Raw genomic sequence first — 70,750 nt, forward strand, 5'->3', positions numbered from 1 at the left:
TGACAACGAGGCATGCAACGTGGCAACAAGGCACAAACAGCGGTAGTGACATAGCAAATGTTCATATCAAGGCACAAAAAGCTCAATTTTTTTTTATTGATTGTTTAAACCTGGTAATTAATTTAATGGTTAAATCAAATGTTCATATGAAGTAGCTAGCATCCGGAGATTGGGTTCAGATTCAGTTAAATTAATCAGGTTCATGAATTAGATAGATTGGATTTAAGAATATATAAGTTTTATGACTCAATGGAAAAGAATATTCATTAATAATACATAATAATAGGCTCAAAGTCACGTTAAATGATCAAGACAAGAGAGTGAAGGAAAGTATTAAAGGGCAATAAATGTTACTCATTATTTCTCTACAATATCTCAGTCTTTGTTTTAGTTTTTAATTTCACTGTGATAATATTGAAATACAAGCTAGCCCCGGTATACCAGGCTACCAGCTACTTTGGTAGGACATGCTGTAAATGGGTGCCATGTGCCTTTCAATTTTCCTGGGGACTTGTTTACCTTATCTGCAATAATGGTTGCCTTCCCAGCCTGCAGGGCTTTTGCTTGACATGATTCAATGCTTTGAATTTTAAAGATCAGTCCACCTTATCTGCATTTGATCCATCATAAAATATAAAATATATAAAATATTACTGTTTATATCTCGTGAATTTTAAAAATTCCCAAACAGCCCCTCCTATTTTGGCAAACCCCGGAAACTCTTCCGTTATTGTTTAACTTCCCTTTTACCCCCTACCGTTCAATTGAAATGCGACCATGTTATGAAATTTCATTTTTGCCTTTGAAAATGGCGGGAGAAAACGACCACTCACATCATGTCCAATCTTTATACATACAATTTTGCATTTTTTTGTGTTGCCTTTTGTCAAACAAAGTTTAGAAGGCTCATCACATCTTCTTCTTCTTCTTCTTCTTCTTCTTTTTCTTATTTTCTTCATTTGGTTTGTTATATTTGAATTCTGTCGGTTTTTTGATAAGGTGAGAATTTCTTCGATTCGAGAGCTATAGTTCACGCTGACTTCTTGGGAATTGGTGTTAGCTTAGCTGAGATACGTGAGCGATTGGGGCTTGATGTTCCTCGTGTCAGGGTGAAGTTTATCACACCCGATGGATATAAAATAGTTTGTCCAATAGAAAATGAGGTTGACTTCCAGCGGATATGTCATTGTCGATCTTGTCGAGACAGACGTTGTGCCATTGTCGAATCCTACTGAAAATGAGTTCTTCTCTTTTATGTTTATCTAGTTGTATAAGTTGATTCCCGTTTAACGTCGCCTGTCTCTGTTTAAATACATTATTTTTATATTTAACAATTGCCCTCTTCGTTTAATTTATTTGTCAGTATTTAACTATTTGCATTACCGTTTAACATTGTAATGTATCATTTAAACATTTTATGTCTATGCTTAAAATATTGATCTTTTCCATATAAATTAAAGTGTTGGCAGGTGGCCAATGGCAAATTTATGGTATCCCGTGCACAAGAATTAATGACGGGATTAAATTTTCTAAAATTTGACATATATATCGGAAAACTCCTTTCTCTTTCTCGTTAATGAGAAAAGCTCGATCCCCCGTGCGTTTTCCTTTTTTTTTCTCGGATCTGAAGCGTCAACCGACTTACTGACTTCACGCCATAAATGAGAAGGAAGACCACTTCCCTTGCACACCACCTTCTCCTCGTCCTCTGCTTCTTCTCGGATGAGTTTCATCTTCATGTGTCCAGGATATTTGTTTAAAGGATGTGTCATGATCATGTTCTTCTGGAGAATCAATCACGCAACAAGTTAAACTTTCTTTTCCTGTTCAAGTCAGAAAGCCGCCTAATTGCCTTAATGCGGAGGATGACGGGCAAGCAATTAAGCGGGCATTTTGACTTGATTAGGACAAGAAAGTTTTCACGCATTGCTTGATTGCGGAGGATTCTCCGGAGAGGGTGACCATGACACATAATTAAAACGAAATTGATATTTATTACTTGAGAATTGTTCTCATCGTTTAAGGAATTTTCCTTAGTGTGCAAATATTATTGTCTGTGTTTAACTCGTAGGATCTTCGCTTCATTCAAACCACAAGTTAAACTATCTATTCTAGACCAGGTCGAAATGCCCGCGCAATTGCCTTAATGTGTGGATTCTCCAGTGGAGGAGGACGGGCGTTTCGACTTGGTCAAGAAAAGAAAGTTTAACTATCTTTTCACTTATTGCTTGATTATGGAGGATTCTCCAGAGGAGGATGACCATGACATATCGATTATATTTAAACTGTTTAACTGCCTTTTTTAACTGTTCGTGTTCTACGTTGTACAGGTTGAAGTTGATGCGCATGTTATGCAACTGCCGTGAGCATTCAAAGGTAGAGATACTTGTTGAGGAAAGCCGAAATCTTAATAGACGAATTAGGATCGACTCGGAAGTGTCCGATGCCCGTGAAGACATTGTAAATGTTGTGGATGTTGTGGATGTTGTAAATGTTGTAAATATTTTATTTGAAATGAAACAAACGTATCTGAGTGTGAACTTTTGATATTTAATCAGAGGCCTTTGTAAATGTTTAAATATTTTAAATGAAACAAACTTATTTGAGTGTCAATTTTTTATATTTAAACATTTTTAAAAACAAAAAAGGGCATTGTAAACAAACAAAATGTTAAACAAAATCGCCTTACTATTTAAACAGTGACAACGGTGTTTAAACAAATAATAAATATGTTTAAACAGTGACACCAGTTTAAACAAAAAAAAATAAATATGTTTAAACGATATAAAAATTATTTAAACAGTGAACCGATAGTTTAAAGAATATATATAATTGTTTAAACGTAAAAAAGTTGACGTTTAAACAGAGACCCATGAAGTACCCAAGAGGATTAATGGAATGTCTGTAACACGATGTTTTGGAAAATATCCATCTTCAACACGATGCCGCAGAAAGCATTCAATTTAAACAATCACATATATTTTAAAACAGTTAAATCAAAATATTTAAACCGTTTACATATTAGTTTAAACGACATAATATCAGTAACATCATTAAATTTAAACAGTAAACAAGCAAGCTGCTTAAGTGTTCTCTTCATGGAGGCTTTGTTAGTGAACACAATGTCAGTAACAACATTCAATTTAAACAATAACATATATTGTTAAACAGTCAAATGATAATATTTAAACGGTTTACATATTTGTTTAAACTATATAAAAAGGTTTTAAATAGTGAACCAATATGTTAAACACTGAATCATATTTGTTAAACATTAAAGATTGATATTTAAACAGAGAGAGTCATGATAACGAAGAAAAACGGTTTACAAATTTCAAAGTACTTTCGTTCGAGCGATGACAGGTTGGCTTCTATCGTCCCTTAGTTACTTCTCGCTTGCAGTCGACCGGTCGCTTGCAAGGACTTCACATTGCAGCATCTTCCTTACAAGCGAAGAAAAACTTCGAGACAATGGTGGAAACCGACAATGGTGGAAAACGAAGAAGAACTACGAGCCAAGGAGCCAGTAATGATTGGCTCTATGGATTAACCCTTGTCGGTCACTTCAAGTGGGTCCATGCAATGAAATATCTTTTTTTCCCTTTAAAATGGTGGGAAAAATACCGCCCAACCACATCATGTCTGACTTTATGCATACAATTGTGTACTTTTTTGTGAAACACATTTTAGAAGACTCTTTACATCATCTACTTCTTCTCCTTCTCCTTCTTCTTTTTCTTTTTCTTCTGCTTCTTCTTCTCATTTGGTTTGTTCGATTTGAGTTCAGTAGTTACATTATGGATAGTTTTTCTGGTATTGCCAGATACAACGGGGAGGGAAGAGTACTAATGTTCACGGCGCTGACTTCTTGGGAGATGTGTCACGTGTGAGGGTGAAGTTTATCACACCCGATGGGTATAAAACGGCTTGTCCAATAAAAAACGATGTTGACTTCCAGCGGATGTGTCACGTTCACTCGATCTTCAAATACTCTGTAGTCGATTTTGTTGTGGAGAAAGACGATGTGCCATTGTCGAATCCTACTGAAAACGAGTTTTTCTCGTTGTAACATTATTCTCTTTTGTGTTTATCTAATTGTATACATTCATTACGGTTTAACTTTGATAGGCTCTGTTTAAATATATTCTATTTGTATTTAAATTTTATCTTCATCGTGTAACTATTTAACTTAACGTTTAAATTATGATTTTATCATTTAAGCACATTATGTTTCTGTTTAACTTATGGATGATTTCATTTAAATAGAAGTGTTGGTAGGAATTCGGATTCTGCGAACGCTCCCGGTCAACCCCATGGCGAACCTGACGGTGTGGGATGGCTTCCTTCCTCGTCAGATCATTCTGAAGTGTTGTCGTTGGATAACGGACAATGTTTTGAAGGCGTTGAACATTTCAGGGACGCACTTTGAAATTTTGCAATCAAACGGAATTTTAACTTCAAAATCATAAAGAACGAGAAACACATGGTGACTATGGAATGCGCTGTCGTTGGTTGTGAATGGCACCTTCATGCATCACAAGAATATAATAAAAATACTTTCATAATAAAGACAATCAACCCGTCACATACTTGCGGTGGTGGAGTGGGATCTGCCTCACTCCCGAAGGCGTCCAAAAAATGGGTAAGCGCACGGGTGATTCAGAAACTCAAAGATCGGCTCTTGTACAAAGCCATCGATATTCAGAAGGACATGTTGCGGGAACATGGTGTCCAAATTCCATACAAGCAAACTCGGTTAGGAAAAGAGCATGCCCGGGTGGTGCTCGATGGCAGCAACATCTCCAGCTACGATTTGTTGCTTTGATAGGTGGATAAGGTGGTTGAGACAAACCTCGACAGCATTGCGATTGTGGAAAGAGACGGTGAGCAGTTTAAACGTGCATTCTTTTCTTTCAGAGCGTGTATTGTCGGATTCAAGAAGGCTTGCAGGCAGCTGCTGTTTGTCGATGGTACCCACCTCCTTGGAAAGTATCGGGGTACTCTACTGGGTGCTATAGGCAAATATGAAAACAATGATTTCTTCCATGTCGCCTTCGGTATTGTCGACAACGAGACCGATGCCAATTGGACTTGATTCATATCCAAGTTAGGTGATGCTTTATACGAGGAAGGAGATTATCATAAGATAATTACATTCGTCTCGGACAAGTCCAAGGGCCTTGTGAACGTTATTGCGAGAGTCTTCCCTTCTTCCCCACATGCATACTGTTTTCGACACTTGGAGGCTAATTTCATGAAAGCCAACGTCAGACTAGGGAAGACATTGAGAGAGGAGTGCTGGTATATATACTTTCGTATTCCGTGGGAATCCACGGCTAAAGATTTCGATGATACCGTGAATGAACTACATGCCACATTACTCGAAGCCTATCGACTGGTTGATTAATAAATCGGATATGACATATTGGTCGAATTATCTGTTCAGAGGCGAACGTTGGGGGTGAGATGTATTCAAATGTCGCGGAGTCGTTCAATGCTTGGATCAAAGAAGCTCGGCAACCCTTGATATACCCTGCGGTAGTCTTCTTCCTCACGCATCTAGTTTGCACTCGAGCGGCTGCTTGTGGAATATCCTCCATAAGCCACTTGTGCGTCGCCTGCGCCCAGAGCAGGAGGTATTTGGGAAGAGGATTATACCCATGAGGTACACCAGCAGTAGCTGTTGAAGGGTGCTCCTGATGGAGTCTCTATGTCTCTCGTAGGTTTTGGATAAATACCTCTCTTCGAAAGCTGAGCGTGTTTTCTTCTTCTGAAACATGACTGCGTCTCCATCGCAACGCAGACCAAGAACGAGGGCCATATCTTCAGGCCTGAAAGTCAGCATGCTTTCCCCGATCCTGAATTTATTGGTGCGGCTATCGTACCTTTGCAATAGAGAATCAAGAAGGGCCCGCTCTTAGAACACGGCTTCCAACTCAGTAAATGCCGCAAACGGTATCCTTCGAATGATCTCCCAGTGTCGAGGGATCATGTGAACTTTCAATTTAGCCACGGTCTCCACTACCGGTGTCAAGTAACATCACCCATTAACTAGATTGACCGCCATAATCCCAAGCCTGCGACAATAACAGCACATTCAGCCAGCTGTATTCACAAATTGTTAAGCAGTAAACTCTCAATTCTTAAACGATGATATCACTTGTTAAACAGAGACCTATATTATTAAATAGGAATACCGATATTTAAACGGAGACGACAAAACTTAAACGGTAAAAGCTCATTATTTAAACGGAGACCTCGTTTGTACAACTGCAACCATATCAATTGAAAGGGTAAACATACATTATAAACATTACACAAAATGACCCTATGAAAAACCCCCCACTTCCTCTCCCACCACCGAAATGGCTGCAGCCACGACTTCCCGTGCAAGGGCATTTTTGTCCATAAAATTTAAAAATCATTCCGTTAACCACCGTTACATACTTTGGGGGTTTCAAAATTATGGAGTGTAAAAGGAATGGGGTTTTGGGGATTGCAAAATTAGGGAGGTTTTTTGGCAATGTGGCAAACTTAGGGTTTTTTTTAGCAATTTCCACTAAAATATATTAACTGTCAGATCGTCAACCTAGTAATAATGTTTTAGTTACTATTTCACTGTCCTGAAACAGAAACCTTATGTAGTATACACGCTACTTTGGGGGGACCGGTTGGTGACATGTGTCAAATTATTTATTTATTTATGGGCTTTTTAATAGCTTGGCCCTATTTTTTTTTTTATTTAACTAAATGGCCCTAGGACCATCACATCACCCACATGGGTGATGTAACATGCTGACTGGGCGTTGACTGAGCGCTGAGTCAGCGCTGACTGGGCTGCTGACCCAGCATTTTTAAATTAAAAATCATGATTTTGTATTTTAACCCCTGAATTGTTTTACAATCAATAAATTGCCTTATTCTTGGATTTTTTTAACCAATTTTTTTTTAAAAATTTATTAGTGTTTTAAAATTTACTAAAATTTTAAATAACTTTTTAATTTATCGGACTAGTCTGTTACTGTATTCTGTTGGGCTGAGAATCCTTTGCTGATTCTCATCCGGCGCTGTTTGTTATGCCACTCCTCGTGGTGTTTTGTTTGTCTTTTGTTGGCGCTTGCGCTCAGTTTGTATTCCTACTCTTTATTTAATTAATGGCAGTGGTTTATCCATCTTTTTAAAAATAAATAAATAAATAAATAACTTTTTAAAAAATATATAAGTGTGTTTTTTTAATTTAAATCCCTTATTTGTTTTATAATTAACATATTATCTTTTCTCTTTGGTTATTTAACCCAAATTTTATTTAAAAAATTATGTAATTTTTTAATTTATTAAAAATTAATTTTAAAGAATATATTTGAATATGAAAACACAAATTTTAAAGTTATAACTCTTTAAGCAATATATAAGTGTGTTTTTTTATTTGTATTATAATTAATAAATTTTCTTTTTTCTTTGATTATTTAACCCAAATTTTGTTTAACAAATTTATGTAATTAATTTTGTTGATTATAATTAACAAATTTATTAAAAAATTAATTTAAATACATTGGATTCTTCATACACCTAATTATAAAGGGTTTTGCTTAGATAATGGAAAGGAAGAGATATATACAAGCATGCAGCTAATTATACGGGGTGCATTGGATTCCATGAAGAATTAGATTCTTCATACCCTAACTATACAAGCATGCACGGATTCTTCATATACCTATATTTAGGTTGTATAATTAGGTGTATGAAGAATCCTATTCTTCATAGAATCCAAAAAAAACCCTCTATATATATATATATATATATCTCTTCCTTTCCACTTTCATCTTCACCAACTTCAAACACTATCTTTCTTTTGGTATTCAAAAAGGTTAGTAAAAGTTTTATAGTATATATAGTTTATAATAATTATCTCATCTTAATTTAATTTTTCTCTAAATTATGTAACTTTTTTTTTTAAGGATGAGTATTACTGAAGTAGCTGTGATTGTTTATTGCGGTGGACATTTACAAGAGTCTAATGAAAAAGTTACTTATTTGGGAGGCTATAAAACTGTGGTTGGAGTTCGAAACAACAATAATTTGAATGAGTTACAAGAAACAATTGTTGCAACTATTAACTTCAATTTAGGCGACAATTATATGAACATCAAATGTAGTTGGCCTATGGATTGACACACTAGTACTATAATCAGCATCGATAATGAATGAGAAACATTACTGATGTTGAGATTGCGTACACCAATATTATATGTGGATGAAGGAGGACCACGTGTAATCCCAACCACGACATCGATTGCGTATACATTGTAAGCTCATGGACTTATTACTTAATGAGATTTACATGTTCCCTTGTTTATTCCCTTACAACACATATGTTGTGTATTTTTTTTATTATTTTTTTAGCAGGCCATCTGTAAACACTGAAGCTGGAAGCTCTATTGGCTTCCAACAGTCAGGGTATAATGAGAATGCCGATGCATATGAACATAATAGTGGTGATGATCATAGTGATGATTGTAATGACAATGATGACGGCGGTTGTGATGATAGCGATGATGAAGATGATAGCAACGATCGGAGTGTTTGTGGGGAATACTTCCCACACTGTTACATGTCTTGGCATCTGAAGAAGGAAGAGACTTCAACTCCTTTTGTTCGACCTCCAAGTTTTAAGTTCTACAAGATCAAGGTCCCCAATAAAATTCACTATTGTATTCTGGCAACAACACTCCCTATTCTTACATCTCTTATAAAATAAATTTTCCATAATGAATACAAAAAAAAAATAGACAACGTCAGTTCTTTTTTGATAAACTATGCCAAGATACTTTGCCCTGGAGAACCTAGACCATTGAACCTAGGCATGTTGAAAGTTTTGACCAGAAGCATGGCCAGGTTACATAAATGCTTGTTTGAGGTGAAGAGATGCTTGGATGATTATCATATAATATAACAAATATAATGTATGATTAGACTGCTTATATAATAAGACTAGTAATTAAAAGAATGTGGAGCCTGCGAAAAAAAAAATCAAAGCAAAACCCAATTGCAAAGTGACACTTGCCTCCTCTTAATAATATTTAATGATAATTATTATAACAATAGTGACGGTGACAAAGACCTATATATTTTTTCAATGAGATTGAAAGAGACATTTGAGAGTTATTGATTGATAATATAATATAAAAATACAATGTATGATTGCACTACCTATATAAAAAAACAATGATAATTAAAAGGATGTGAATCCCGTGAAAAAAAATGTCAAAGCAAAACCCAATTGCAAATATATACACATTTGCCTCTTTTAATAATATTTAATGATAATTATCATAGCAATAATGATAATGACAAAGACATATGTTTTTCCAATGAAAGAGAAAGAAAATTTAGAGAGTTATTGAATGAATTTGCAGAGCACTATACTTCTTGTTAAAAATGCATCATGTCTCAATTAATAAGAACATTAGGGGATGAAATTAACATTATGTATAGATTAGACCCTATATATATTTAATTAATTTAATTTATAAAAAAAACAATTATTTACAGATACATGGATCTTAAGCACCATGCTAGTATCATATATGTTTAACTTCTTCTTCTGTTTTTTATTTGATAAAATTATCCACCGTCCATTCTATTTTTAAAAAAATAAGGAAAAAAAGTATAGGATATTTTGGTCATAATCAAAACTAAATTATTAATAATCAAAATTAATATTTTTAATCACTAAATATTGATTTTTGTGATTTAAAAAAAATGAAACAATTAGTTTATTAGCCAAAAAAAGAAAATTTTCAAACATTGGTACTTTAATTTAATATTTTTAAATATTTTATTTTGGACTAAGTTATAAATAGAGGCATTGATTTGAATGCAAGTCATTACTTGCATTTGAAAAAAGATCATGGTGCATGTGTAAAAACAATAATAAATAAAAAAAAAACCATCAAGCATGTGAAGACCATCAAGTATAGAATTAACATAAATTAACTCTAATTGAAAAAAAATATAGTGTGCCACGTGTTGAATTCTAACATCATTAAAGGATAGAATTAATATATAGTATATATATACAGGAAAGGTTATTTGTGGACTGGGGCGGACCCACATGGGTGGCAGCCCGGGCTGAAGTCAAGGCTGGCCGACCGGAATACCTTAGAAGAATCGTGTCAGATGAAAGTTAAGCTAAGATTTTTTATATAAATATTAATGTTTAATAATATATTGTTTGTATTTAGCTAATATGTACTGGGCATGTGCTTGAGTGGTTTGTGGGAGTTGGATGATAGGAGCCCACTATGGTTCAAATTCAAGAGTTTGCAATGTTAAATTTTTAATAATTTTAGTAATTAAAAATAATTTTTTTTCAAAAAATTGTGGAAATTTTAAAAATTAAAAAAAAAACAATGTTCTAATCTTTATAATTTTTTAATAATTAAGAAAAAATTAAATTGATAATGTGGCATGACAAATGTAAAAATTTTAGTAATGAAATTTTTTTTTATTTAAAAATTATTAAAATTTTAAGTTTTAATAAAATTTGAGAAATTGTTCAAAACATCTCTCACAATGATAGTAGTTGACTTCAACCCCCCTTATCGATGAGTTCTGGTTCTACCACTGGTCGTGGTTGGACTGAGGAGAGGCTATTGGTACACGGGTCGCCGATAGAGCTCTCACCGAGTGGTGAGAGTTCAATTCTCGGCTGAGGGCATATTTCTGGGAGTTGTGAATAGTGGTTGTGTACGGGTGGTTCCAGCGCCCACGTGAGCGTGACCCCATCCCCACTCGTTCCACCGAGGCTTGTGCATGTCCCTAGGGTCTCTAGTGGGTTCGCCCCGCTCCTCTTCCTAAAAAAAAGAACATCGAAAAATTAAAAGGTGACGAATTTAAGAATATTGAGTTTTATTTAAGCTCGGACTGAACTAAATTCCTGGGTCCGCCAATGATGTTCACGTCCACAAACAAGCACAATGGCATTAATCTTGCTACAGTGAGAGCTAATTATGGGTTAGTTGGTTTATTAGTTTATTTTGGTTTTAGTACGTTTGTTGTAGGTGTAATAGAAATAGGGTTGGACGGTTCAGATTTGTTTAATTATTATGCACAAATTGATTGAATGGTTCAGATCAAATTGTTATGTATCCCACTTTTCACTATGACACCGTTCATAAACACAGTAATACTATTCACCAAATAGTGATCAACTGTTGGATCAAAATTCAACGGTTGATAGCAACGTTCGTAGATTATGATTTTACGAACGTGCATGGTGCATAGATGACGGAACCTATATATATATATATATATATATATTATCATCTTATTTATGGTTTTCTGTAGGAAGAAGTACTATTTAAGTTTTCATAACAAGTTCATGAAGTAACATGCATATCTTACTCAAAATAAATTACTCAAATATTCATCATTTATTGATAACATAATTCATGAGGGCCGATGACATGTATATATATATAAACCAGACATACAGCACAAAGTACATATTAATAATAATAATAATAATAATAATAATAATAATAATGATTAATTATAAGCAGCAGCAGGCGTGCATGTACGTATAGTATCGTGTCAAGAGAGGTAGGGAAGAGGATCCAAACGAGCAACAGGGACACAGATGATGGGATGAGCCCGGGGAATCACAATCCCAATTCCCTCAGCCATATCCATCACCTTCTTGTCATCTGGTGCCCACTCGAAGCACTGTATCAACGCTCCCAACGTCGCCTGAACCACTTGAAGCGCCAAGTTCATCCCAGGACACACTCTCCTCCCACTTCCAAATGGCAGGTAATGGTAGTACTGCCCTCTAAAGTCCACCATCTTCATGATCTCCTCCTCTTCCTCCTGATTATAATTATTATGATCATTATTACTATTAAATAAGAGAAATCTTTCAGGTTTGAATTCCAATGGGTCCTGCCAGTAACTTGGATCCCTCCCAACAGCCCAGAGATTGACAAACATGTGTGACCCAGCTGGGATATCATAATCCTTTATCCTGACATCATTGATGCAAAGTCTGAGTGCAAAGGCAGCAGCGGGGTGGAGCCTCAGAGACTCTTTCACAATGGCTTGTAGATAAGGCAATTTGGGAATGTCCCTCTCCTCTACAATTCTATCTTTCCCAACTACCTCTTCAATCTCTAACTTGGCTTTCTCCAGCATCTCCGGATGCTGCATCAGCTCTGCCAACGTCCATTCCATTGTCGCTGCCGATGAGTCCGATCCAGCCACCAACACTTCCTGCATGCATACATGCATGCACGTGTGAGTATATATATATATAATTTACATAATTAAGAACAGCATATATATATATATATATATATGTAAATACTTATACAAGGACAAAGCTCTTGATGTTTTCTCTGGTGAGTTTAATGTCAGACTCTTGATCATGATCATTGTCGGCGATGTCGAGCACGATGTCCAGCAGATCTTTGATGTTTTGTGATCTAATATGGTGATAATTATTGTTGTTTCTTGAATATTTAAGGTCTTGTTTCCTTTCAATGATTCTCTCTAGCATGGCATCGAATCTGTGGTGAACATCCTGGATCTTCTTGTCGAGACCCTGCAAGTCCCACCTGGCCAGCGCTGGGATGAAGTCAGACACGTTGAATGATCCGACGAGCATGTTAACCTCTTTAGTTAGCTTCATCATCTCATCCAGATCATCATCATGGTTATCTCCACCGTAGTAGTACTCCCGGAAGGATGTTGACCCTACCAAGCTCCTCCCAACGGTGCCAATGCCCATCTTGACTAGCTCTTCGCTGATGTTCACCTGCTGCCGCCGCCGGGAGGCATCAAGCAGCGTCCTGAGTAGGTCATGCAGACTGAGACGGCGCATGGGGAGAAGCTGGTCAACAGTGCGGCTACCCAAGAGCTCGGACATGCAGAGCTTGCGGATCCACTTCCAGTAAGGACCGTAGGGTGCGAAAACTAAACCGGAGCCATCGTGGCCGAACCTTCGAGAGGCGTGGTTCTGGGGACGGCTGGCGAAGTTGGCGTCGTTAGTTTTGAGGACCTCTTTGGCCATGTCTGGTGAGGAGGCAACGATGGCCAAGACGGAGCCCAGACGCAGGTGCATCAAGGGGCCGTAGCGGCCGGCGAGTTTGTCGAAGGCGTGGTGTGGCAGGGAACGAATGAGATGAAGGTGGCCGATGATGGGGATGGCCGGTGGCCCCGGAGGGAGCCTTGGTTTGGTCTTTGAACGGTTGGTACGTGGGATGATGAAGATGATGATGAGGATGAAGAGGAAGATGGTGGCTGTGAAAATAGTACTATTACTACTATAGAGCACCATTAATATTCTTTCAACTTCTTCCATTTGCTTGGGCTTCTACTAGTCCTATCTATTTTATATATTATTTTTATTATTATTTTGCTTCCATACTTGGAAAAAAAAATGTTTCACCCACTCAGTCTTTATATAAGTTTATGTGAGTGGTGGCTTTGTTTGAGTTTATCTCTCTTGTTTACCAAAGAATACAATATTAATTTCAGCCTATTATATTTTGACATGTGTCCCATATGATGCTATTATATTTTTTCTACTATGATTGGAGATAAATTTTAATAGGTTTCTGATTCCAAAATCAAGAGAAATGAGTTCGTTTTATTTTTGTGCTTTAGCACTCGAAGAGCAAAGAGCATGCAAGTAATACGTAGTCATGAAATTAAATAAATTAAAAAAATGGAGGCATATAGTCTTCAAAAATTGTGGTACAAACAATTTATTTATTTATTTATTTATTTTAAAAAATGAATAAATTATTAATATTTTAGTTTATTTATTAGCAACATGATCCCTTATACACAATGAATCCAAGTTCAAATTTTCACTGCATAAAATGTGAACATGTGGTATACTTAAAACATATATTCCACGTGTTTTAAGTATATATACTCTCCACATATGATTTATTTACTTTGTTAAAAAATATTTTAAAAAAAATTCAAAAAAATGCAAAAGAGATAAAGAATACTTAACGGAGGATTACAGATAATTACATAACAATGAAAACATAAAGAGAAAATATATAAATATACATGATTCACTAGTAATGAAAAGACAATAATAAAATGACTGAAAAATCTACTATTACAAATAAAACTAAAAAATTCTTCAAGAGGATTAGTGAACTATTATTCCAAATTAAAAATCAATCCAGTAAATTACTTATTTGTATATTATATATATATATATATATATATATATAATAAAAATTATATTCTTATTGGAAAGAATAATAGACTATTCACCTTAAATGATCATTTTCAATTAAAAAATTATTAATATCTTCATCTTTGAAGTTTCTAAAGTATAATTAACTATGTTCAATTACATCATTCACTTATGTTGGGGGTGGGGGTTGGGGGGGACAACGTATTTAAACTATTTAATTGGTAGCTTTCCTTATGATATGGTCTATTAATAAACAGAGCTACCTTATGTGGAAGGCAAGATGCCAATACCATGTATATATCATATACGGATGCAGTAATTATTAATTATAACAGTGTGATCAAAGTATTATTTGACTAATGTGAGAAATTAAATTAAAGGGTTGGTTTTGATCTTTGTTATTTTCATGTTTGATGGAGACATGAATTGGTTTTCTTGGCCCAATTAATTAAGAATGCAAATTTGTCTTTGTTGACGTGTGTTAATATGTACAATATTGATAAAAATTTTCATCTTAAGAATAAATCAAAGAGATTTGTAATGACATGCGCGATAGCTCCGTTGTACCAAAAAATGGCAAGATTTCTTTGTGGACTGAAAATGCCAAATACTGATCATCATCATCATCATCATCTTAAGACTTTGGGGACTTTGGGGCAAGCTTTGAATAAATTAAAGAAAATTAGATGGCGGCAAGTAAAATTCTAGCTATGAAAACCACATTTTGAAAAGGACTTTTTCTGTTATTTAATAAGACAACGTATTTAAACTATTTAATTGGTAGCTTTCCTTATGATATGGTCTATTAATAAACAGAGCTACTTTATGTGGAAGGCAAGATGCCAATACCATGTATATATCATATACGGATGCAGTAATTATTAATTATAACAGTGTGATCAAAGTATTATTTGACTAATGTGAGAAATTAAATTAAAGGGTTGGTTTTGATCTTTGTTATTTTCATGTTTGATGGAGACATGAATTGGTTTTCTTGGCCCAATTAATTAAGAATGCAAATTTGTCTTTGTTGACGTGTGTTAATATGTACAATATTGATAAATATTTTCATCTTAAGAATAAATCAAAGAGATTTGTAATGACATGCGCGATAGCTCCGTTGTACCAAAAAATGGCAAGATTTCTTTGTGGACTGAAAATGCCAAATACTGATCATCATCATCATCATCATCATCATCATCATCATCTTAAGACTTTGGGGACTTTGGGGCAAGCTTTGAATAAATTAAAAAAAATTAGATGGCGGCAAGTAAAATTCTAGCTATGAAAACCACATTTTGAAAAGGACTTTTTCTGTTATTTATTTTTACTTATGTATTTTTTCAAACCTCCTTATATTTTACTTGGCATAGTTACAATATATTATTAATATTATTTTTATTTTTATTGTTTTTATGAGAGAGAGAGAGAGAGAGTCATTATGAAGAAAATAAAATGAAAAAAGTTATTGCGAAAGGAAATGAAGAGAAAAGTGTTAAATTATAAATAAAAAAATTGATAGATAATTTTTTTTTTCACAATTAGGGGCTTGTCACCATATGTAATAGAGATTGAATGTTCCATAGAAATTTAAAAAATTAAAGCACATAGGAATATTTTAGATTTTGGGTCCACATGAATTTAATATTTTTATGAAAAATTTAAAAAGAGCTTGTGGTTAAAAAAAAAAAATTATATAAGGTATGGAAGTGCATCAGCTATGATGACCTATTGACATCTTAAAAAAATCTCAATATTCTACAACTCAAAAGGGGGTGAAAATGAAACCATTATTTCTCTCATAAAAAGACCACACTCAAGCTATAAACAATACTAATGAACACAACTATGTTCATGATCAGTAGTACTGATGAACAATATTGAACCCTTGCCCTCACATTACACTAGTATTTGACTATCCAATTGTTGAGTTACATCATTTTTAATAATAATAGAGTTGAGTCTTTCATGAAGAAATAATTTGAGTGATTGGCTGAGGGTGGTTGCACTGATTCTAACTTCACATGGATGTAATTAATAATGAGCTGAATCGTGTAATATATATATATATATATATCCAAGTATATTTATCATCATAGTAATTAGGAGTTGATGTTTATCTTTGGATACAAAAACAACAACAAACTGTAAGTGTTAGTTCCAACTAACGGATTTTATATTTAAATCATTAATTAATTTGAGATTTTGAAGAAGACATATGGTTTTCATTTACTTTTTTGTCTTGAGTTTAAGAAAGCCTTTAATTGTCACCATTGCTTGATAAAGACAGGGTTTTGTAGTACTTTTACAGGTGTTCACAGTGGCCTTTTTCGGCGGAAACGTTGCTAGACCTTTCTTTGTTGACGTGCATACAATAATATAGATCTATTTTCTTGACAACTAGGGCCATAAGTTGGACTTACATTTAGCTCTTTTTTTCATTTTTACCTATATATATATATATATATATATATATTTTTAAACTTATGTAATTAACTCGTATTCAATAAAATAATGGTAAGTCATATCCCCTCCTACTTATAAGTTTAGAGTTCAAATCTTAAGTATAACCTATCCACAATTATATATATATAAATTATATTATAATTATAGCATTTCAATATATAGTTAAAGAATATGACATATTGACTAAAAATGTTCATTATTTATATTTAACATTGTTATTTTTTTTATTGGGCATGAAATATATACTATAATTATGATTATATCTATTATTATTAATATCATACCAAACTTGACATCAGTGAAATAAATTTGTTACAGTTTGGTTCAATTAGCTGCAACATGATTTTGTTGATGTAATAAATAATAAATAACTATCTAAAAATTATAGATAAAAAAAATATTTTTTTTTTACTATAGCTTTAGTTATTAAAAAAATAATATTTTTTAGGTTTAAAATATTAAATTTATCAAATTGCAATTCTAAATTTATAATTCAATAGAGTCAGGGAGGAGCTGTAAGTAAATGATAGAGGGATATAAGGTAGCTTTGCAAATGCAACCTAAGCCTTAATTACGAGTGTGAAGCTTTGTTTAACATACTAAATGAAAAGTACCAATAAATTGTATAAGAGAAGTTTGCTTGTTTGTTTGTTTTCATATATTCCGTATTTAATACACTTGTTGTCATTTTAATTTTATACCTTGCGTGTGATTAATAATTAGTAATACTAACACTTTGTTGATGCACAACATTATCAATATATTGATATACTTTTTAAAATACATTTTTTTTTCTTAATCTAAATTCTTAATTAGTAAATCATTTTTAACAAAACCTTACTCTTAATTCAAGCTGATCAATACCCAAGCTAATCATAAAAAGGGTTGATTGTGAAAATATAATTGATTAGCAAGTCAGCTGAGATAAATTTTTTGCGCTGAATTGTTTTAGGGAACAGTTGGTAGTTGGAAGAACAAGGGACCCTTTGTTTTCTTTGGGCAAGGAATAAAGGCAATAGGCTCTCTCTTTGTTGTCCCCTAGGTGCACCGTGCACATACAAATAAACATCTAGTCTCTGCCATTTTCTCCAAATTCTAAAACCTTATAATTTAATCACAAACTGATATACCAAATATAAAATTTAAAAAAAAAATAAAAAAATAAAAAAGGAAATACCTTGCTATGATAAACAAACAGTTATCTAAAAGGCAAGATAAACACACATAAGGGTGCTTATTCGTTTCTTCCACAAGGCCTTTGAGACATGAAAATTGATGATAGCTTTGCTTGAGAATCAGGCTTCAGGTTTCTTGTTATCTGCACACAAGAATTTGAGTCATCTCTGCACACAAGAACACATATACAAATGTATATATATACTAAACGAGGAGATTACAACAACAACAACACACCCATTATCATCAGCAGCAGCAGCAGCAGCAAACCTTCCCAAAAGGATAGAAGTGTGGTCCTCCTATCATAGAACAGGTACTTGCCAATGCTTGTGATTCTTCATTTCCACTTCTCAGGAATATTACAACTTTCATTTACTGCTGTTCTGACATTCAAAGTCATTCATTCTTTCTGCTCTACTATAGATGCACATATCAAACGCCCAACAAGCATATAGATAGAACCAGAACAATTTCTTCACTCACCACTTGTTAGACCAACATCCATCCAACAATCACTGTCTCCCACAAACACACAAATCAGTGAAAAACATGAGAGTCTCAAGCACAATGCGAAGCAGCAACAGGGAGGACTACATGCGCAAAGACGCAAATCCTCTGCTCGGTGCTCGGTGGATGGGCAGCGGAGGTGGTGATAGGCTCACCACCACCTACGACCTTGTCGAGCAAATGTACTATCTCTACGTGCGTGTTGTCAAGGCAAAGGACCTTCCTACGAGTGCCATCACTGGAAGCTGTGACCCCTACGTCGAGGTGAAGCTAGGCAACTACAAGGGCACAACCAAACACTTGGAGAAGAGACCTAACCCTGAATGGCACCAGGTGTTTGCTTTCTCAAAGGAGAGAATCCAGTCTTCAGTGCTGGAAGTCTATGTGAAGGACAAAGAGATGGTGGGCAGAGACGACTTCATGGGACGAGTGGTGTTTGATCTCAATGAGGTACCAACCAGAGTCCCGCCAGACAGTCCTCTGGCTCCCCCAGTGGTACAAGCTGGAGGACCGTCGTGGCACCAAGGTACGAGGGAGATAATGGTCGCAGTCTGGGTTGGCACGCAAGCTGATGAAGCCTTCCCAGATGCATGGCACACCGATGCTGCCTCTGTGCACACTGAAGGCATGATCAATATCCGGTCAAAGGTCTATGTCTCACCAAAGCTCTGGTACCTGAGGGTGAACATCATTGAGGCTCAAGACATTGAACCAAATGAGAGAGGACGAAGCCCAGAGGTCTTTGTCAGGGCGCAAGTAGGCAACCAGATCCTCCGAACCAAGACTTGCACCGCCAAGACAATGAACCCACTCTGGAATGAAGATCTCGTGTTTGTCGCTGCAGAACCATTTGAAGAACAGCTGGTGCTCACTGTCGAGGACAGAGTGAGCCCACGAAAGGACGATGTGCTCGGTAAGATCACTCTACCATTGACCATCTTTGAGAAGAGACTGGACCATCGACCAGTGGATTCTCGCTGGTTTGACCTTGAGAAGTTCGGCCTTGGAGTCCTGGAAGGAGATTGGCGCAAGGAGCTCAGATTTGCAAGCAGAATTCACCTCAGAGTATGCCTCGACGGAGGTTACCATGTTATGGATGAGTCCACAATGTACATTAGCGACCAGCGGCCCACCGCAAGGCAGCTCTGGAAGCAGCCAATCGGAATGCTCGAAGTAGGCATCCTAGGGGCTGAAAAGCTGCTTCCAATGAAGACCAAAGGCAGCCGGGGAACTACTGATGCCTACTGCATTGCCAAGTATGGGCAGAAATGGGTCCGAACAAGGACGATCATCGGCTCCTTCAGCCCCAGATGGAATGAGCAGTACACTTGGGAGGTGTATGACCCTTGCACTGTGATCACCATCGGAGTGTTTGACAATTGGCATCTTGGCGGCCCCAGCAGTGGAGGCTCCGGAAGAGATCCAAGGATAGGGAAGGTAAGAATCCGGGTATCCACATTGGAGAGTGAGAAGGTGTACAAGCACTCATTCCCGCTGCTTGTACTGGAGCCATCAGGAGTGAAGAAGATGGGAGAGCTCCAATTAGCAGTGCGCTTCACTTGTTTGTCCGTAGCTCACATGATATACATCTATGGTCACCCTCTTCTTCCCAAGATGCACTACTTGCATCCGTTCACCGTCAACCAGTTAGACACCCTGCGACACCAGGCAATGACTATCGTGGCAGCGAGACTCGGCCGGGCAGAGCCGCCATTGCGGCGTGAGGTGGTGGAATACATGCTGGATGTGGAGTCCCACCTCTGGAGCATGAGGAGGAGCAAGGCCAACTTCTTCAGGATCATGGCATTGCTCTCCGGGATGATCAGTTTGTTCAAGTGGTTTCACGGAGTTAGTCACTGGGCAAAACCCTATCACTACTGTGCTTGTCCATGTCTTGCTGCTCATACTCATTTGCTACCCGGAGCTGGTACTGCCAACAGTATTCCTTTACATGTTTGTCATCGGAATGTGGAACTATAGGTTCAGGCCACGGCATCCAGCGCACATGGACACAAGACTCTCATGGGCAGAGGCTGTCCACCCTGATGAGCTTGATGAAGAGTTTGACACATTCCCTACATCAAGGCCATATGATGTCGTGCAGATGAGGTATGACAGGTTGCGCAGTGTGGCAGGGAGGATACAAACAGTGGTGGGGGACATGGCGACGCAGGGGGAGAGGCTGCAATCTTTGTTGAGCTGGAGAGACCCAAGGGCAACAGCATTGTTTATAATGTTCTGTTTATGCGCCGCAGTGGTGCTCTATGTGACTCCTTTCAGGGTGGTTGGTCTGGTGGCCGGGCTCTACATGCTCAGGCATCCAAGATTTCGAAGCAAATTACCTGCAGTGCCAAGCAATTTCTTCAAAAGGTTGCCATCCAGGATAGACAGCATGCTTTAAACTGAAGTTAACAGAGATGCTTGACACTTAACTACAGCTATCTATCTGATCTAGTGCTGAATGATTATTGAGTATATACTGTTTGTTTTTGTAGTTGTTGTACCTGGCTTTGATTGACTGATTGCTCATTGTTTGAGATTGGTTGTAAGCTGCTGATTCTCCAGGATGAAGCTTGTGCATTGTTGTTGCTCATCTAGTACACAATTATTTTCCTAACCATTTTCATCAAATAACAGATGCATTGCACAAGCTTGTGAGCGTCTTTTCTTTCCATTCAATGGCTGAATACATTATCCAACTTGAACCTCAGATCAGTAAACAAAGGTGAAAAAAGAACAATACATAGTCATTGCCAAAAAAAAAAAAAGCTCTACTGGAAATTGCTCTCTCAATCAAGAAGATAACATGTTCTGATTAGATATAAAATGTTGAGAAACCGAAAGATGTGATCTAATTTAGACTCCATTAAAGAAACCAACCACATAAATTATTAACAAGCAAGAAATAACATATATGAAGGTACTTTGTCATGAAAACAACATAAAATGTTCACAATTGTATAAAAAACTGAGAACAGACACTTACTTGCAATAAGAAGATCACCACATACAACAAATTCATGATCAATATCACCTCCACTCCAAATTTAGCATATTATTACAACAGTGCAACAACCATAGATGTTCTCAAAGCATGCTATCTGTTCTGGCAGGCAACCTTCTAAAGAAATTGAGAGGGACAGATGGAAGCTTATGGCGGAACCTTGGGTGCCTTAGCACATATAGACCAACCAGCAAGGCCACAACACGGAATGGTGTAACATAGAGCACAATGGCAGTAATGAAGCAGAAGGTCACAAATAGGGCAGTAGCTCTTGGATCTCGCCAACTCAACAGATTCTGCAACCTCTCCCCTTGTGTAGCAAGATCACCGACCACAGTTTGAATCCGCCCTGCAACACTCCTCAATCTGTCATATCTCATCCTCACAATATCACCTGGCCGTGCGCTAGGAAAGGTATCAAATTCTTCATCAAGTTCATCAGGAGTTGTAGATTCGGCATGTGAGAGACGCGTATCCATGTGAGGAGGATGCTTCGGCCTCCAGCGGAAGTACCACACACCAATCAAAAAAAGGTAAAGGAATATGGTTGGCAGTATCAGCTCTGGGTAAAGAACCAATATAATGAATAGGACGTGGATCAGAACAGTAGTTAATGGATTCTTCCAATGACAAATCTGATCAAACCATTTGCTGACAGCGATGATGCCGCTCAAGACACTCATAACTCGAAAGAAGTTAGCTTTGCTCTTCCTCATGCTCCACATGTGAGAATCCACATCCAGCATATACTCAACAACCTCCTTCCTCAGTGGTGGCTCAGCACGGCTCAGCCTCATCGAGACAATCTGAGTGGCTTGATGCCTCAACATATCAAGCTGTGTGACTGACAAGGGATGGAGGTAGTGCATCTTCGGCAGGAAAGGCTGAGAATACATATACATCATGTTCAGCAGAGAGGAGCATGTGAACCGGACAGCCAGCTGAACCTCCCCCATCTTCTTCACTCCTGAGGGAAGCAAGACGATAAGAGGATATGAGTGGGTGTAAACTCGATCAGTTTCAAGTGTTGATAAACGAATCCTGACCTTCCCAATTCTGGTGTCCCTTGTCCCTGCAGCCTTGTCCCCTCCTTGTAGGTGACAGTTATCGAAAACACCAATGGTGATGACCGTACAAGGATCAAACACTTCCCAAGTATACTGTTCATTCCATTTCGGATTGAAGTTATTGACGATTGTCCTTGTGCGCACCCATTTTGGTCCATACTTTGCAACACAGTAAGCATCAGTCATGCCTATTCCTTCCTTACCAGCCTTCATGGGCTGCAGCCCATGAGCAGACAGGATACCCAACTCTAGAATTCCAATGCTTGGCTTCCAGAGCTGCTTTGCCGTAGGCCTGAGATCACTGCTGTAATGAGTTGATTCGTCCAACACATGGTACCCACCATCCAAACATATCCTCAAATGAATTCTACTAGAAAACTTCACTTCCTTCTTCTTCTGATCACCTTCAAGAAGCACATGCCTCTCAAGATTATACCATTGGCTTGGTACAGGCTTGTAGTCCAACCGCCTGGGCACACTCTGCAAAGTAATCATGGCCCTTCCCAGCACCTCATCCTTGTTAGGCCCAACCCTGTCCTCCACACTCAAAAGCAAGCGCTCCTCAAACGGCTCAGCAGCAACAAAGATCAAGTCCTCATTCCACATTGGATTGGTATTCTTACTGGGAGAAGGCCTAGTCTTAAGAATTTGATTGCCCATTGAGGCTTTCACATAAACATCAGGATACCGACCCTTATCAGTAATCAACAAGTCTTGAGCCTCAATTACATTCACTCTGACATACCAAAGCCTAGGGTTGAGATACACCTTGGATCTTATATTGGCAACAACATCACTGGGGACAGTGGCAGCATCCGAATGCCAAGCCTCGGGGAAGGCCTCATCAGCCTGAGTGCCCATCCAAACAGCCAGCATCAGCTCTCCCTTCGCTTTGTCACCTTTCTTGTCCTCCAGTCGATACCACTGCGGTGCCAATGGACTGTCTGGAGGAACTCTCTTCGGAACCTCATTGAGTTCAAGCACGACCCTGCCGACAAAATCATCCTTGATGAAGTCCTTGTCTTTGACAGTCACTTCAACAGCAGTGGCTTGAAGCCGATCCCTGGAGAAGGCGAACACCTGGTTCCACTCAGGGTTCGATTTCTTCTCAAAATGTTTGGTGGTGCCCTTATAGTTCCCGAGCTTCACTTCAACGTAGGGATCGAGGCTTCCGGTCACGTCCTTGGGGGGCAAATCCTTTGCTTTGACGACACGGACGTAAAGGTACAGCATTTGCTCAACGAGATCATAGGTAGTGGTGAGCTTATCGCCGGGCACGCTGCCGCCGAGGTTCGGCGCGGTCTCCTTCAAGGAGAAGTCCTCTGGCCGGGGAGGAGGCCTCTGCATCTTCTCAAATTACAAAACGAAAGCCCAAATCTTTATAACTCCAAAAGATTGGGAGATGTTAGACAGAGCCACACAAACAGAGAGAGAGAGAGAGAGACAGGACACCGATTCCTTTGGCAACGTTGAGAAAACCCCAAGATAGACTCCTACGAAATCGAAAGTCAAGATCTCTGGCACTACTCCAACAAAAAACACACACACACAACTGAAAACAAACAAACAAAAAACTCCAAGTGAGATCCCAAACCAAACAAACTTGCTCTAGGCCTCTAGAAGAATTTTAGAAATTTTGATCGAATTTTTCTAGGGAAAAGGAAAAGGAAAAGGAAAAGGAAAAGGTGAAGAATTCCAACCTGGCCAAATCCAAACCTTTTGGAGGACCCTAATCCGATGATCCTCGCGGATCTACGAGAAATTCGCCACCATTTCACAAGATTTTTCCCCTAAAAATTGCCAAAAAGAGAGAGAGAGAGAGAGAGAGATCTATCCATGTATCGAGAGGGTGCGGGAGAGCAGTGTCCTCTTGTTTTTTTATTTTTTTGACAGCCTGAGATCCCGGTATCCTCCCCCGCAGGAATAAAAAGTCGATGCCGGTTTGCGACACTTGGCGACCTCTTATTTGGTAGAATGATGAGCAAGAGTCCAGTGAACCAACATGTCCTTTTTATTTATTGCATGGAACCCGAGGCGGTGGCGGGAGAAGGACCACCGTTTGTTTTGTTTGGCGGTTCATGAAGGTGGAAGGAAATGGAGGGCTGAGATGCTGTTGCCACGTATAAGGAATGGCCCGGATTTGAAGTTTTTGTGGATGTGAACTAAATTAATATTTAAAAGAAAAAAAAACACACACACAGTGATACACACACTAAATGTGGTAAGTGGGATATCCTTTTCAAAGATGGAATATTTATTGTTGTGTTTTCCTGTCTCTATTTGATTTCAGACATCTATTGGTATTGCCGTATTGGATGGGCTTCACGAATGATGTCACTGTTTTTAAGTTAGCAAAAGAGTAATGTAGATTCAGTAAGGTTGGTACCACGCGCCTGACTGGCATGCAGTAAATTTTTTGAAACAGGTTTTTACTTTTTAGAGGACTTCCACCAACCTGTTCCTTAGGTTCTGGAGAATGAGCAGAAGAAAACAACCAATCTTAATTAAAGCTTCTCAGACACAGCAATGCAGCAAAATAGCCAAACTATTACATTATCTAAAAGTTAAAACATCATCAAAATAATAATAATAATGATAACAATAATAAAAAGATGCATGTCCTGGCTGAAAAATTCCCAACTCAGCAGCAGTGTAGATTACACAGTTATGCAGCAATTAATCAGTGGAAAGAAGATGTTTAAAAGAGACCAGTGGGTGGCATCATCAGCAAAAGCCAGAGCTGGATCGAGGTTCATGCCAAGTTTGCTTCCTTGAAATGCTAGCTCAAGTTCGCCTGAGAAACGTTGGTTGCCGGGTTGTGAAATATGACTGAATTCAATTGGGTGTTGCATTGCTTCTGAGGTTCCACTGGCTTCAGGAGGTCCTTTGAACTCCCATGAATTGGCCATATAATTACTAGGCATGCCTGGTTGCTGCACCACATGGGACATGTCAAAGCTGGCGTTTGCCGGTATCACCGTTGGAACTTGGTTTTGTGTAGTGGTGCTGCTCCGTGGCTGATGAGTTGACAGAAGAGAGAGAGCACAGCTGGAGTCAGAGATTCCAGCAAGAGATTCACGGAAAGAACTCGAATTCTCTGGTGGTACTGAGAACATAGCACTGTTTGTGTTTGGTGAACCTCGCATTGATGGACCGAAACCATGAGCAGCAACTCCACTGGTCCAAAGCATTTAAACCACCTTGCCATTGATGATTGCCAACAACCCGATTGCCTGACCTGTTTGCTAGCCAAGCATCTCTGTCGTTACCCGCTTGCTTTGCATAAGTGAAGTCCATCATAAAGCTCCTGAATCTACCGCTATCTTCTGTCAAAACATTATGAACTAGTTAAGAGATTTTTACTTGAGAAAACTTCATAAATCCTCTCAAAAACAAAAGAAACCAAGTCAGAGAACTCAGGGACATTTTGATGTGTCTAACCATGGCCAGATGATGACAGCCGTCCATTGCGTGATATGGATCCAGGAGGTGGCTTCCTCCTGCGCTCATTATGTCCGGCTAAACGTCTACGACAACTTCGTTTCCCTTGGTCAAATTCAGGTAATTGGTGGAACCTGTACAGAGTACAAGAGACATGCACATCAACACACATACACATCAAGTAGACACAGCACGGACAAAAACTTAACCATTACAAAGATCATTAGGGTCCTATGGAAGCAAAACAAGCAACCATCAATTGAAGGAGCAGATCAAAAGATAAATGGTTTTTAGAATTCAATGGTATCTGGACATGCCCATGGAATTACTGGATGCCAGGATGATACAGGTTATATGGTTCACGAGATGTTCAGCGGATTCAACCATGTCCAACTAGAATACGAATATGTTTCAATTGACTTAATTTAATAATTGTGTGATAATAAAATAGAAGCCATTCGACTGAAGATGTAATTGGGACCACAAAAGATAGCAGCACCATGCAAACTATGCTTTTATATTCAGGATGCAGTTTACCTTGAAACTGAAGCATGTTCAACTGGCAGAGAAAATTCTTGCTTCATTAATTGCATGAAACTTTAATTGATAAATCTTGTAAATTTGTATTAACCTATTCGCATCTAATGAGAAATAAAAATGAAAATGAGGAAATGAGACCAACTTGATTTTCTACTGCTCAAAGAGACTGACTCAATGCATGATCAAACTGATGACATCAACAACAACAATACTCCACTCCGCACCAAAAAGTTCAAAGAGAGATCAGGTGTAGGTGTACTGACAAATTAAACCAGATTGCAGTCAAAAGTTTAAATACATTCTCAAAAGCAGGGTTTGACATTATATGAGAGTTCCAAAGTGGAATAAACAAGTGAAGTAGATATAAATGACTTGAAGAAACCAGACAACTTTTCATGCTATTATTACCAACAAAGTCACAGTAATGGACATGTCACCGACATAAATGTTAAACCCAAAAAACCTCTACCTACAAAACCGAAAAAAGGGACAAGAACTTTCTACTGAATATCAAAGCCAAATACATAGCAACATGTTCTCTTAATGCTAAACAAGGTAAACTGGATAATCAATCAACTTCTCTTCACAGGTTCTATAGGACGAAAAATTCTTATATGACATCGAAATAAGAAACACAAGCTCATAGATTAGCTGAAGAACAAGAAAACAGGAGCAAAAATGGATGAAAAAGACCAATATTGATATATATATATATATATAACTGAAACTAAGCCTACCTAATCAGCAGTATCAATCAAATGTATGTTTGAGAAAGATTGATCAAGGCCAAACACACCATATACCTTCTCTTTCACACACTAATTGCGTCATTTTTTTGAAGTGACCCATGACCTAACAAACAACTTTTTTTATTATGGAGAGAAAAGGAAGAAAAACCCCTTGAACAAACAATCTCCAGATGATCTCCCAATAGTAACAGGAATAGGAAAGAAAGATGCAAGCTTTCCCTCAGAATTCAAAGACAAGGTTGATGCGAAGCTATCAATCAATAAAATCACACTTGTATGCAATTAGCAAAGCCCTAGAAATGAAACCAACCAATCAACCAAACATCATTAACACAATCAAACAAATAAAGAAACAAACAAACAAATTGGAAGAAGAGGAGCACGAAAAAATCAAACAGAGAAACACAAGAGTGTTTATTGAACACTGACCTGCTGCACTGCTGACAGAACCTCTGTTCCAAGCCAGCCACAATGACCTTGGGGGACTTGGAATGCATACCACAAACCTTGTGCTTGGAATAGTAGGCCTTGGTATCACTGAGATCCACATTGCAGCCCTCCACTTGACACCTTGGAGGCTGCTGCACCCCCTGCACTCCGATCTTCCCCTTCTTCGCCGGCGCCTGCCCGGAAGAAGCCTTAGAGGAGCTCCCACCACCGCCCCCATCCTCAAAGTAGATCTTTTTCCCAAACTTGAGCCCGTTGAGAGAGTCATTGGAACCACAGGCCAGAGATGCCGGCAGAGAGCTTGAACCCATATCCATCACCCTCTCTTTCTCTCTCTCTCTCTCTCTCTACTGCTCCTTCATGACTAAAGAGAAAAGAGAGAGAGAGAGAGAAAGAGAGAGAGAGACAAAAGAGAAGTGGTATTCTTTATAAAGCAAGTGGGGCACTCTTGTCTCCATCCTCGGTCTCTTCTACACCTCGCACTACTGTTACTACTGCAAGTTAGTCAATAATACATACATACCAAACTTGTACACGTATACTGTCTCTTTCATTCATCCAATCTCCAGGCTCTTTGTCCAGAAAAGATGGTGACTTTTTTTTAATATTTGAGGGGTATGGAATGTGGATGTATGTGTTGGAAAAGCACTGGCTTTTTAGGAGGGGGATCTCCTCCCTTCTCATTGTTCTGTCTTCTTTTTCTCTTTCTCTTTCCAAAGCTTGGGCCTTTGACAAGATGCCATGCATGTTTCCCAATCCGCCTTTTTGAACTGTGTTTGAGCGGTGAAAGAGAGAATCTTTTGGTATGAGCTTTGGATTGCCTGCCTCGGAAGTGAACAGTGAACAGTGAGGCCCCTCATGTCTTGGTTGGGAGACTGTGCATATGCAGCCGGCCACGTGTGCAATTGTCTCCCTGGTTTGAATGGGACTTTTTGTGGTGGGTGACAGTTCCAATGCCATGGAATGGATTACCAGAAAATGAAATGAATTGCCTTTCTCTCTAGTTTAATTACCATCATCCATTGGGGACTGTGTAGAAAAATGAACACGAGGGGTACCTAGTTGTAGGTGGCTCTGCTTCGTGTGGATGAACATGGGGAGCAGGTGGTTCAGGTGCTGCTCATGCTCACTCTCATTCTCTACTCCTAAGTCTCCTACCATCGGCCATCCATCCATCCATTAGACAAACACGAACCAGACCTGCCACTAACTACTATTTCTGAATTAACAAACTACAAGTCAAGAACTAAACTAACAAGAATTCATGTGTATGCATGCTCTGCACCAGTGCTCATGAACATCCATGTGATTTGATTTGTGGAACCTTGCTAATAAATAGACTATATAAAGTGCAAGGGAGAAAAAAAAAAATTTACAGTAGGCACTAGCCATTGAGTAGCAATGGTGCATGTTCAGAATTAATCAAGTTAAATAAATACCATTGATTGGTTCTCACAAAACCAACCTCCTTATCTGCAATTACCCAATTATTGACGATTGAAATGTTGCAATGGACCTCCACTAATCAACTCATCAAATTGTTCTTATCTAAACTAGTTGTCGTTTCTGTCCGGGATATCCTCCTACCTACTTCAACGCGCAAGCGCGCGTGCTTAAAATATATACCTTAATAATAATGACATATGAATTAAGATGCAGACTGACAGAAACCTCAATCCAACTCACGGATAACAAATAGGCTTGTTATTAATATTATCCACAATTTGTATAAATAGTAAAATGCAGTTTTCAAGCACCGTGTTTATAGCAATTGTAATGGAGGTAGTGATTGCCATCAATTGTTAAAGCATAAAGTCAACTTCAATAGGAGGGTTTTTAGTTCATTGTTCTTATGTTATAAATCAGACTGTTTCGTCTCTCTTTGCTGACAAGACAGCCACTTGGAAAAATTGATAAGCATAAGTCTAATATTATATGTTGTGAAATGCAGCTTCGTTGGTTTTTAGGCTATGTCTAATAAAAGGCAAAAAAACAAGTTTGGAGAAATTTCTTTATGCATCATGACTCTATCGCCCTTCTAGTTGTCCCAATGAACCACATATTTCTTGGTTTCTATTTAATACACTCCAGAACAAAAACAAACTCAAGCATCAAAAGAGCCTCAGTGATCCACACAGACACAAGACTCCAACAAAGGCACCACTCAATCATGTCAGATGTAAAAAAATTCATGACTTGAAGATCAAATGAGTAAAAATTAAGGAGAGCGACAGTAATGTTTGTTCATTAAAGATGGATGACTGGTGTTAAACAGTACACCGTTGTGAATGCATTCAATGGATAATGAAGCAAAGATGAGGGTACACTGAGTCCTGACTCCAGACACAAAATAAGGCATGATAAGAACACCGTTGCCAGTTTGAGAAATCACAGCAATCACCTTGAACCATCCACATGAAAAGCAACAAAGTCTATTGGGTGCCTATACTAACTGAGAATCAGCATCTTTATAGCAGAGAAAACTCAGAAAAAGAGTGACTGTACTATTACACAAATGTATGAAAAAAACAAAGGTTCAATCGGCAAATTGCAGCTAATTGTAACCGAGACACTTCTTAAAATATAGTTGAGTCCTCACCCAGTAGCTGCAATGCACACCAACTCAGTTCATAGTCTCCCTGTGGATGTAAGAACAGCACTTTTCCTCTGGAATTTCATCCAGTCTCAGTTGCTTGACACTCAATTTGCTCTCTCTGGCATTCCTAGCATTTAGCAAAAACACCAAGAAATAAATCTTGTTGAATATAAAAACGTGAAGCTCATTTCAACATGCTTGGTAAGATAAGAACAACCTGGGAATAAAAAAACTTCATGGTTTTTGCTGCATAAAAACGAGAATCCAGTGACTCCAGTTGTCGTGGATGGTAACCCAGGTTGATCTTTCTTTAAACCCATATATGAAGTTTGAGGGTTGATGTGCAAAGCCAGAGGGAGCATTCCCATAAGTTGTGGGGTATGATGGTAAGGCATGCGTATAAGAAGCATAGCCTACTGGGTCTGGGCTGACGGCATGAGACTTCCCCTGTTGTGTGAATCCATGTTGATAGGGAAGGGCTAGCGGGCCCATTGACATTGGTGCCTGTGTTTGTATCACTTTACTCTTGTGCGAGTCTGCAAGCTTCACTGTGATGTTCCTTCCCTACCAACAAAATCAGGCAATGGAATTAACAAAAAACACACGATACATAGAAAACACTCTGAGTAGCAACTTCTACCATAATGAATGCAAACTTGGTGAAAGGTTATGGAATAATTTTAGATTCCATCCATATATTCCTATCAACAAAACATTCAAGATGTTTCTTAATTTATGTCTCTGGTCTTAATAATTGGAGATTACAACTATAGGAGAACTCCCATGCATCCCCATCTGCATTGCTTTATAACTCCATCCTCCCACATGAAGATAAATATGTGGCCGTCTGCATTTGTTCAGAGGTAGATGAAAGAACCAGACTTGTCACTATTTGATATAAAAAGCCATTGAGCTAGATTGTTGCGTCTTAGAGAAGAATGGTACTTTCCACCAAATTTACAGAAGCTTCTAGTAGATTTTTGCTGAGGAATAAGCTTAAAGAAAGTAGTAAGTGGTTTCCAATGACTTGTCAAGATTTAAATATTTATTAGATGGAAATTAATAACTAAGAAAAGATATTTATTATTTGCAAAGAATGGTTCAGCAATGTCAGGTCAATTCACTTACTCCAAGACTCTTATTTGGGTCATCTAATGCTTTTTTTGCAGCCTCAACTGTCTTGTATGTAACAAAGCCAAATCCTGCCAAAGTTATAAGGGATATATTCAGTAATTGTTAGGAACTTGATATGAAAAATGATATTAGGTTTTTATCTTCCATACTTTGATTTGGTTGTTTCTTTATCATAAGCAACTGAGCCTTCTTCTATCTCCCCATGCCTGCCAAAGAATTTGAGCAAAGTTTCACTTGAAATTTCTGGGGAAAGACCTCCTATATAAATTTTCCTCAGTGCCAGGTCAGTGCTGACAGATCCACTGCTTAGCCCCTCACAAGCAAGATTACAAACAGCCAAGCGGCCCTGAGATGACAATGCATGACATTTTCATTTGTCCAATAATAAGGAAAATTGTCCAGATGTAATTTTGCCTGAATTTCATCTAGTGAAATGGATTGGAAGATATTGTAACTGTATAGAACAAAAAAGAGCAAAAAATTTGAAGAAAGCTCCTAAAATGATGGCACTGAACAAAATGAGTGAGATTTGGTAGAAGATTTAAACAACTACAAATACTTGACACTTTTTTAGCAAAAAAGGAAATCAGTGATCTGACAAGGACTAATAAATCAAAGATTCAGTTAATTGGAAAAAACAAAATTCACCAAGTTAACAGCATCTACATGTAGCTTTCTATTTGCATTCATTATATTTCTTACATCAATCAACTTGCTTGGCTCTTGTAGTGCTCTCTGGGCAGATTCCATATGTCGGTAAGTTATGAAGCCATATCCACGGGACTTTCCAGTTGCTTTGTCTGTAATGACAGCACCTTCCTCAATATCACCATGAGCGCTAAATGCCTGCTCAAAAGTTTCTCAAAGAACATTAGAAGCATGAAAGAATAAGCCTCCTTTCAGTACCTTAAATCGGACGATTAGTGAGTCGACAGTAAGGGAAGATCATAAGCAGGGGAAAAATACTAATATAAAACTCTAGATAATCAGTCAGGCACTCTTAATGCACGCAAACAGCAAAGCACTCACAGAAAACAGGGTTTCTGAAGTAGTCTCCCAAGACAAGCCACGGACAAAAAGCTTGCGGTGAACAGGATCTGCACTTGCAACACCTCTAATTTCTTCTGCAACTTCAGGTATCTGAGTACCACTGCACAGCTCAGCATGCAAAACATGCATACACACATGCATCGTCAAATCAGATATAAACGATGAATCTAGATCCTTATAACACCTTACTTGAGAAGTAGGGAAACATAAACATAAGACTCGTTTCATGAAGCAATTCAGGCAAGCAGGATTCGGCAATCCAGAGTTACTGGAGCAAACTATTGCACAAATTAAAAACAGTTATGGAAGGCATTCACACAAAGATGTGGCACACTAGCACCAGGGTTGCTTCGTCAAGCTCCTCATAGAACATAGACAAAAGGGCTAAACAAATGATGTCCCCACTGGTGAATGACATTAATGAGAAGCTATGCTATCATACGTATCATATGTTCATGCTTTCTATGGCGATTCTGATCAGAAAAATGATAACTTTACCGAGTAATTTAGCGCTGGAGTTGCCTATATAAAATCGAAAAACTAGTTCTCTGTTTAGAGAATTGCACATAAAAATCCATCCAGTCACCAATCAGCTGAAATGATTGGCAATGACTCCCGAAAATACTAGCAAAATGTCTCAAAAACAAAAAAAGGCACAATTTTTTAATGCCAAATCTCAAAAAGCTAAGAGACTCGAAAGAAAGATAACCCTTTTTGGTTTCCACTCGATCAGAGAGCTTACAGCTTGACTAGGAGATCGACGAGCTAGTCCTTTCTGAGGGGGTCGAGAAGCAACCGCAATTGCTCGTCGGATTGGCGAGCGAGGACGCTGTCGCCAGTGCCGGTTCTCTCGAGCTTTCGTTTCTTGGGGTCCTCCATCGCCGCCATGTCTAGACCTCTGACCTCGCTCGAGAGACGAAGATGTGATGAAAACCCGAAAGCCGATAGAGGCTAGCTCAGTAGATAGCCTTGTCTTCTCGCCGCCGCTCAACATAATCAACGGCTCAGATTCTCTGAGGCCCCAGATATCAATCATATATAACATCATCATCTGTTAACTAATTTATTTTCCAATTATTATAAATTAACTGTAATTTATGCATAACACTATTTTATAAGAAACGGAGGTTGTGATTGTGATTTTCTTCAGATTATTATTGATCCATAAAACACACAAAAATTGAAGGGGAAAAAAAAAAACCTGAAATTAAATTTTGGGCATTCATGCCAGTTTTATTCGGTATGTTCCTGGACATAAACAACTAAAACAGCCATGCATTTCCCTCAAGCATGAAGGGCAAGCACACATGATGACAAACCTATTCAGAACCAAACACACTGATATAGTGTCTAATTTATATGGCTTAAAAATTTGAAAATGAAGACATTTCAGAGAGAAGAGAAGATAGGGACACCAGGGAGGGTGGCTCCTGCATCTACAATGAAGGTATTGCCAGTGACATACTCTGATGAGTCGTGAATCAAGTATCGAACTAATCCTGTCAAGGCAGGATCAGATGTGCCAAAAGTCCTTAGCGGAACGACCTTCTCAGCCACTTTGTTCAGCCATTCTTTCTGCATCAGCCCTTGTGTGATCTCTGATTTGAACAACCCTGGTGCTACAGCATTTACACGGATATTATACTCCCCGAGCTCCAATGCCATGACCTGGTAACATTGGAAATTCAGTTTATTTTCAAACGCAACAAATGGTTTGAAAATTTTCCCCTGGCATCAAACGGGGAAAAAAAAAGAAAGCAGTGTGGATTCCCACTGCTTTCGATGGTGGTACCTTTGTGAGCATGATAACTCCTCCTTTTGATGCACTGTATGCAGCTCCTCCAGGTAACTGCCCTCGATGAAGACCGCCAATGGATGAAATATTGATCACTGAACCTTTTTGTTTTGCATCACGCATCCGTATGCAAACATGTTTGGATACTAACCATAGTCCAGTTAGATTGGTGGTGATGTTGCCATTCCAGTCTTCTTCAGTCCAATCTAGTGGGGAATGCACTTCACCTGAGACATGCGGTAAACAAAAGTCGGCAGAATTAGCAAGAGATTAAGTGGACAGTAAATATATATAGGCAATTGTTCATTGTTTAGAATACAAGACAGAAGAAAGTCAGAGAAACAAAAGTGGGATTTTTGATGTTTTGCAAGTCAACAAATGAAAATGTTTGGTAGCGAGCAACAACAAGCTTTCTCAAGATTTTGGGTTTGTTTCCTGAAGACTAAGTAAGAAACTAAATTCCAGATAATGGCAGCATCATATACCAACCAATTAGGGAATAGAATCTGTGTACATTTCACAGACCAAAAAAAAAATAAAATCATGTGCTTTTTTTTGGTGGAACACTTGCAGATTAGCTGCTGGTCACGAGATATATGTGCCTCCAGAACCTTAAGTTGCCAGTGGCTAAAATTTATACCATATTTAAATCCAATTTTGCCTTAGGTTGCGATTACCTTCAAAAGGTAAACTCATTCTATATGTCACATCCAGTTGATTTATGTGGCAGTCCACAAGTATTTCTAGCCCATTTCTGAAGCTTAAAATGAACCAACTGTTTCCACAATCCACAACATGAGCTAACTGAATGACTAAGCAACAAGACTGAAAGAACTTTACGAACATCCCAAATGGTATAATGTAGGAACAAGATCTACTAATTACATGGAAACTTAAATACAGTCTTGTGTACCGGAAGTGACATTACACACAGAAAAATTGGTCACTGTAAAGGCACTATCAAATTTCTTGAGTAATCTTCAGTCTAATATCAAGAGGATATGCATCATACCACATTTTCGTATGTTTTTAAAGAGAGTACCAAGGATATTCTGAGCATGAAGCACAAAAGCTATGCAGATTTATAAAAAGACAAGATTGAGTCGATAAGGTTTTCCTTCATTGATATTCAAGTTAAAAACTGGAAAAAGGCATTAGGGCAAAAAGGAAATTTGGGAGTGAGATCATATTTGAATGAAGGTCATGTAATCTAATCAAACTGCAGACTTAACTTAAAAGCATACAGCGTTTCTTAATTCCTAAAAGCAACAGTCAACCTTACTATAATTCTTTCAGCACATAGAGATTATAAGCTACAGAGTATCAACCTCGCAAGGCATGCAAGACAATGTTGCAAAGAAATGACCCTTGAATATGAGAATAGGGCAAATAACTGAAGGTTCAATTACTTGTACACTCCAAATGCATGAAAATATCATCCAAGCGAAAATAAAAAATAATACTTTGAATACAACGATATTTATTAAACCTGAAAAAAATGTCAAGAACGTATTTTGACAGCACAGAAGCCAGATCTGAAAAACTGAATCTAAAAATGGACTGGGAGGGAATCGTGATTATTATGATTTTTCAAACATCATCTAGTCTTGTCCAAAAAGTCATTTGTTGTATCACCAGGAACATTGGAATAAAATTGATATTATGTTCGTTGCATCAACGAAGACTATTATATTATACAGAGTATTCCAACACCCAGCAAACTATATAAGACAAAATGAAACAGATAAATAGATGCATACTAAGCGCGCTGAAAAAGTAAATTTGAACCTCTAGGTTTGGTAGCACAGTCAAAAGAAATGAAAAATTCAAAAGAAACTTTCCTGTTGATTCTCTGAATGCTCTGGGACGCTTGTAAACCAAGAGAACATTTGACCAACTAAGCTGTAGTTTTTCTGAATATTATAAACAGAAAATTCCGTTTCAACGAAGCACAGCATAAACGTTTGCTATAGAACATTTAATAGCGAGAATAACAGGAACAAAATTCAAAAATTGCCCAAAAAGCTATGCAAAATGCACCAGGTTTCATGTTCTAGACACAGAACAAACGAAGTTCAAGGTCTCCTTAATGAATCAATGAAAAATTGGCGGCTTTTTTTACGAACTACAATGTTTGTCATAATTGCCATGTTAGTTAAGAATTTGGGAATGAAAGATGGAAAGAAAAAATAGAATTTATTCGAATCAGGATCTAGGTATAGGCATTACCTCTAATCCCAGCGTTATTAACAAGGGCATCAATACGGCCAAAGGCGTCCCAAGCCCTCTGAACAGAAGCCTCGATCTCGGCGCTCTTGCCGCTGACATCAAGCTCCACGGCCACCGATCGAACGGGCTTCGGCTCCTGATCGTCCTCTGCCGATGCAGCGCCGTTGATCTGGTCACAAAGTGAGCGGAGGCGATCAGTGCGACGGGCAGCGGCAACGATGAGGCAACCAGCGCGGGCGAGGTGGAGACAGAGTTCACGACCAATACCAGAGGACGCACCAGTGACCATGACCACCTTCCCCTCAAGCTTCTCCCATGGCTGTCGCTGCATCCCCGCCATAGCGCAAGCTCTACGAAACTTCGAGAGGTTTGAAAAGCGTTTTGAAGGCGTGAAACGAAGACTCAAAGACGCGCTTTTTATAAATCGAAGACCGGCTGCGCCGGACTCGCACTATGCGTGCTTTTACGATAATGTCATGCTGCCTTTGGAAATTGATCATCATCATCATCATCATCACACATATATATATAATATAATAATCCAATGGACTCAATTCCTTGATGGATTTTTAAATCCAACTTTTTCAAATCATTCGTTTTTGTAACCAATAATAAGTTAATAACTTCAATAAATATATAGTATTATAAATTATTTATACAGTGGAATATATAATACTCTTATTTTAAACATTTTATCATAATCATAACATAACATAACACGTCATAACTATTCAACTTGACTTGCACCACCCTAGGTAAAAACAAAATATATAAATCAAACAACACCCACCGGCTTTCTCTATAGAAATAGATAAAAAGATCACATCTGGACCCTATATATGTCAGCCATTGGATTTGTATTTAACGGCTTCAAATCATCCATACCTATGAAGAATGATTTCAATCGTAACAATCCAACAATGTTGTCAAACAATATTACAATCAATACCAACTTAAATGCGATATATGGATCTGATTGTTGTGATCAGGATATCCATGAAGTTTATAACTAGAGATGTTCCTAGATTACCTATGCTCACACATATGTACATATATGGATGAACCATGTGGGCTGGATTAACTTACAGGATAATGACTCCAAGGTGGTTCCAAGCACATTGAACCCATTGAATAATATGTGAACAGTATTATTGTATTAATTTTAAACTGTATCTACACTATTGTATGGTATTACACATCATGGGGATTTGACCCTCATATTCATCTATTCAACTGAGTTGCCACTGGGCCATCTAGTAGCTGTCATCATAATGTTTTAACCAATTCCGGTTATCAATTAATTGTAATATATCTATAATATTTTTTCATAAGAAATGGTTCTAACGATTATATCATATAGCATGATAATAATAATCAGGCTTGGAACAGCTGAATGATTGTTTAGTTTCACGAGGTAGAAAGTTCAAAAAGTTCTAATTCAATAGTTAAGAATTCATAGTTTGTTCACATGCAGCATGTCCATATTTATTAAAATATATATAGCGTGATTTTTTTTTATATTATTGATTAAAAGAAATTTATAAACATAAACATTGCGAACTTAAAATTTGAAATTAAAAATTTTGCACATGCATTTCAGTCTTATTCGGTATTAATTTTCTGGACAGAAACAACTGTGAGACATAGCCATGCATTTCAGTTATACATAAACCTCAAGCAACAAGAGCAGAGCAGGCACACATGACATGATGGCAAACCCACTTACTATTCAGAAGCAAACACACTGCTAGATATATATATATATATATATATATATGTAATCAAAATCAGACACCTAAACATACATACATATATATATATATATATATGGATGAAGCTGGAGACAATTAATTCAGAGGGAAGAGAAGAGAGGAAAACCAGGGAGGGTGGCTCCTGCATCTACAATGAAGATATTGCCAGTGACATACTCCGACAAGTCATGAATCAAGTAGCGAACTACCCTTGTCAGTGCAGGATCAGATGTGCCAAAAAGTCTTTAATGGAACAATCTTCTCGGCCACTTTGTTCACCCATTCTTTTCTCATCAGCCCTTGTGTGATCTCTGATTTGAATAATCCTGGTGCTAAGGCGTTCACTCGGATGTTATACACCCCAAGTTCCAAAGCCATGACCTGACAACATGGAAATTAGTTAAGACATAAGGCTCAGTTTTATTTTCAAATGTAAAAACTTTGTATATATGAATCATGATGGTATATATATATATATATACCTTGGTGACCATGTTGACTCCTGCTTTTGATGCACAGTATGCAAGTGCTCCAGGCCCCTGGCCACGATCAAGAGCGGCAATGGATGAGATATTGATCACTGAACCTTTTTGTTTTGCATCCCGCATCCGTGTGCAGACATGTTTGGATACCAACCATAGTCCAGTTAGATTGGTTTTGATGTTGGTATTCCAGTCTTCTTCACTCCAATCTAGTGGGGAATACACCCAACCTCAGACAAGTACACAAAAAAAAAGTCAGCAGAATTAATTATAACCAATAGATTTAATTAGACACCCTAATTAAGCAAGAATCTAATTAAGTTATATATATATATTTTGTACGTAGTTTTGCAAGTCAACAAAAGAAAGGCGTGGTTGGTAATGCATGCATGAGCAACAACAAGCTTTTTTTTCTTTAGATTTAAGGTTTGTTTCATAAAGCTTAAGTAAGAAACTAGATTCAAAATAATAACAGTATTATCGTATTTACCGCTCTAGCAATAGATTTACAACTCATACTTTAGGAAATAAGTTTGCTGCGGGTCATGACTCATGAATGAATAATAGTATTACCATTAATTAATTACCTCTAATCCCAGCGTTATTAACAAGGGCATCAATACGGCCAAAGGCATCCCAGGCCTTTTGAACAGCAGCCTCGATCTCGGTGCTCTTGCCACACACATCAAGCTCCACGGCCACCGATCTGACGGCCTTCGTCTCCCGATCGCCCTCCGCCGATTCAGCACCGTTTATCTGGTCACAGAGTGAACGGAGGCGATCAGTTCGACGGGCAGCCGCAACGATGAGGCAACCAGCTCTGGTGAGGTCGAGACACAGCTCACGTCCGATACCAGAGGACGCACCAGTGACCATGACCACCTTCCCCTCAAGCTTCTCCCATGGCTGCCGCTGCATCCCCGCCATAGCGCACGCTCTACGAAAATTCGAGAGGTTTGAAAAACGTTTTGAAGGTGTGAAACGAAGACTCAAAGAAGCGTTTTTTCATCTGAGCCGGACTCGCAGCGTGTTTCCCGATAATGTCACGTTGCCTTTGGAGGTTGGTAATCATCATCATCATCACATACAGACGCACACACACATATATATATATAATAATCCAGTGGATTCCATTCGTGATAATTAGCACGAAGCTAAGGATAGGACTCATTATGAGCAATTAGACTTAAATCAACGTTTCAAATCATTCATTCTCATAAATAGTAACTTTAACAATTATATAATATTATAAACAAGTTTTATACAGTGGAATATACATTACTCTCGTTCTAAACATCTTATCATAATTGTAATAGTAAAATAATAGGTTATAACCATTCAACTTGATTTAAACCATCCTTTAAAACAAAATATATAAACCAAACAACACCCACCTTTTTATGTAGAAATAGAGAAAAAGATCACATTCAGACTCTTTGTCAGCTATTGGATTTGAGATTAACGGCTTCAAATCTTCCATTCCTATGAACAATGATTTCAATCATAACATTTTAACAATGTACGTAGTCAAATACAAACACTGTTATAAACAATACCAATTAAGATGCTATACTATGATGAGGATATCAATGGAGTTCATAACTAGGAACATTTCTAAATTACATGTGTACGCACACACAAATATATATCAATGAATTATGTGGGCCGGATTAACTTACGGGGCAGTCACTCCAAGATGGTTCCATTAACATAAAGCCCATTTGTGAGCCTCACACATTTTTTTAATTACTTTATTAATTGTGCATGGATGGCACGGAATTTTATTTATTTATCTTTTATTTAGGTTTCAAAACCATAATGGCCGCCTCTTTGTTTCTCTCGTTATGGATCTTTGTTTGGATTAAGAATAGGGAGAGATCTAGTTTTTTTTTCCCTCTTCTCTTTTTTTTTCTTTTGATTTGGTTTGTGGTGCCGGCGGCGAGGACGGGGATAGGCCTCTCCATCAAGGGTTTTGTCTCTTACGTTGTGAGGTTCCATCGAAGAAATATCATAGGATTTTTGGGGTTTTTGAGCGATCAACATGTAAGTAAACCACATATAAATATATATATATATATATATATATATGCAAATTTCTGATTTTTGATAATGGTTTATATAATTATTTTGTTAATTTGGATTTTATTGTTTAGAAAATAAAAACCATTCGTATACTGTTCACATGTTTATGTTTTGATTTTTTTTGTTGTTATGTTGACCATTATTTTTAGAATTTACCAATATTTATTAATTTTTTATTTGATTATTGATATTTTGCCCATTGATAATTACTTTCAAATATATTAATGTTATTTAATTGATTTATGATATTTTTTGCCTGGTACAGTTTATAAGGGCATCTCCAATCCCAACACTCAAATCCCAAATTTGGGGTGGGGTTTGGGTGTAGAGTACTCCAATCCACACCCAAATCTTACCCCAAATTTGGGTTTTGCAACAGTGCAACCCCAAATTTGGAGTCACACTATTGCAACCCCAAATTTGGGGTCCCACATTATTTCTTATTTTTTAATTATATTTTCTATTTTTTATTTTTTTTATTATTGTAATGGAAAATATAAAATTATTAATCCATTAATATAATTATAAATAGTTATTTATAATATTAATTTGTGTGTAATTAATTAATAATCAATAATTATTATTATTTAATTAATAAATAAAATTGTTAATTATTAATATATATTTAATTAATAAATTAAAAAATATAGTTGTAAATTTTTTAAGTTATATTTTTTTAATAAATTATTTATAAATTATAATTAATGTTTAATTCATTTATTGTTAAAATGATTAATTTCAAATATATTTATTAAATAATAATAAAATAATATATGAAAAGAATATTATAAGAATATTTTTTTTTTGGGTAAAATTTGAGATTTGTGGTTGGAGTAAAATTTTCTGTAGTAAGACTAAATTTGAGATTTGGAATAGAGATTTGGGATTGTGGGTTGGAAATGGCCTAAATGTTAACCTGACATTAGCTTTTCATTTGGTTATTTATTGTTTACTTTATTTTATTTTATTATTTGTTTTACTTATCAAATTATTAAAGGCAAAGAAAGAAAGTTGTTGTTGAGTGTTGAATTATTTCATAGATTATATATATATATATATATATAATCTTATTTATGTAGACAATATTAATTATTTATGTTAACAGGGGTTGTCACATATTGGCATTATCTTATTTGATATAATTGGAATTATTTTTGTTAAAAAAAATGGGATCACTGAATTTCAGTATTGTTGTGTTGACAATAATTTTGGACATACCGATATATTTTTGTATAGAAACTCGTGTCCCCAATTAATTATGCAATAACCCTGTCACTGGGGGTTAAACACTGATCATGTCGACACGTACTTCTGACATAAAAACTATAGTTTCACACCGTTCCGTTGGTGAAGAATAACGGCTTCTGATATTCTGGCTCGGGTCACCGAGGATAAACCTATGAGTTCTGAAATCTGACTCGGGTCACCGAGTTTAAATAAATGAGTTCTGATGTTTTTTGGCATCAGTTGTTTGGGGGACTTATATGCTCGTTATTTTGGTAAATTAAATCTGTTTTGATTTATTTCTGATTTTTGGGTTCATTTTGATATTTGTTTCGTTATGTAACATTTCGTATGTTTTTAAAGATTATTGAACATTTTGTGATCCCGATATTTTTAGTGGTTACTTACTGGGCTCCCAAGCTCATAATCTTGTTGTTGATTTTTTTTCAGATCCGGAGTGAATAGTGCAATAGGCATCTAAGTGGGCTAGTGAGTTATTATGTTTCCGTTTCTAAATTTGAGTTAACTGTCTAGTTGTGTGAGTATGAGATTTATGTATATGACACTAGCTTCTATTGGATGTTGAAATTCTAAACTGTGTTTCCTATTGTGTAATTAGATTCTAAGGCCTTGCACACCTACACCTACTGGGTCTCAGCCTTGTGGGTGTGCTGCTCGTTGTCAACGCACCGGGTCTTGTAAGCCAGGTTCAGGGCGTGACACCATTAAATAATATATATGTAAACAATACTATAATATTTTTAAAAACACTATTTTATAGTATTGCACATCACGGGGATTCAACCCCATTAAATTCACCCTCTTCGTACCTCTAGGACATCTAGTAATTGTCATCATCATGTTTTAACCAATATATATTTTCCAGTTATCAATTAATTGCAATATATCTATAATATTTTTCATAAGAAATGATTCTAATGATTATATCATATAGCATAATAGTTTAGTTTCAAGAGGTAGAAAGTTCAACCAGTCCTAATTCAATAGTTAAGAATTCATAGTTTGTTCACATAATGTAAATATTTATCAAAATGGTAGAATACCCCAATTGATCCTTGTATTATTTGAAATGTGCATGTTTAGTCTTTCTCGTTTTACTTCTCTTGCGAGATCCCTTTATTATTCAAATCAGTAAAATCAAATCCTGACCGTCGCCGACATTCAATTTTCTGTCCATGGGGTTGATGTGACATATATATAATTTAAATATTATTTTTAAAACTTAAAAGAGTGGATTGTGTCTAATTCGGACCCGGACCTAAACACAAAAGAAAATGGCCATCACCGACAATCCCAATCTCCATTGATTCCCTCAGCCCTTCTCCTCCTCCGAGGCTTTGAGACTGCTGCAGTCCACAACCATGATTCCTCCTCCTCTGCCTTTGAGGTACATGCCCTAAACCCTGGCCCTAACCTTGTTCTTCATTCCTCCCACCCCATTCCCTCTCGCATCTCTGCTCTCCATTCTCACTGTTACTCCAGAAGCCTCTCCTAGCTACCGCTGCAACCTCCACTGGCTCTCTCCACCTACTCTCCATTAACCCCTTTGAAGGATCCATCGATTCCGAGCTTTAAGTTAATGACATTGCGTTCTCTGTCGCCGCGGTGGTTGATGTTGATGGTCAAATGGAAGAGAGGGAGTGGATGAGCGTTGGTGAGGATGGAAGGGTACTTGAATCTGGTAGCTGTTGGAGATGGGAGGTTGGAATGGAGGAGGGTTTTTGTCAGCATGGAGTTGGTTGATTACCGGCGGAGTATAATGCTGTGCAATGGCGATCATTAGTAGCACCAGCACTACAACCAAAGAATACAAGCCAACGAGCAAGAAGAAGAAGCACAACAAGCTTTGAAATAGTATCCGCAAGTATATAAACTTAGTGTTCATTTTACAAGGTTGTTTTGAGACAAGAAAAACTACTTTTTGCTATGACCAGTTACCGTCGCAAAACCTTAAATGTCGTCGCAAAAGGTTTTTTGCGACGACATTTTGCCATCACATGTCGTCGTATGTGCTTCCATCGCAAAAGATAGTTATTGCAACCAACCGTCGCAAAAACTAGTTTTTTCGACAACATAAAGCCTCGCAAAAAATTTAAAATCTAGTTACAAAAACATTAATAATGCGACGAATTAAGGCGAAGAAATGTTTTTGCGACATCAATTATTTGTTGCAATTAGTGTTATTTACGATGACATATTGATCGTTGCAAAAGATATTATTTGCAATAAAGAGTATGCCTTCGCAAAAGGTATTATTTGCAACAAAGATTAAGCCGTCGCAAAAAATAGTATTTGCAACAAAGTGTATGACGTCGCAAAAGATATTATTTGCAACAAAGAATATGTCGTCGTAACAACTTATTATTTGCGACTAACTTTGTGTTGTCACAAATAAGTGTTATTGTGACCAATCGGAATTGGTCGCAAATGAATATTTTTGTGTGTCCATTCAAATAAATCTTTTTGTGACCAAGTCGTCGCAAAATTCTATATGGAAAAAAATGGATAGCATGCACCTAATTAATTCAAATCTTATATTACAACATAATTTAAATTATATAACAACAAGCTCATACACAACAAGCTCATTTACTATCAATATTGACTCAATTTAACATATGAACCTAATAATATGTTAAATTAAGTATTATAAAAATTCTACAAAAACAATGACATAACAATGACATAATAAAAAGGTCAAAACATGAAACTAAATAAGTGTGAAGAATTAAGTGTTATAGACTTTTTACAAACCATTAACTCGATAAAAGTTTAAAAATGAAATCTAATAAGAGTTGGAAACATTCAAAAACATTTAAATCTTTAGTCATCATCGTCATCTTCACAACTCTCTTCATTTTGGATTGTCATTATCATCTTTTTTTCGGAATCTTCCTCCAAGCTATTCTCATTGACATCTTTTTCATTAGCATTGGCATGATGGACATCTCTTACATTTTTCTTGAGAATTAGCTATCACATCCCTAAGATCATTACCACCTCCTACACACAAACATAATACATGCAAACATTTTTTAAATATTCAATAGTACACTATTAATTTTGCATTAAAGCCTAAGATGTATATAGGTTTGGTACGAATATTAAATAATATTAGTGATAAGATAGTTAATTATAGAATTTTGTATATGCTATAAACATAATAGTATTAAAGGAAAATGAATAAGATAACATAAGTGGAAAAAGAATGTGAGATAATAAATTAAAGTAACATATAAATAATACATTACATTAACAAAAATTTAAAAATCATATAAACACAATAATTAAAAACATTAAATTATATTATTATACCTATGTAGGTAATTGTATATTAGATAATCCGAAACTTTGCAACACCACTTGAACCATAACGGATACTTGTTGTTATAATTTGTCAATTGTAGACTCTATTTGCTTGAAAACGGTCCTCCCTATTCTTTTTTCCCTTCATCTTTTTGAATTTCTTTTGCATCTTTTTGCTACATGTTTGAGAGGAACTACAACCATACACATCTTTCCCTTGAATACCCTTACCTAATCCAAGAACACGACCATGACTAGGTTCTCCTGTAACATTGCAATATATTTCTCATTCATTTACTATTGAACCTTCAGATGTCGCAATTGACCTAATATTATCCATTTCATCCTGACATTGAAAAAAATAATTATAAATACTCATTACAATATTAAGACTTAAACAATATTATACCTATAGATCTTTTACTCAAGTAGCCCAACTCTCTCCATCATTTTTTTAGTGTGGAATTTTTTAAAGCAATCAATTGAGCCTAGCTCTGACCTTGTCTCTTTAACCTAAGGCAATAAAAAAATGATCAATTTGGAAGGTATATACTATGTATCCATTAGAAAATATTAAATAGTAAAACACAAATATTAGTTACCATGTCACTCCTATGCTTGGCCATCGAAACTCTACCAGTGGTATGAATGATTTGAGATTGTGATCGATTAATTTTATTCTTATCACTTTTATGCTGCATACATATCAACAATATTAGAATTTCACTTACTCTTAATAGAATTAAAAACCTAAAACAATTTATATATATATATATATATATATTAAACCTGTCAATTATCTACCATCCATTTGTCTACCATTTCTTTCCACACATTAGAAGGAATGAAAATAAGGTGGGTGTTTGTAACGATCTTCTCGGATTTTATACTTCTCGAAAATTGGTTTCCTTATACGTAACATCCAATCAGAGTATCGACACTTTCATCGAATTCTCAAATGCTTTTTAACTTCTTCCGGTTGATTATGTGAGAACCCCTACGAGCCGGATATCACGCAAAAAAAGAGTATCTAGCTCCGAATATTTTCGGATATTCGTAATAAGATGTCCATGGACTATTAATTTTTTTGATGGAAGAGAACATGTATTTCACTAATGGCTTTTGGTGTTATAATCATGTATATTTGTGTTAAAATAATGTAGTACATTAAGATGTCTAAATGATTGAAGTTACGAAACTATAACAAGATATTTTACAAATCCTAGAAAATAATTTAGGATATAAAAAAAGATTAAATCAACAATTTATTCATGAGTAGTTATAGGATGGTATATTTTACCTGTTGTCATATATCTCAACTTCAATTCCTTCCCCTGACTTGACACCTTTAGCCTTTCTTCTCACATTAACTCTTCAACAAAGTCATCTATGAATTTAAAAATTATTTAGAGTTCAATAGATAAAGTATATAAATTAAAAATATTATTTCATTACCTTTTTCTATGTCTTTTTATTTGGAGGTCTTTGAAGAAGAACATATTTCACTTGAAGCTCGAGTAGATGATGGCAATGAACAGTCAAGATTAATTTCAACATTTTCATCATCAACTTGGTTTGGCGTTTGATTATTTTGTGTTTCTGAATTTGCATCATTTTCTAACTCGTGCTTTTCCTTTCCTTGCCATCTTCAATATAATCCTATAAAAAAGATAAACAAATATTAATTCTTAATACAAACATGAAAAATAAAGGGGAAAAAGAGAATAACATAAATGATAATTCAGAAATTATACTAATTATTGCTAACATAACAAGATCAAGATCAAAGTAATAAATACAAAATAGGTAAAATGACTTATCAAAATGAAGAATGTTAAAAGGTATATAATAAATATGTGAAAAGCTTCAATTACTCCAGTATCATATCTTCAACTCCATGCTTATTCCAATCTATATCTTCAAAATCATCTTGTTAATGTGATTCACATACATCATAAACAACATATTCTTCTTGATATGACTCTTCATCATTTTCTGGAATGTCATAAAAATTTCTTGGTTTTATCTTGCTGATAGTAGCCCATGTAGGATCTTTCAATCCTATAATATAGTAAACCTGAGTCACTTGAGACGCCAAAACAAATGGTTCATTTGTATGTAATTTTTGTGTCGTGTTGACACTAACAATCCCATAACGATCTTTTCTATAACCAATACCTTTCTGAGAAGTATTGGTTTATGCCGACAAGGAGGTAGAAAGAGAGAACAGTGGACGACAAAGGTGGCAACAAAAAGGTTTATGCTGGAGCACTGGTCGGGGGAGAAGATGTGCCACCAAACGGATGTACCGCTAAGACAAAGAGAATAACAGTAGAGAGGGGAGCATGGCGCACATAATAGTGTAAGTCCGAGTCGTGATCATGTTGGACTGGTGGGACTGGGAGATGAAGGATGGAGAGAGAGACAAGATTAGATGCTCTCTTTCTTTTGAGAGTCTGTTTGTTGGTATATTATAGTAGAACGACATCGGCAGAGTTCGCCACTGGTGGGCTAGAATTCTGATATTTGAAGTTTTAAAAAAATAGTATTTTAATAATATATATATATATATATATATACGCGTCAGCTAGTCTACAGAAAATTGAATGTTTGTGACGATCAAGACTATTTTACTTATCGGAATAATAAAGGGACCTCACAAGGACAAATAAAACAAGAGGGATTAAAAAGACACATTTTAAATAATATAGGATTGTTGTAACCTTTGCCTTGTGTTTTTCCACTCGCAGTTTAGGTGGAAAGTTGATGTTTCGCTTCTCTTGTTTTTAATAGAGTGGTTTATCCACATTTTTAAAATTAATTAGAGTATTATACCTATCAAAATGTATATAGCGTGATTTTTTTTTTATATATTATTGATTAAAAAAATTTTATAAACATAAACATTGGGAACTTAAAAATTGAAATTAAAAATTTTGCACATGCATTTCAGTCTTATTCGGTATTAATTTTCTGAACAGAAACAACTGAAACATAGCCATGCATTTCAGTTATACAAAACCCTCAAGCAACAAGAGCAGGGCAGGCACACATGACATGATGGCAAACCCACTTGCTATTCAGAACCAAACACACTGATATATATGTAATCAAAATCAGACACCTAAACATATATATATATATATATATATATATGGATGAAGCTGGAGACAATTAATTCAGAGGGAAGAGAAGAGAGGAAAACCAGGGAGGGTGGCTCCTGCATCTACGATGAAGATATTGCCAGTAACATACTCCGACAAGTCATGAATCAAGTAGCGAACTACCCTTGTCAGTGCAGGATCAGATGTGCCAAAAGTCTTTAATGGAACAATCTTCTCAGTCACTTTGTTAACCCATTCTTTTCCCATCAGTCCTTGTGTGATCTCTGATTTGAATAATCCTGGTGCTAACGCGTTCACTCGGATGTTATACACCCCAAGTTCCAAAGCCATGACCTGACAACATTGAATTAATTACTTTCAAATGCTATTAAAAAAAAAAAACTTTATATATATATATATACCTTGGTGACCATGTTGACTCCTGCTTTTGATGCACAGTATGCAAGTGCTCCAGGTAACTGGCCACGATCAAGAGCGGTAATGGATGAGATATTGATTACTGAACCTTTTTGTTTTGCATCCCGCATCCGTGTGCAGACATGTTTGGATACTAACCATAGTCCAGTTAGATTGGTTTTGATGTTGGTATTCCAGTCTTCTTCACTCCAATCTAGTGGGGAATATACCCAACCTGCGACATTCATATATATACATACAGTACAGCACACAAAAGATTAATTAGGCATACCGTAATTAAGCAAGAATCTAATTAAGTGGATATATCTATATATATTTTGTACGTAGTTTTACAAGTCAACAAAACAAAGAAAGAAAGAAAGAAAGAAAGGCTTGGTTGGTGAGCAACATGCAACAAGCTTTTTTTTCTTTAGATTTTAGGTTTGTTTCATAAAGACTTTATAAGTAAGAAACTAAATTCAAAATAATGACATGACAGTACTATTACCGCTCTAGCAATAGATTTACAACTGATACTTTATGAAATAAGTTTGCTGCGGGTCATGAATGAATATATAATAGCGATACTAATAAATTAATTACCTCTAATACCAGCGTTATTAACAAGGGCATCAATACGGCCAAAGGCATCCCAGGCCTTTTTAACAGCAGCTTCGATCTCGGTGCTCTTGCCGCACACATCAAGCTCCACTGCCACCGATCGGACGGCCTTCGTTTCCCGATCGACCTCCTTCGATCCAGAACCGTTTATCTGGTCACAGAGTGTACGGAGGCGATCAGTTCGACGGGCAGCGGCAACGATGAGGCAACCAGCTCTGGCGAGGTCGAGACAGAGTTCACGTCCGATACCAGAGGACGCACCAGTGACCATGACCACCTTCCCCTCAAGCTTCTCCCACGGCTGCGTCGTCCCTGCCATACTGATACTGATACTGATACTGATACTGAACAACACGCTCTACTACGAACTCAACTTACACAAGTTAGTTTTCAAGCACACCTTAATTAATTAATTAATTTTTGAAGATGTGAAACGTAAACTAAAATATAATCTTTTTATAGGACCACCGAACAACATCTTACATACCAGCGGCGCCGGAATCTAATTCTATTCTGTGTGGTTTTATTGCAGTAATGTCAGAAGACACGGAGAAATTAATACTCGGATCCTAAGAGAAACCTTGGCGAAATTTTCTTCTTCTTCTTCTTTTTTAAAAATAATTTTTTAATTAGTTGTTTTAACTTTTAATTGTTGACTCGATGCTGAGCGCCTTGTTTATTATTATTATTATTATTATTATTATAACAATAATAATAATAATTTATAAACGAGTTACATAGCAAACTCATGAGCGCCTTGGCGTCAGTAGCATTTTGTTTTTTCATAATTTATTTGGTAATTGAAAATTAAAGATGGTTAGTTTTGGCATGGGTTGTAAGTAATGATATTGTGATGGAAATTAACTAACAGGGCATTGATGCATGAACCAAGTTGACGTGGTGGTGGTGGATTCACGTGATTCGTTCAACTATTTATTTTTGTATTCCAGAACCAACTCTCATGGCATTTCTCATACTTCTATTTGTTAATAATTTAATTTAAAAAGCATATATTCTTGCAATCGAATGGCATGCCATCAGTTTTCTGCACAATATATAAATATATCTAATTTGATTGACATGGTTGTCCCTTTAGCTTTACTCCAATATAAAAAGTGTCAAATATAATTAAAATATATTACCGGACTTAATTTAATCAAAGAATTTACACCGACATGATAAAATTAAAACCAGGATTTATATATTCATATTTATGTTTTTTCTAGATCAACAGATGTGAGAATATTACTAATTATTTAAATACATCTTTTACCATGTGCTGATATATTTTAATTAGTATTTTGCAAACAAATCAAATTTTGTTAATGTTAACACATTAAATATGAATTAAATATATAGCATTTTTTTTCAAAGACGTGGCCATATCAGTTACTCCAACACAAAGTAAGTCAAACTTGAAGAGTTGGTGATCTGAAAGCACTCTGTTTTTTCATTTTTGAGTTGTTTGAATGAAAGCAAGACATAGTATTTTCTTACAAAATTTGACGCAAAATAGAACAATTTAGATGAGGTCAGGAGGGTCGTCATTGCTCAAATCGTCAAATGTAAAGCTTGTTTATATATCTGGTGAAGTTTAGTCAACTACAATTGGCGAATATACACAAGAATTCAGAGTTATTAATTATATTCCTCTTTGTGGAGTTCACAGTGGTTTTAAATTTCAAGCCATAGGATCCCATAGGATAATAAAACTTATTCTCCTTGTATTATATATATGGCGCCTGTGATGTATATATTGGTTTAATAAAGCTACAGCGTACTGAAATGTAAAGTTTATTAAAAAAAAAAAATGAATAAACACTAGTATATTGTCTGAAAAGCCATGTATTAACAACAAGAAGCATAAAACAAGACACACAAAGAACAAATACAGCACATTGTAATAGACCCAGCTCCAACTCCTTATTTATGATCGAAAAAAATTACCATCAACCAAATGATTGATAGATCAGCCATAAAAAAATATATATTATAGGAGCTCATAACCCGAGTTTAAAACACATCAAAGATCACCGATTGTGAAAGTTAACAAGCATTCAAATCTCCGAATTAGTCGGTAACAATGCACGAACAGACTATTGCGCCTGTGCACACCCTTAACTTATATTTACCCAAATTTATCAATATATATATATATATTGCCATCAAATTAATGAGATTTATCATCATTCCTCTTCGTCGTTTTGTGGGCCTAGCTAGCTATATCTCTAGTTTGATGTGTCTAGGGTCCAGACATAGTTGCATATTAAAATCACTCAGAAAAGATGATTGCACATAGGATTCGTCTATTTGCCAACTTCTTTTCCCTCGCGCAGGATGTTTTTATCACCGTTTGTGTGGTGGTATATATCCGAATTTTATTATTATGTCTAGTTCTCATTTTGTCCGATCATTGTTAGTGTGATTGAGCTAGTGGGATGGAAGTCTGAAGAAGTACTGTTGTTTGATTAATGTGTTTAGTTTGATAGTTTCTGAGTTTCTGAGTGTGTAGTCTTTATGTTTGTTTTGTTTTTTGAGTTTCTGGGTTTCTGAATTTTTGAATGTAAGTTAGATTCGGTTAAGAGAAGGAGGGAAGTGCTGATATAAAAACACTCTGTTCTTCTTCTCTTTAAGCTTCTGATTCTTATCTTGGATGTTCTAAAATTCTCAACAATCATCACTCTTCTTCTTCTTCTTCTTATTATTATTATTATTATTATTATTATTATTGTTGGGGGTTTGACTTGAAATGCACAGTGAAAAACTGCATGAATTTACTATAGCAATATTATCAGTAGCATCACATCTGCTTTACCCTCAGTATACACCCCAGTGAAACTCATCCAGCGATCTTGTACGGCCCGTGATGCAACCCGCATAAGTTGCAAAAACCTTCAATGTCTTTCTTGAGGCTTCAATGTTCCTCCCAGGGTTCTACAAGGCTCAAAGCTTTCAAAAACAACTCATAAAAATCGTTATCAAACCCCTCATTCATGTTAGAATGAGATGAACAAACAAACAAAAGATTCAAGACAACGATTTTTTTAGCGTGAAACCCTACAAATCGAGGGAAAAACCACGGGACTCGTTAGAGCCTCTTAAACATGTATCCACTAGGTCAATAAAGAATTACAATGGATCTTCTCTAGCTAACTGAGGGTTTACAAGCATGAGGACAAAGACATTAATGAGAGAAGAGTTCTTATTGACAAGCATCATCATCATCATCAAGATGGCTAACAAACAACAAGTAGGGAGAAATAGAAGGATCAAACCTAATCAATAGGTAGTGCTTCTTGCAGGAGTCTTCTCCCGGGAGTTTGAGTGAGATCCGCGAGGTTTGGCCGTCCGATCTCCTTGCCCTAGCCTTCTCTCCTTCTTCTCCCTCTTTGTCTTCCCTCTCTTACTTCTTCAGGATAATCGCCCTCATCAAAAGCATAACCTATTCTTATTACCAAGGAATGAGAAAAAATTTCACCTTTTAGAGTTACCTCTTTGCCCTCCATCTTCTCCACTATTGACCTAGCTTCATTTTTTTTTTTTCCATCATGGGCTTGGAGCCCAATTATTCATCCAACCCAACAAATGGGCTGGACCCCAACAATTATTATTATTATTATTATTTTAACAGATGAACAAGCCACATGCACATTAAGCTATTTAATTTAATGGATGTGCATGGCATTGAACTGTCACATGCCATCACTTACTTACTCTAGTGAGGAGTTAAATTCAGAACTTTATCTGAGCATGAGGACCAGATGTTACTAAACTGTGAGTGTCTTGACCACTTTCATTAAGTTAATCATTTTTTTTCCCAACATTGCACCTGATCACATGACTTAAGATTTGTTACGAGATGCAAGCACGTACAACGGACCTAATCACAAAATTTACGTCAAATATATATGATACATGTTTGTGAAAGAATTCATTAATGCAAGCTGCCACTGAAGATCTATATATATAATATTCTTAATTTCTCAGAAATTTTAATGAGTGAAACCTATGGACATATATGCACTATAACTCTTTAAAGGCTCTGTAATAAGTTGCTATATCTATAGATATTGTATGATGAGTTCCCATGTATATATTATTAATTAATGAATCAATGATTGAGAGAATGAAGTCACTGAAGTACAGAGAGATCTCAACCATCCCTGACAGAGCTGGCTCCCTTTCCAAACACACCAAAGGAATGAATGGCCTAACTGATTTAATTACTACATTGGCAAACTTATGCAGTGAGACCAAATCCAATGATGCCAATTAGCCACAAATAGGAATAACAGAAAGGAACACACCATTACCTCATCCATCATATATACATTTCCATACTATCCTTCTTCTACTTCAAGCAAGCTAGCTTCTTTCATGAGTTATAGTTCTTTATTTACTTCAAATTATTAATGCATCTCCCAGTGAGGATTTTGTTTTTGTTTTTGTTTTTATTTTAGTTTGAAAATGTCAAATGGAATAATATATGGAGCAGTTGCCCTTTCTTTAGAGCATAAACTTAGTATCTTTCCATATATATATATATAGATGATTAAACACAAGTTCATGATCAGACTCGTAAAAGTTGAATGGTAATTTGGATCCCTTGGAATATGGATTTTTGACTTGAGAGAAGGTGGCAAATAAAGAAGCTAGCTAGATGTGTCACAGACTTCCATGTGATTTGATCCATCTCTGGTACAAACTAAAGTGGCGTTAAGGGTTTCACCTACTGATGATTCTACTCCCTTTACTTTATTTACTTTATTCTTTTTATCTCTTAAAGATCCTAGTTAGTCCACAATGCAAACATCAGTCTCCCTGAACTGGAGAGAATTAAAGAGCGAGAGAGAGAGAGAGAAGAAGGTATACCGACCTTCTCCTCTTAATTTACTAGTAGCAATATACATTAGCAGAGTATGTAGGACAAGGTCATTTCTGTTATTATATTAAAGTGCAATGGCATTTTATGAGGGAGTATAGCTTTGTTATATATAGGCATAACACACAGAATGAGGAAGCTTGAGGTGCTGGAAATTCATCATGGCTCAAGAGCACCATCCAAAGACCCTCCAAACTTTTAATGACATTGCAGCAGTGAAACCACCATGCCCAAGCTCCTCCTCCTTCAAGATCAAAACCATAGTGCAAGCCTACGTTCTTCGGCATGTAAGCCATGTGGTCCAAGCTCTAAGCAATGCAACATCCATGGTCATGGAGCTCCTCAAAAGGAAAAGCACCACCACCATCACCAACTATAGCATCAGGCTAAGGAAAAAGAATAAGAAGAAGAAGCAACTCTTCAGCTCATTTAGAATGCACTACAACTGGTGTTCATCTTATGTGACACCCATGCCTCAACCCTTTGAAGCCTCCTTTGACATGAATCATGCTGCCTACTATGACTCTACATGGAACTCAGTTATCATCACTGATCCGGATGCCAATCAAGCTGACATCATGGATCAGCATCAGCAGCAGCAGCAGCAGCAGCAGCAGCAACTTTCTGGCTACCTTAACTGGCTTGAGGAAAAGAGCTGTGAGCCTCTAGATCAAGCCGAAGACGATGCTGCAAGTGAGATCGACCGGCTGGCTGAGACATTCATTGCTAGATGCCATGAAAAGTTCAGGTTGGAGAAGCAGGAGTCTTACAGAAGGTATCAAGAGATGCTTGACAGAAGTGTGTGAGTAGCCAGTCTACTTTAATTAGTAATTATTTGTGTGAGGGAATTGTTAGCTTTTTACTAATTAAGAGTGGTGCACCAATGTGTTGTACTTCTTATTTCTTCTTGTTTCTTCATCCCTGGCCTCTTCTTTTCTTTTCCTAGCTACTTATTTCATGATGTTGAGTGCTATTGATGTTGATTGTTGGATAACCTGATTATTGATCTGTCTCATCAAGTGATCATGATCCAAATTAATTCCAGCACTGCCTAAATTAAACTTCATCGATCTCCCTCTGTGTGTGTGTGTGTAGACCCGCCTTTGCAGATTCAAAGTGATGAATTAATTAACATGGTAAAACTATTCTTTTGGTTACTTTCACAGAATCATTAAAGGGGTGCTTATAGATTCAAACATGCATTGGTCTGTGTACACTATACAGACATAGTTGATTAAGACTGTAAGACCCACCTGCATGTTGGGCTAGCTTTCCATGCAGGAGGACCCATATTCAGGACAAGACTCTGTCTTTGTGGGTCCTACTTTGCAAGAAGACTTGGGTCCACCACACAGTGCTAGCACCTCTCACTCACAAGTGTGGATTCAGTCAAGGAATGCTTTTTCTGGTCATCAATCGAAAAAATGATATATAGATCAAGTGAGCGAGCGAGTGTGTGTGTGTGTGTGTGAGAGAGAGAGAGAGAGAGAGAGAGAGAGAGAGAGAAACACAAGGAAAAGCAGAATCCAATATGGTCTCTTTTTTTTTTCCTTTCTTTCTAAAGAGCTCTATAGCTGCTAGATAGAGCTCTTTATTCCATGAGGTGTCTTGTTGCTTTCCTGTTCTCATTCCAAATGGAGGTTTGTCAGCATGTCTTCTCCTTTTACTCTCTTCTGTTTGTTTTGAACCAGCTTTGTGCTTTGTGTTCTTTGTTTTCATTTTAGCAACAAATTAAGTAGTATTATTCAATATTATTGATGCTGCTTCTTCTTCTTCTTCTTCTTCTTCTTCTTCTTCTTCTTCTGTGCCTCTGCCTGTGCCTCTGCCTCTGCCTCTGCCTCTGTCTCAGAGTATGAAATATTTACCATTGGAACTAGTTCCATGTTTTAAACATCTCATCTCACTGCTTTGAATTAACCTCATCCCTCTAATTTAGTTATTTTATAATTTAATTTTAATTAAATATAATATATATATATATTTAAAAAAAATTCGGATTCAAAGCACTCTGCAATTAATTAACTCAGATCCGATCCAATAAGCATGTCACGCGCTCGGCACGCATATAAATAAGCCAACTCTAAGATCCCGCGTTCTTGGGCAGCATGCTGGCTGCCCGTTTGGATTTGGACCGGAACTCAAAGGATGTTATTAAATTTATAAAAATCTCATCCCCAGCTTCATTTCAAGTCCGACTCTTTTACACTCCCTCTTTTCGCTCGCTCGACCCTCCGTCGTGCCTCCACTGATCCACTCCCAGCTTTCATAAATCCCTTCTCACGCTGCCAATTCGCATTCCCCTGCCCGGATTCCTTCGCTTTTCGTGAAGATTCTCGGAGAAACGAGCTCCATGCTGCCGGATCTCGCCGTTATTGATAGGATTTCGCTCTAATTTGGGAAGTATAATCCACTGTTCCAGGTTTTCTTTATTTTGGTGATTTTTGGGGATTTTTGCGGTGGAGAGAGGCGCTGGCCAGCTGGCCATGGAGTATGATCCGATCGATAGCAGCGGTTAGTTGGATTTTGCTCTATTTATATATTTGTGATCCTTTTTTTGGGGTTTTCGCTCTAGAATCCGTGGAACCTGTATTGCGGTTTTTTTCCCCTTGAGTGTTGTTTGGTGTGTTGAATTGATGGGAAGCTGGAGACTGAGGAAAGATGACGAATTTATGACGGAGTTTCTAGAGGTTAGGGTTAGGTATTGTGAAATTTTCAGCTTTTAGGTTAAGTTGGATTGGATTCAAAGTCTTTTTTTTTTTTTTTGATGGGTGATCGACCTATAAGTTAGTTCCTCTTGTTGTGTGTGTTATTTCATTGGTAAAAGGAGAGGGCTTGATATTTTGGTTCGATGCTCGTCATGCTGAAAACAGACGCATTTATCATATATGAAAAAAAAGTAGAGAAATTTTATAGAAGCGGGGTAGCTGGGAAAATTAGTGGGACTCAGGTTTTTGCATGGTTCCATAGATATGCCATGGACTTCTTTATTTTTCCAATGAATAGCTACACTAAGTAAACCTTGGATAGAGCAGGCTGGTTGGTTGGTTTTGTTATGAGCATCATTAACTTGTTTAATATTTTGACAGTTATGTCGTTGTAATTTTTTTTTCTTTTTAACACACATTTCACTTTCTTTCTGGAAATACACTATTCATAGCTGTAGTCTGCCGTAGAATGAGATTGATACTTTGTTTTTCTTATTTTAAATGTTTAGAATCGAAATAAAAGCCTAATAATCTCTTCATCGTCCAAATCTGTCACTAAATATGCATTTTATAAAAAAAGATTTTTACAACATTTAATTTAGTTTCATTAACAAAAAAAAAGACCAATCAGAGTCACATCAAGTGCCCAGCAACAATATGATGATTTTTTCTGAGGCTAATTGAAAATTGTCAAGATGTTCATAGTTGTTATCTGTTTTCACAAAAGAAGTAGGATTTCGCACATAATGTGCAACAAACCATGGGAAAGGCTAAAGTGGAACAATAATTGGTATATTTATTTAGCCAGACACAAGGATGTGCATGGTTTGGTATATTCTATCTCTAAGAGACTATACAATGTAATATTGGACTTTTTAACATGAAAATTTTTTTGAGGATCTTCAAGTTATAGCAATCTGGATGATAATTCTGTTGGATGTTGCCTTCTCGTTATGAAACTGTTTGTGGTGATCAAACGCTTGTGTAGTTTCTCTTATGAAAGTAGGCATCTATTATCTTTTCTTCTATAGATACTTATGGGAAGGATTTGTCTTCAACTGGGGAATTTAGTCTATTTTTTTGTGCTGTCCATGCACTTATGGAAGTGTTTGTATAGTATGAATTGTTATTTTTGCTCCTTTTTATTTTTATTTTTTTTGCCTTCTTTGTTTAGTATGGATGTGTTATTTTTTTATTCGGTTTCCCTGGAACAAACTGCAGGAACCGATGATGATCTTCCACCATCACATCAGAATAGGCTTGCGCGAGGAGTGCGTGTCAGTGGAAATGGTAGAGCTGTCGGTGCTGTTGCATATCCCAGAGTGCAAAAATGATATGGAGACGCAAAATCCATCGGCTTGAACAAGAAGCATACAGTTCAGTTCTCCGGGCGTTTAAGGCCCAATCTGATGCCATAACTTGGGTATTTTGTCACAGTCATGACACTAATGCTGCTTTATTACTGGTGTTATTATAAGTTAACTGGATTATGAAACCTTGTATCTTCAGGAGAAAGAAAGCTTAATCACTGAACTTAGAAAAGAACTGAGGGTATCTGATGAGGAGCACAGAGAACTTTTAACCAGAGTTAATGCTGATGACATTATTCGAAGGATAAGGTTTGTCGATATTCAACTTATATGATGTATGCTTTTTTTTGTCCCGATACCCAAACTTGGGAGGAGAACTTAAATGACGTTTTCCTCATTGCAAAATCGATGCAATATGTGGCAAACCTTTCAGGCTTTGGAGGCAATCAGGAGGGGGGCTTCAATCTGGTTTGCTTAATAATGCCCAACCTGTTCATGAATCAATACCAAGTCCGACAGTCTCTGCATCTCGCAAGAGACAAAAAAATTCCCAGTCAATTCCTTCACTATCTATGGGTGCACCATCCCCTGCATTGCATTCGCAACCTCCTGTTGCTTCCATGCAGCCATCATCATCGGCTGCAAAAAAAAGTGCTGCTGCAAAGAGCAAGAAAGCAAAATCGGTATGCTAATGATTTGATTGCCCATGCAATTTCTTTTAATGTCAAAATTTTCTGATCCCCAGACCAAGTTGAAATTTGCCTTGTTTTCAGGGTCAGGCGTTGCCTAGTGTACCTCTGATGAAATCAGCACAGTACCCTTCTACAGGTTCAAGTGGAAGAGTCCAAGCTGCAAACAGAAATGCACCGGCTGCTCTTGGAGTGGTAGAAGCTGCTGAAGCAAGAACGCTTGAACGCTCGCTAATAGGGCAGAAAGTCAAAACAAGGTGGCCTGAAGATAATAACTTTTATGAAGCTGTTATAACTGACTATAATCCAACTGAAGTGAGTTGTTGGTGGCCTTATTCTTTGTCGTTTTTGGAATATAACCACCTTGACCAATTTTTAATTTGTCAGGATGTGCATGCACTTGTTTATGATATAAACACTAGTCATGAGACATGGGAATGGGTCAATCTCAAAGAGGTGAATTAAGTTTCTTTTATCTAAGATGCCTAAAGAATTTATTTGAATTTTTTCTTGGCTGGTGTCGAATTTTCATTGCCATCTACGTTAGCATTTTACTGCTATATTTACTACCATTCGCTTGATTGAAAGGTCTTTAAATTGAGATCTGATCAATGCTTGCATAGTTTCTTTTTTACTTTGTTAATGAGTTTGGTTGTATGGATGTAATTCATAGTCCTGTTTGGTTGGCACATAGAGAAGTAGCTTTCTGAGTTGAGCTTGAGTAAATGGAGATTGTGATCTTCTGGTGTGTAGCATTTTCCTAGATTGAGCCATTAGTTCAAAAATGCCTTTACTTGTTCAGCTATCCGTTTATTATTTTTCCCCATCTCTTCTGTTGGCGTGGATTGTAAAATTTTATCTTCCTATATAAATTTTTTCGCTTGTGGTGGACATTCAAAGTTAAAACTGGAAGGCAAAGTTTCATGTTATTTTCTTTTGGCATGGGTTAGTAGCAGTGTGTGTCTCTGAGGAACCCCATTGATATGTCCAATCTTAGATATTGAGTCAACCACATGTTGATTGTTTTTCTGTCTTTCCATTATGTTTGATGTTATCCAGTTAAATTGTCTGGCAGCAAGCCTTGAGGTAGAGTTCTCCTACCCTCATTATCCTTAGGCTGAAGAATAGGTCCTCATGTTAGGTTTTCAACACTCTCGACTCGATTCTGTTGGTTTGTTTATTTATTTATTTATTATTATTATTATTTATATATGTTGATTACAGATGTCTGATGAATTGCTAAGAATAATGACATCAAAGTCACTTGGTAACTGATTTGCCTTGTGAAAACTTTGACATGAAGCGTCATGTGTATTTGGTCTCACCGTCTATTTGACTCCAGATATCTGCTGAAGATATTCAATGGGAAGGTGAAGATCCTGGAATCTGTCGAGTGGGTCGGAATGGAGTAGGCCGTGGGAATAAGAAGCCCACAGGACGAACAGGCCCCCATTCCTGGTGTTGGTAGGGGAAGAGGAACCGTTAAGACACAGTCCAAGAAAGTTCTTCCTCCATCACAAAATGGCATTGTGGACAAGGGCTCTGATGAGATTGTACTACTCAAGACAGATGTTCTTCTAAATCAGGTATTGGATTTGGCACTCAGCACTTGTGAATGATTGTGATTCTTGTAATCTGATCCCATCCCTGCTTCCATATTTTGGCAAAACATGAACAGGTGGAGAGAGTTTTTTTAATTCTGGCCCACCCCGATCCTCTTGCAATGGAGAAGGCCAAACAATCATTAAAAAGTACATGGGGCTAATCTTCTGAGATCTTTAATTTCTAGGTACTTGTTTTTTTAAAGAAATAAATTAACAGGTCGTTTTGTCTTTCTAGGATCATGAGCAATCACTGATGGAGGCAATTGCCAGGCTTGGGGATGTAACAGATGGTGAAAGCGGTAAACATATAAGACCATTTTTATTTATTGTCTTTCATGAGTTATTAATTGTTAACACCAGGAATTACTTTTAATATGCACAAATCTAGGTGTTCAATTAACTGATGAAATATCATTTTGCTTGGTAACCCTCCGTTCTTTGTTGAAATTAGAGTAGAGTATATTAGTTTTTTGCACATTTATTTTGCTTGGTAGGTGATTAATGCACCAAATGTACTGTGAGTAATGGTTTAGAAACATTTTAGTTTCTAGATTGAGGTTTTGTACAAAGGGTTTGTATAAAGAGAATATGGTCTTTATGTTGTTTGTGTACATACTTGGTGTCCTTATCATCATCATGATTGTGAAACTCAGACTTGCCCTCTACGTATAGGTTACACAGTCATCTTTACAAATATTGCAGGGTATTGATGATATGTAGAAAAAGAGTTTCTGCATTATTTTTACAATGTCAATCCTCAAATTGTTGCGGCATACCTGTTGTTGTTCGAATTATCTAGTGTGTTCTCAATAAAAAGTATAATTTGTATATTTTAGAGTAAAACATGCCTATTCATTAAAACTAAATTTATTTATAGTATTTCTGTTGTTTCTTCTTTCCCTTTTGACACAGAAGAAGGTGAGCATCAGTTCTCACAGGGGCAGGACATGGGAGATCGTGGATGGAGGAACCCCCGGCAGTACCCTGGGAACCAGCATGGTGCTAATAATTACCGGGCCAACATGGTTGGCGGTCAAGGTAGAGAAGGTTCCGAAGGTGACCAAATGATAGATGATGACCTCTGACACATCCAGGTTAAACAGAACAAAAACCAAATCCTTGTAAGAGGGCAGCTAGCTAGTCTTCCCTCCCATGAAAATCACGTTGCTAATCTGTTAATTTCTTTTGTCTGGGTGGATGCCATTGCTAATGCTGGCAACGGAGAGAACACGACTCTCTCTGCTCAAAGGCAGCGCCTCTGTTGATTAGTTTCTCTCCCCACCTGAAATTTGGTATATGCCTATGCCTGTAATCTACTTAACCTGTGACCTTCCCGCCCACTCCGTCAATGTAAATTGTTGTGAAATTACCTTATTTTGGCGATTGTTTGCTGGATCTGCATCCTAGTGCAGCTATCAGTCCAGAATATACATGTTGATCAGGAAAAAGAGCCGATTTAGAGAGTATGAGATTATGACCTTACGGTTTTGTTATTCATGTGGATTTCATATTTTTAGCTCAGTAAATCTCTTTTTCCAACATAGTTTGTGCCTTATAATTACCTGTATCAAAAGGCATGGTCCATTTATTAACGAAACCCAGCAACAAAAGTGAGAAGAACTAATTACTACAAGTGGGGCTTTTTACACCATATTATACAGCATCACAGGGTCACCTTCTGCGTGGCCGTGGCTTCTTAGCAGCAGCTGGTGGTGGCTTGGCACTGGCAGTTGTTCTCTTGATCTCATGTGCCTTCCTGGCTCTTTTCTGCGGTGGTGTAGAGGCTAGAGCTGACGATGCGATCCTCTTCTTCACGGGTTGAATATGTTGTTTTAATGCAGTAGCACCGCGCTTGGTCTGTTTTACAGATTGCTTTCCACTCTTCTTATTCTTCTTTTCAACCTCCGATTTCACTGGTGGTGAACTCCTAACCTTATTCTTCTTGACTACTGTGAGGTCGCTGCTGCTGCATTTCCCTTTCTTGGTTCTGGTTTTCCTTGCAACCTTCTTATTCTTGTCCTTCTCCTTCATTTTTACCTTCACCGTCACTGGCTCTAGTGCTGCCTCGCGCTGCCTCCCGCATGCCAGCAACGTTGGCATGCTAGTGTGATGACATGGTGCACAGAGGTGGCGGAGATGGAGCGCTGCACTGTACTCGCGCGAGCCTTTAGGGTAGAAGGCGATGGCGTTGTTGCAGATGAGAAGCAAATCACGGTACATGTGGATGGTTATGTAGGCCCAGGCCCCTTGTTGGTCTCGTAGCAGCTGCTCCCTCACCGTCTCCAGGTCCATGTGCCGCCTTATCACCTGCTCATATTTCTCGCTCATCTGCAAATGCAAGCCTTTCTTATTATTAATAATTTAATATCACAGCAGTCTCTGCCAGTGTCTCTCACTCAGTCACCGAGCAAGTATATACCATAGTATATACAATACATGACATTACTTTTGTAAAGAGTCTAAAGACCTCCAAATAGCACGTACCATTACGTGACACGGTAATCAAAAGAACAATTAATTAAATCGGATTAAATTCCTTATTAAATTTATTTAATTTTCACTCAATGGTTATTATGCAATAGTGCTTTCTTATCTGCTCATTATTATTATTATTATTATTATAAACATAAATCACCCCCGCTACTGCGTCATCGTGCGTTCCTCTTTTTGTCTTGAACAAAACTCATGCTTTCGAGATATTTCATGAAAATAAGTAACATGACAATAACACTGGTAATCAATAATATACAGGCTAAACAACAGAAAATAATAATTAAATAATAATATAAAATATAATAATGGAATAACACCTGACTTTCGAGCTTTCGCATGAACACCGAGCACAACTTATCCGACGTGATTATCTCGAGGAACGACATCAACGGCTGCGATTCGATCTTCGTTGTCTCGACGGCTATAGGACAACCCTCCACCTCCTTCTCCGGCAACGTTTCCTTCCTCCGCCGCAAGCTCCACCGATTCGTCAGGCACGCAGAGCTCTGTGCATCTCCACTCTCTTTCGCCTCCGTCGCCGTGCTCCCATGGCACGACCCGTCCGCCGTCGGATCAGGCTGTCGTCGGGCCTCTTGGTCCGGATCGGCCATGTTCGACTCCTTGCTTGACCGGTAGGAGATCCGATCTGAATATCCGGCGCCACTACCCGGCGTTTCACCCCCGGTTTCAAAGGCTTCTTCGGTCAGCGTTTTAACCTTTTTTTGAAGAGACCTATTTTATTGAATAAAATTAAGTAAGTAAATTAAAAATAAAAAAAGCATAATACTAAATTAATTAATAATAGTGTTAATATTTCAAATCATCAGAAAGAAAGCTGGCACGCAAAACCGTCTGATCAAAAAGATCAACAAAGGGTTTAAAGAAAAACAAGGAGAGAGTGGGTGAGATGAGTTGAATGAATCACATGATGGAGGCGTCGTATCGCTGGACATCGCGCCGAAGCTCAGCAACGCGGAGCCGGCGAAGGTCCCTCAAGCCAAGGAACGTCGGAGCTACCCTCCAGCGTATCGGCGAAAGGGTTTCCGGTGGAGAAGCGACGATGGAGTTGGTTGAAGCGGAGATGACAGCAGCGGGAGTTGAGAAGGTGACCGTAGGACGAGCGGTGGCGGAGCTCAGCGGCAACGGAGTCCCAGCAATTGGTGCCGTGACGGCGGACGGCGTACGCAAGGAGGAGATCCTCCCAAGTCCCCCAGATCGAAAGATTGCTCGATCCTACCATCGAACCTCATGCCATCGCCCCAGCTCTCTCTCTCTCTCTCTCTCTCTCTCTCTTTCTCCTGGGTTTAATTTTTGGCCCCTGTATTTATATATCCAGCTTGAGGAATACTAAATTTACAAAATTGTCCCTGATCATACGGAGATACGCACTGTTGCCTCAGGGATAATAACAAATGAACAAGTAGTGAAGCCCAGCCCAGCCCAGCCCGCATGCTTAGTTAGGCCACCCAAGAACAAAAGCAAAAAAATGGCCTCACGATGCGCATTAGTGGTGGCCCACAAATCCAAATAAGTAGACCATTTAGAACTCGAGCAAGCGTTACTTGGTTGGAAGGTTTGATTCCTCCTCTTCTCTCTACGCCCGGGTCGGCCATCAAAGGTTAGCTCATCTCTATATCTCTCTCTTCTTCTCTGAAAAAAATTGTGTTTTTTCTTTCCCAGAGAATTTATCGATGCGGTTGTTTGTTTGATGATTCTGTTTAGAAGTGCTCTCATGATGCGGAGATGTGTTTCGCTGCTCGTCGGAAGGTGCTTCGGGCCTCAGCCGCCTATTTTCTTGGTAATTTTAACTTATTTTATCACCTTCATATATATTATGTATTTGGATTTCAAGCACAAAGTCCGCTAAGTCACTGTTAAAATTGGATTTTATTAAGCTCAAGCATTAATTGGGAAATTGGATTTTGATGACAACAACGGGTGTAGCTGATGGGATAGTTCTCAATTATGAGGCGATTTTATTTATTTATTTATTTATTTTGGTGTATTACAATCCACCGGTTTAACTTCTCAATCAAAATGATTTTTTTTTTAACGGTTGTTTACATATCAATCATTGTGTTTGACTAGTGAGTTATGGAGGGAAAATTTCTAAGTTTTTTTGGTTCTCTCTTCTCATTGGAGCGAAAGAAAAATTCGCTCTTTATGTTGCTATTGTATTTTCGGACAATCTTCAATTGGTTGTAGCATTTCCTTCTCTTTTGTAGGACATCAAAAAGGGTTGACTTTTTCAGTGGCTGATTTATTAACATTTTGAGTCATGAAGGTCTTAATTGCTTGATGAAATGGCAACTGTAGTGAATTTTATGTGTTATGAAATTTTGGGTTTTTGATTCAGCATGACAGTTGACTTGCTATAAATTGTCAGGCGATATCTTCTTTATCATCTAATTTTGCTCATAAAATTCTTTGGAATGCTTTAACTATGATATTATTCATTAGTCTCTTTTGACTTCTTTGCTGGTGTGTCCAGGCCGGTGCATTTATGTCTGGATTTGGACATATTCCAAGTTTCCAATCTTCTTATAAAGGCAGCAATGGATGTGTCTCTGTTAGTGATGATCCTAGCTGTTCCGGGTCTATGGCATATACTACATCGTGTGCTGGGTTGGCTGAACCACTTCCAAATGATAATCCAGTGTCTGACATGTTAGTTGATTCATTTGGAAGGATGCACACTTACTTGAGAATTTCTTTGACAGAACGCTGTAATCTAAGGTGTCAATACTGTATGCCAGCTGAAGGTGTTGAACTAACTCCCAATTCTAAGCTTTTGTCTAGAAACGAAATCATTCGGCTGGCAAATATTTTTGTTGCTTCTGGGGTGAATAAAATAAGGCTGACAGGTGGAGAGCCGACAATAAGGTCAGATATTGAAGATATATGCTCACAGCTTTCTAGCTTAAAGGGATTGAAAACATTAGCTATGACCACAAATGGACTAGTACTCACTCGGAAACTTCCAAAATTGAAAGAATGCGGTCTCAATTCAATAAATATCAGCCTGGACACTTTGGTTCCAGCAAAGTTTGAGTTCATGACCAGGCGTAAAGGGCACAATAAGGTGTTGGAGTCAATTGATGCTGCTGTGGATCTTGGTTTTTAGGCCTGTGAAAGTAGGTGCCCTTTTCCTGGATACTATTTGTTATATCGGCAACTTACTGTAGCTCTCATCTTTGATTCTTTTGTTTGCTGTTACATCGCTTTTTAACTGAGACGGCCATTAATTTCATTGATAGGTTTATTTGTTCGTAAACATGCTCTCTACCTGATTGCTCTATCTGCTATAGTTCTCTTTTTATGCTTAATACTTCACTTTCTGCAATTGTTTAACAGGTGAATTGTGTTGTAATTCGTGGAGTAAATGATGAGGAGATCTGCGATTTTGTTGAATTGACACGAGACAAGCCAATCAATGTTCGGTTTATTGAGTTCATGCCCTTTGATGGAAATGTGTGGTCTAGTAAAAAGCTTGTTTCTTATGCGGAGATGATGGATACAGTGGTAAGGTAGAACTCACACTAGTGCTTAACAGGATTTTGATCTTAAGGGTGATTTATGCAATATAGTTCTGGCACCAGTTTTTTAAAGGAAAATGTCATTTTCATGTTATCTCAGTAATGTTAAATGTAACCATTATGCACTTTTTGGAGCAGCGTCAGCAGTTCAATAGCATTAAGAGGCTCAAAGATCACCCGACTGACACTGCAAAAAAAATTTCATGATAGATGGCCACTGTGGAACCGTCTCTTTTTATCACCTCAATGACTGAGAACTTTTTGTGCTGGTTGCAATAGAATACGGCTCTTGGCTGATGGGAACTTCAAAGTGTGTCTCTTTGGACCATCTGAGGTATCAATTATTGTTCTTTATGTTTAAATCCTCTTTGATTGGATGCTTCATATTCCATAATTAGGAAGCTCTTGTTGTCGATATGGTCTGTTTTATCACCCATTTGCAGATTTTTCTCTATTATTAACTATATATATATATATATAATTTCTTAGGTGAGTTTAAGAGATCCACTTCGTGCTGGTATTGATGATCTTGGACTGAAGGAAATTATTGGGGCTGCGGTATGTGTTTTCTAATTCTATATTCTCACAAGGCATGAAAGTGAATTTTATCACTATCACATATATATACCTCCTTTTTTAATATATTCTTGTCAGTATCAATAACTTAGCATACATCATATGTATATATATATATATATCTTAATGAGCTAGAACTGAATGGATGTGGTTGTGGCATACATAGCCAAGATGCAAGATCTGCAAAGTGATACTTAAAATTGCATTAGTGTCTGTGCTACAAGATATATTTACTCTTCCTGTTCCTTGTATTTCTCAGATAAAGAGAAAGAAAGCTACTCATGCTGGGATGTTCGATATCGCAAAGACATCAAATCGGCCTATGATTCATATCGGTGGTTAAGTCAATTTACCCAGGAGAAAAATTGTTTGGATATCAGTAATATTACTCAAACTAAACTATATATTATGGCATCAAATAATCGGTTTCTTATCCAAAATAATTGGTTCACGTGTGTCTCTTATTGGTGTGAGCTTAAAGCATGCATATGAATGAAGGTTCCCTGCCGATGATATATATTTAATGGCGGGGTTGGTCAACATTTACCTATATCAATATGCATGGTTTAATTGTACTGCACCCATCAGCTTTTCAGCATATTATTCTGTATTTCAGCATTTGGCATCTCTTGTTGTGTTGATTGGTATATATATATATATATATCAAATGTGATATGTGATATGGCTCATGAGCTCAAATCCATCAAGCATTAATATATACGTACGTATCAAAATATTTATATGTATGTATTATGCAAAAGGCTAACATTGCATTCAAGTCCAGCACAAAGATGAACACCTACAATGATGGATTACCTGCTTCCCACATTAATTGAAGAAGGCAAATAAAAATAAATAAATGACAATTAGGAGGAGAACAAGCTGGAAATGACTCTTCCATGCACCAATAAACAACTGGGATTTGAAGGATGATTGAGGAAGACCTCCTCATTTCCATCACTAGTCACTATTTGCATATTAAATAAATAACAAATATATTATATATTAAATGGGAATATATACTTAGAGGCTAATTAAGCATGCAGTTCATCCATTTCTTTGGAAATTGTTCTCCAGTTTGGTCCACCAAACAATTTCCTCTCGGCTATATTATAATCCTTTATTTGGGGTTGTCTTAGTCTTTAAAGAAGCTAAATCACCTCCAGAAAAATAAGATAACAGTAATTATAAGAGCTAAAGAAAATTCACCATCTAAATATATAAGTGAATAAGCTATATAGAAGATTAATTAACAACTAGGAGTACAACATGCAACAGGAAATTACTACATCTTGGATCCCAAAATGCTACAACCATTAATTAATTAAATTAATGATGTTAAAATGTAACTAAACATGATGAGGCTCTCCAATCTCCCCTGCTTGAGAAGAAGTTACCAACGGAATTGGAAGAAACTGATAGTCATTAGCAAAGCCTTGCAAGAAGCCATCCACATCTCCAAGTCCACATAAGAAGCCATCCTCATTCTCTCTTTCTTTCCACAACATCTCATCACCAGCTTCATCAATATCCTTTTTCTTTTTCTTCTTCTTCTTCTTCATAACTTCTCCTCCAACTGCTATGACTCTTTTTATCATGATCAACTACTCTCTTTGATATTGGTTTGCCAGTGAGCTTCTGCACAAGCTCACGGAAGTTGGCAGCATCTGTCTTTATGATCTCTGGAGCAAAAATGTGCACTATTCTTATTTTTGGCTTCAGCTTTGATATTGTGTGAGACCCCTGCAGGTGCATGCCTACCTTCATCTTAGTTCCCTTTCTTATTTTGCATGAATCACTAGCTGTAGTCTTCTCTTCCATCAGTACTCTACCTCCATTTCCTTGCTTGCACATTGCCATTTATATATATGTATATATCTTGAGCAAGCATGTTATCAAAAGAAAAAGAGAGAGAGAGAGAGGTTTGTTGGAGGCAAGGATTGGATGATTTGGTGTTTGTCTGAGAAGAAGAAGAAAGAGGTCAATATAAGGGAAAGGTGATGGAAGGGCCTTCCTAATATGTGTCATGCTATATATCTTAATTTCAACTTTCAAGCATGCATCCAAAGTGTACAAGTCTTTCTACAATATAATATAAAACTAGTTATGATTAATCACAACGGGTAAATCAATTTGAGGATTAAGTAAGAGATGAGCTTGAGTGATGATAGAGCTTGGCCAAGTCAATTAGACGAGAGAGAGAGAGAATGGTGTCAGTCATGCACGTTGGTCCCTTCGTCAATTTGTTCGTGGGAGTTACGATTCGGATCCTCCGTGCAAAACTGACCGTCCGATCCGCACGAGGGTTGGGCCCACGACCACGTCACGCATCCCTCTCACAGCTTTTGCGTTGCTCCTGCCCATCACGATCAGATCAGAGTATTATACTATTATCTCGCAAGTGCTACTCAACCTATTTGGCCATGGGCCACAGCTCCCTAACCCATTCCCACAATCAACTATCCAATTAACCAAGGCAAGGTTTTCGAAACCCTACCGGGCCTTTCCTTTCACCCAGAGAAAGTCAAGGTTTAGGAGTTCAGGGTTCAACCGGATTGGACTGAGGCCAATAATTTTATTAAAAAATAATTTATATTTTAATTATATATATACCAAATAAATCAAATATTAAAAATAAAAAAATAATAAAAACATGACTTTTATATCAACAAATATCCAGTCAATAATATATATATTTTTTCCTCTTTCTAATTAAAAAAAAATTATTTAGTTATTTTTCAAAATATTTTTGAAGAAGATCAATATATTAAAATTCACTAAGTTATCACTATGATTATATGAAATAAATCAATATTTATTTTATAAAAAATACTGGTTTCGAATTTGGGAATTTTAAACAGAGTGGTATTTTGATTTTTTTTTCTTTTAAATCCAAGCACAAATATTTATAAAGATTAATTTATTATATTTAAATTGGTTTAAACTAGAAAATATAATATCAAAATAAAATATTTTGAATAAAAATCTTTTGAATACAAAAATTTAAAAAAATGTGATAAAAATTGAAACTTAAGGTTTTTCTTAGATTTATTTAGTTTATATGATTTTTAAATTATTTTTATAACTAGTATCTCATGTAACAAACTGATCATGATTTATAAGGACGATGATTAGCATGCATGGGCCGGGCATGAATTGGCCGGGTAAAGGATAAGCATCCCTTTATTGATTAAAAACAATTGCATAAATTTGGTTTAGGAGAGCTAGCCGGTTGGGTCATCTCGAACGCCCACTGGTTTAATTTATAGTTTTTTTTTTTTCCAAATTCTGATTTAATTTCTAATAAAACCGTACCGGTATTAAGACTGCTTCCCAATTAACCAGGGGCGGCCGACTAGTCTTGGTTTAGAGTTTTTTTTTTAAAAAAAATAAAAATAAAATAAAAGATATGTAATGTGGCATTAAAATGTAGTATATCTAAGAGGATTTCCATAAAAATCTTTTTCCCGCTCCCTCGATGGAAAAGTTTGAATTACGATTGTCTACAGTGGATGAACCGCATCTAAA

General features: G+C 37.0%; 9 protein-coding genes and 4 pseudogenes across 9 annotated transcripts; 4 read left to right on the forward strand and 9 right to left on the reverse strand.

Moving 5' to 3' along the window:
- Positions 1 to 11,445: 11,445 nt before the first annotated feature.
- Positions 11,446 to 13,520, reverse strand: LOC120278786 (cytochrome P450 93A3-like). Its single transcript, XM_039285516.1, has 2 exons — positions 12,371 to 13,520; positions 11,446 to 12,270 (listed from the first exon to the last, which is right to left on the reverse strand). The coding sequence occupies exons 1-2, from the start codon at positions 13,358 to 13,360 to the stop codon at positions 11,596 to 11,598; spliced, it is 1,665 nt and encodes a 554-aa protein (XP_039141450.1). The 5' UTR covers positions 13,361 to 13,520; the 3' UTR covers positions 11,446 to 11,595.
- A 4,193-nt stretch (positions 13,521 to 17,713) lies between these two features.
- Positions 17,714 to 20,916, forward strand: LOC120279300 (annotated as a pseudogene).
- Positions 20,917 to 21,288: 372 nt separating this feature from the next.
- LOC120279301 (FT-interacting protein 7-like) lies at positions 21,289 to 24,310 on the reverse strand. Its single transcript, XM_039286206.1, has 2 exons — positions 24,139 to 24,310; positions 21,289 to 23,990 (listed from the first exon to the last, which is right to left on the reverse strand). Exon 2 carries the CDS (start codon positions 23,783 to 23,785, stop codon positions 21,455 to 21,457), a length of 2,331 nt encoding a protein of 776 aa, XP_039142140.1. The 5' UTR covers positions 23,786 to 23,990; positions 24,139 to 24,310; the 3' UTR covers positions 21,289 to 21,454.
- Positions 24,311 to 25,072: 762 nt separating this feature from the next.
- On the reverse strand, positions 25,073 to 28,919 carry LOC120278772 (squamosa promoter-binding-like protein 14). The gene is given in 4 exon segments (XM_039285503.1): positions 25,073 to 25,614; positions 25,616 to 25,761; positions 25,880 to 26,013; positions 27,598 to 28,919. Coding segments are annotated over 4 exon segments (1,134 nt in total). The 5' UTR covers positions 27,933 to 28,919; the 3' UTR covers positions 25,073 to 25,095.
- A 1,526-nt stretch (positions 28,920 to 30,445) lies between these two features.
- LOC120279128 (UBP1-associated protein 2C-like) lies at positions 30,446 to 33,397 on the reverse strand. Its single transcript, XM_039285995.1, has 6 exons — positions 33,138 to 33,397; positions 32,375 to 32,495; positions 32,048 to 32,191; positions 31,494 to 31,691; positions 31,340 to 31,414; positions 30,446 to 30,775 (listed from the first exon to the last, which is right to left on the reverse strand). The coding sequence occupies exons 3-6, from the start codon at positions 32,093 to 32,095 to the stop codon at positions 30,446 to 30,448; spliced, it is 651 nt and encodes a 216-aa protein (XP_039141929.1). The 5' UTR covers positions 32,096 to 32,191; positions 32,375 to 32,495; positions 33,138 to 33,397.
- Positions 33,398 to 33,593: 196 nt separating this feature from the next.
- LOC120279235 (3-oxoacyl-[acyl-carrier-protein] reductase FabG-like) lies at positions 33,594 to 36,912 on the reverse strand. The gene is made up of 3 exons (XM_039286109.1): positions 36,420 to 36,912; positions 34,188 to 34,417; positions 33,594 to 34,063 (listed from the first exon to the last, which is right to left on the reverse strand). Exons 1-3 carry the CDS (start codon positions 36,757 to 36,759, stop codon positions 33,785 to 33,787), a joined length of 849 nt encoding a protein of 282 aa, XP_039142043.1. The 5' UTR covers positions 36,760 to 36,912; the 3' UTR covers positions 33,594 to 33,784.
- A 1,214-nt stretch (positions 36,913 to 38,126) lies between these two features.
- LOC120279236 lies at positions 38,127 to 39,714 on the reverse strand (annotated as a pseudogene).
- An 8,514-nt stretch (positions 39,715 to 48,228) lies between these two features.
- On the reverse strand, positions 48,229 to 49,938 carry LOC120278894 (3-oxoacyl-[acyl-carrier-protein] reductase FabG-like). The gene is made up of 3 exons (XM_039285643.1): positions 49,410 to 49,938; positions 48,812 to 49,041; positions 48,229 to 48,743 (listed from the first exon to the last, which is right to left on the reverse strand). The coding sequence occupies exons 1-3, from the start codon at positions 49,744 to 49,746 to the stop codon at positions 48,465 to 48,467; spliced, it is 846 nt and encodes a 281-aa protein (XP_039141577.1). The 5' UTR covers positions 49,747 to 49,938; the 3' UTR covers positions 48,229 to 48,464.
- A 4,488-nt stretch (positions 49,939 to 54,426) lies between these two features.
- LOC120278895 lies at positions 54,427 to 55,328 on the forward strand. Its single transcript, XM_039285644.1, has one exon. The coding sequence runs from the start codon at positions 54,471 to 54,473 to the stop codon at positions 55,113 to 55,115; it is 645 nt and encodes a 214-aa protein (XP_039141578.1). The 5' UTR covers positions 54,427 to 54,470; the 3' UTR covers positions 55,116 to 55,328.
- A 1,089-nt stretch (positions 55,329 to 56,417) lies between these two features.
- LOC120278892 lies at positions 56,418 to 61,803 on the forward strand (annotated as a pseudogene).
- A 340-nt stretch (positions 61,804 to 62,143) lies between these two features.
- LOC120278893 lies at positions 62,144 to 64,095 on the reverse strand. Its single transcript, XM_039285642.1, has 3 exons — positions 64,036 to 64,095; positions 63,428 to 63,842; positions 62,144 to 62,945 (listed from the first exon to the last, which is right to left on the reverse strand). Coding segments are annotated over exons 1-3 (1,074 nt in total). The 5' UTR covers positions 64,038 to 64,095; the 3' UTR covers positions 62,144 to 62,288.
- Positions 64,096 to 64,654: 559 nt separating this feature from the next.
- LOC120278785 lies at positions 64,655 to 67,824 on the forward strand (annotated as a pseudogene).
- Positions 67,825 to 68,571: 747 nt separating this feature from the next.
- On the reverse strand, positions 68,572 to 69,043 carry LOC120279129 (VQ motif-containing protein 17-like). Its single transcript, XM_039285996.1, has 2 exons — positions 68,851 to 69,043; positions 68,572 to 68,798 (listed from the first exon to the last, which is right to left on the reverse strand). Exons 1-2 carry the CDS (start codon positions 69,041 to 69,043, stop codon positions 68,572 to 68,574), a joined length of 420 nt encoding a protein of 139 aa, XP_039141930.1.
- Positions 69,044 to 70,750: the final 1,707 nt, after the last annotated feature.

The sequence above is a fragment of the Dioscorea cayenensis genome, chromosome 16, assembly GCF_009730915.1.
Source record: "Dioscorea cayenensis subsp. rotundata cultivar TDr96_F1 chromosome 16, TDr96_F1_v2_PseudoChromosome.rev07_lg8_w22 25.fasta, whole genome shotgun sequence".
NCBI classification, from domain to species: domain Eukaryota; kingdom Viridiplantae; phylum Streptophyta; class Magnoliopsida; order Dioscoreales; family Dioscoreaceae; genus Dioscorea; species Dioscorea cayenensis.

Excerpts from the sequence above, each read along its gene's own strand:
- LOC120278786 (XM_039285516.1), bottom strand. The coding sequence starts at position 13,360 with ATGGAAGAAGTTGAAAGAATATTAATGGTGCTCTATAGTAGTAATAGT. Across the intron at positions 12,271-12,370 it reads ACATCAAGAGCTTTGTCCTT|GAAGTGTTGGTGGCTGGATC; the intron begins GTATAAGTATTT and ends GTATGCATGCAG.
- LOC120279301 (XM_039286206.1), bottom strand. The coding sequence starts at position 23,785 with ATGCAGAGGCCTCCTCCCCGGCCAGAGGACTTCTCCTTGAAGGAGACC.
- LOC120279128 (XM_039285995.1), bottom strand. The coding sequence starts at position 32,095 with ATGGAATCTGCCCAGAGAGCACTACAAGAGCCAAGCAAGTTGATTGAT. Across the intron at positions 31,415-31,493 it reads AAGAAACAACCAAATCAAAG|GGATTTGGCTTTGTTACATA; the intron begins TATGGAAGATAA and ends ATAACTTTGGCA. Across the intron at positions 30,776-31,339 it reads ACCCAAATAAGAGTCTTGGA|GGAAGGAACATCACAGTGAA; the intron begins GTAAGTGAATTG and ends TTTTGTTGGTAG.
- LOC120279235 (XM_039286109.1), bottom strand. The coding sequence starts at position 36,759 with ATGGCGGGGATGCAGCGACAGCCATGGGAGAAGCTTGAGGGGAAGGTG. Across the intron at positions 34,418-36,419 it reads TAATAACGCTGGGATTAGAG|GTGAAGTGCATTCCCCACTA; the intron begins GTAATGCCTATA and ends CGCATGTCTCAG. Across the intron at positions 34,064-34,187 it reads GAGTTATCATGCTCACAAAG|GTCATGGCATTGGAGCTCGG; the intron begins GTACCACCATCG and ends CAATGTTACCAG.
- LOC120278894 (XM_039285643.1), bottom strand. The coding sequence starts at position 49,746 with ATGGCAGGGACGACGCAGCCGTGGGAGAAGCTTGAGGGGAAGGTGGTC. Across the intron at positions 49,042-49,409 it reads TAATAACGCTGGTATTAGAG|GTTGGGTATATTCCCCACTA; the intron begins GTAATTAATTTA and ends TGAATGTCGCAG. Across the intron at positions 48,744-48,811 it reads GAGTCAACATGGTCACCAAG|GTCATGGCTTTGGAACTTGG; the intron begins GTATATATATAT and ends CAATGTTGTCAG.
- LOC120278895 (XM_039285644.1), top strand. The coding sequence starts at position 54,471 with ATGGCTCAAGAGCACCATCCAAAGACCCTCCAAACTTTTAATGACATT.
- LOC120278893 (XM_039285642.1), bottom strand. Across the intron at positions 62,946-63,427 it reads TGCGAAAGCTCGAAAGTCAG|ATGAGCGAGAAATATGAGCA; the intron begins GTGTTATTCCAT and ends TTGCATTTGCAG.
- LOC120279129 (XM_039285996.1), bottom strand. The coding sequence starts at position 69,043 with ATGGAAGAGAAGACTACAGCTAGTGATTCATGCAAAATAAGAAAGGGA. Across the intron at positions 68,799-68,850 it reads GCTTGTGCAGAAGCTCACTG|TTGGAGGAGAAGTTATGAAG; the intron begins GCAAACCAATAT and ends GAGTCATAGCAG.